The sequence below is a fragment of the Papaver somniferum genome, chromosome 9, assembly GCF_003573695.1.
Source record: "Papaver somniferum cultivar HN1 chromosome 9, ASM357369v1, whole genome shotgun sequence".
Classification (NCBI taxonomy): Eukaryota; Viridiplantae; Streptophyta; class Magnoliopsida; order Ranunculales; family Papaveraceae; genus Papaver; species Papaver somniferum.
Genome location: NC_039366.1, coordinates 121,232,566 through 121,304,654, shown reverse-complemented (window position 1 = coordinate 121,304,654; position 72,089 = coordinate 121,232,566). Strand labels below are relative to the sequence as shown.

At 38.3% G+C, this 72,089-nt stretch overlaps 5 protein-coding genes across 5 annotated transcripts; 3 read left to right on the top strand and 2 right to left on the bottom strand.

Moving 5' to 3' along the window:
• Positions 1–21,129: 21,129 nt before the first annotated feature.
• On the top strand, positions 21,130–24,379 carry LOC113313935 (inositol 3-kinase-like). The gene is made up of 2 exons (XM_026562711.1): positions 21,130–22,517; positions 23,874–24,379. The coding sequence occupies exons 1-2, from the start codon at positions 21,642–21,644 to the stop codon at positions 24,183–24,185; spliced, it is 1,188 nt and encodes a 395-aa protein (XP_026418496.1). The 5' UTR covers positions 21,130–21,641; the 3' UTR covers positions 24,186–24,379.
• A 920-nt stretch (positions 24,380–25,299) lies between these two features.
• LOC113313934 (LIMR family protein At5g01460) lies at positions 25,300–30,960 on the bottom strand. Its single transcript, XM_026562710.1, has 14 exons — positions 30,396–30,960; positions 30,195–30,280; positions 28,652–28,770; positions 28,290–28,400; positions 27,963–28,061; positions 27,751–27,873; positions 27,451–27,513; positions 27,292–27,356; positions 26,662–26,771; positions 26,461–26,575; positions 26,301–26,366; positions 25,974–26,084; positions 25,826–25,892; positions 25,300–25,740 (listed from the first exon to the last, which is right to left on the bottom strand). Exons 1-14 carry the CDS (start codon positions 30,743–30,745, stop codon positions 25,693–25,695), a joined length of 1,533 nt encoding a protein of 510 aa, XP_026418495.1. The 5' UTR covers positions 30,746–30,960; the 3' UTR covers positions 25,300–25,692.
• A 13,740-nt stretch (positions 30,961–44,700) lies between these two features.
• LOC113312508 (protein MAINTENANCE OF MERISTEMS-like) lies at positions 44,701–47,737 on the top strand. Its single transcript, XM_026561258.1, has 5 exons — positions 44,701–44,976; positions 45,593–46,549; positions 46,629–46,886; positions 46,989–47,318; positions 47,391–47,737. The coding sequence occupies exons 2-5, from the start codon at positions 45,593–45,595 to the stop codon at positions 47,730–47,732; spliced, it is 1,887 nt and encodes a 628-aa protein (XP_026417043.1). The 5' UTR covers positions 44,701–44,976; the 3' UTR covers positions 47,733–47,737.
• Positions 47,738–48,314: 577 nt separating this feature from the next.
• On the top strand, positions 48,315–49,482 carry LOC113312507. The gene is made up of 2 exons (XM_026561257.1): positions 48,315–48,671; positions 49,096–49,482. Exons 1-2 carry the CDS (start codon positions 48,315–48,317, stop codon positions 49,480–49,482), a joined length of 744 nt encoding a protein of 247 aa, XP_026417042.1.
• Positions 49,483–49,921: 439 nt separating this feature from the next.
• Positions 49,922–51,413, bottom strand: LOC113312506. Its single transcript, XM_026561256.1, has 3 exons — positions 51,389–51,413; positions 50,331–50,627; positions 49,922–50,251 (listed from the first exon to the last, which is right to left on the bottom strand). The coding sequence occupies exons 2-3, from the start codon at positions 50,613–50,615 to the stop codon at positions 49,922–49,924; spliced, it is 615 nt and encodes a 204-aa protein (XP_026417041.1). The 5' UTR covers positions 50,616–50,627; positions 51,389–51,413.
• Positions 51,414–72,089: the final 20,676 nt, after the last annotated feature.

Below are 72,089 nucleotides of genomic sequence, written 5' to 3'. Positions count from 1 at the left end.
ACGCCTGGATAAAACTTGGCGGTATGACAGTCGGTCAGCTAGATAGTAAATTCAGTGATGAGTTCCCTACATAGAGGCGGCCTTACACCCTTTAACGGTCAAGGGTAAGTTTGGAACGGTGTGGAATCTAAGTTAGCGACATCATGCTCCACGAGCATGCCTGCGAGGGAAAATGAGCGTGCATTTTCCCAGATTTAAGGCCCGGATCATAACTTCATCATTGCCGCACCGGGGGAGTTACGACCTTGCGGGGCAACGCGCCAAAGGCGTAATTTTCCGGTCCATCACAGTTGGTATCAGAGCAAGTTCCGAGAAAACTCTAGGGACTTGTGCGGGGTGGACTCATTGGCGAGTATTTTCCATCATGGAAACTTAAAGTTGGAGAGTAGGCCAACTTCTGCGCAGAAAGAATTTGTGACTGGAATTGCCAGTTACTTTGCAATTCGAGTTGAGATTGGATGAGTGATGTGAGTTTGCCTGGCCTAAGTGGCACCCCACTTACGAGTGGATATCCGGAAGACCGTCTAGGACGGTGGGTAGACAATGGACTGATCATCCCCACACGTTGGAAACTGGCCGATGGTGTGCGTTGTCAGGATCGGCTAGCATCCCACTTACGAGTGGCAACCTGGATGACCGTCAGGTACGGTGGGCAACTGGATACTGATCCACACAGTATTATGCTAAAATATTGTCATTTCAATGACATCAACCTTGTGAACTTTAGGGACTCCTGAGCGTGTATTATGGGATGCATACTTAGGATACCTGGTCGAGATATCCTCTTGGAACTGGCCATTTGAGATTCTTGGTATTGTTGTGGGCACTTTTGGATTCCTGGGCAGGTGGTATGGGACATGTGCTCAGAAGGTCTAAATTGTTTTTCATGACAACTTGAAGAAACCTGTGATTTCTGAGCATCTGGTATGGGACTTTTGCTCAGCAAATCCAAACCGAAGAGATTGTCCACAATAGTTTTGTTTTGAATTTCGGGGACGAAATTCTTTGAAGGGGTGAAGAGTGTAACACCCCGTGTTTTTAGCATGGCGCATGCTAAAAGATGCGTCATTTCTCGAGATGAAGCTTCATTCAAATCTTTCATTGCTTGACAAGAGATAGATTGGCTTAAGGCCAATGTCGCGCCAAAATGGCGCATTATGAGTGACATTTGGCCAAGAGCCAAATCTCGCATCATCATGATGCATTAGGCCAGTTGGGTAGGTGGCCTTGAATTTGCAGCGTAATCATTGTGCATTACGAAAGTTATTGGCCTAGATCCAATACCGCACAATCATTGTGCATCAGGACATATAAGGCTGGCAGAACGAGTAGTGCACAATCATTGTGCATCAGACATAGAAGGCTGGCAGATCGAGTAGTGCACAATCATTGCATGCAATCATTGCGATGAATAGTGAAGCAGGCATGTCAATCTCCTCCCCTTTCCATACTTGTAGAAATTCCATTAAGACATATATAGGGAGGGGTGGTGAGTTGAAGGTGCATATGCGTACTATGTACCAAGTAAGCTGCATAGCTTAGCCAAAGGAGTATAAATGATGCCCAAAGCTCATTTATAGTTGCGTAGCCTTACGAGGAGGTCATTTGATGCTTAGGCATCACTATGCCATATCGTGGACCCGATGATGCATGATCATTGTGCATTTTTGACGGAATGGCCTACGGACCAGGCCCTTACCATTTTTGCTAGTCTATGGCCTTGCAAACGAGTTGGTTAAGATTCTGTCCCTTCGATGATGATCTACGGGCCGTACTTGATCCCTTTAGAGTAGGGAAGGGTACGTAGGCATCCTCAATGAGTTGCAGCATTTCCGGTCTAGCACGTTGGCCCCTCATATCATCTAAGCTCGGTAGTTCGAGGCAAGAGATGATTGTGGCCATGCTTGATGAGGCTGAGTTGCATGCCGGCAAGTGGATGCTCGAACTTCCTATCAAGCTAAGTAAAGTTGGTAGTCGAGATAAGGTAGGAAACGACAAGGGCTTGGTGCGGCCTATGCCAAAGTCCAAGGCTTACACATGGATAAGACTTGGCGGTATGACATTCGGTCAGCTAGATAGGAAATTCAATGATGAATTCCCTACATAGAGGCGGCCTTACACCCTTTAGCGGGCAAGGGTAAGTTTGGAACGGTGTGGAATCTAAGTTAGCGACATCATGCTCCACGAGCATGCCTGCAAGGGAAAATGAGCGTGCATTTTCCCAGATTTAAGGCCTGGATCGTATCTTCATCATTGGCGCACCGGGGGAGTTACGGCCTTGTGAGGAAAGGCGCCAAAGGCATAATTTTCCGGTCCGTCACAGTTGGTATCAGAGCAAGTTCCGAGAAAACTCTAGGGACTTGTGTGGGGTGGACTCATTGGCGAGTTTTTCCATCATGGAAACTTAAAGTTGGAGAGTAGTCCAACTTCTGCGCGGAAAGAATTTGTGACTGGAATTGCCAGTTACTTTGCAATTCGAGTTGAGCTTGAATGAGTGCTGTGAGTTTGCCTGGCCTAAGTGGCACCCCACTTACTAGTGGATATCCGGAAGACCGTCTGTGACGGTGGGTACACAATGGGATTGATCGACCTCACACGTTAGCAACTGGCCAATGGTGTGTGTTGTCAGGCCTGGCTAGCATCCCACTTACGAGTGGCTACCTGGATGACCGTCAGGGACGGTGGGAAACTGGATACTGATCCACACAGTATTGTGCTAAAATCTTGTCATTTCAATTACATCAACCTTGTGAACTTTAGGGACTCCTGAGTGTGTAGTATGGGATGCATACTTGTGATACCTGGTCGAGATATCCTCTTAGCACTGGCCAATTGAGATTCTTGGTATTGTTGTGGGCACTTTTGGATTCCTGGGCAGGTGGTATGGGACATGTGATCAGAAGCTCTAAATTTTTGTTCATGAAAACTTGAAGAAACCCGTGATTTCTGAGCATCTAGTATGAGACTTTTGCTCAGCAAATCCAAACCGAAGATATTGTCCACAATAGTTTTGTTTTGAATTTCGGGGACGAAATTCTTTGAAGGAGTGAAGAGTGTAACACCCCGTGTTTTTAGCATGGCGCATGCTAAAAGATGCGACATTGCTCGAGATGAAGCTTCATTCAAAGCTTCCGTTGCTTGACAAGAGGTAGATTGGCTTAAGGACAATGTCGCGCCAAAATGACGCATTATGAGTGACATTTAGACAATAGCCAAATCTCGCATCATCATGATGCATTAGGACAGTTGGGTAGGTGGTATTGAGTTTGCAGCGTAATCATTGTGCATTACGAAAGTTATTGGCCTAGAGCCAATACCGCACAATCATTGTGCATCAGGACGTAGAAGGCTGGAAGAACGAGTAATGCACAATCATTGTGCATCAGACATAGAAGGATGGCAGATCGAGTAGTGCACAATCATTGCGATGAATAGTAAAGCAGGCATGTCAATCTCCTCCCCTTTCCATACTTGTAGAAATTCCATTAAGACATATATAGGGAGGGGTTGTGAGTTGAAGGTGCATATGCGGACTATGTACCAAGTAAGCTTCATAGCTTAGCCAAAGGAGTATAAATGATGCCTAAGGCTCATTTATAGTTGCGTAGCCTTACGAGGAGGGCATTTGATGCTTAGGAATCACTATGCCATATCGCGGACCCGATGATGCATGATCATTTTGCATCTTTGACGGAATGGCCTACGGACCAGCCCCTTACCATTTTTGCTAGGATATGGCCTTGCAAACGAGTTGGTTAAGCTTATGTCCCTTCGGTGATGAACTACGGTCTGTTCTTGATCCCTTTAGAGTAGGTAAGGGTACGTAGGAAGCCTCAATGAGTTGCAACATTTCCGGTCCAGCACGTTGGCCCTTCATATCATCTAAGCTCGGTAGTTCGAGGCAAGAGATAATTGCGGCCATGCTTGATGAGGCTGAGTTGCATGCCAGCAAGTGGATGCTCGAACTTCCTATCAAGCTACGTAGAGTTGGTAATCGAGATAAGGTAGGGAACGACAAGGGCTTGGTGCGGCCTATACCAAAGTCCAAGGCTTACGTCTGGATAAGACTTGGCCGTATGACAGTCGGTCAGCTAGATAGGAAATTCAGTGATGAATTCCCTACATAGAAGCGGACTTACACCCTTTAGCGGACAAGGGTAAGTTTGGAACGGTGTGGAAGCTAAGTTAGCGACATCATTCTCCACGAGCATGCCTGCGAGGGGAAATAAGCGTGCATTTGCCCAGATTTAAGGCCCGGATCGTTGCTTCATCATTGGCGCACCGGGGGAGTTACGACCTTGCGGGGCAACGCGCCAAAGGCGTAATTTTCCGGTCCGTCACAAATAATTTTAGAAATTATTTTATAAAAAGTATTGCAAAGGATAATGGGCCTAAAAAAATTTGGTTTATGAGGAGTGTAACTTACTTTTAAGGGGAAATTAGGCTAAGGCCAAAAAAAAAAATATTCTAATTGTGAGGCCCAAGATTAATTTTGGTGTCTATGACACCCATAATTATATGAAATTTTGAAAAATATATGCATAACGGGTTATGCATCCTAATTTTTCAGGGGTATAATTGGCAAAACAACTTGGATATAACATATCTAAAAAACCGCGCCTTGGAATTTTACAAATTTTATATCGTTGGAAATATTTTAAAGAGAGCTACACAAAGAGTACAAACACCAACATCGAATTTTTGTTTTTCACGAAAAAATCGGAGGTGATCTTCATTTTAGGAAAAAATTTCGAATACTTGATACATAACTGTTTATGGGTGAAAATTGTTTCTACTGGTTTTGGTAGATTTGAGTGTGTGAATGAGAAACGAATCTAAACCCTAAACAAATGCACTGCACGGGAGTGCTTTTGATTCGAGAGATCAATCTATACAATTCTGGCTTAAACCAAGAAATGGTCGTTCCAGACTTGCTTCGGTCACAAAGTGAAGGAGATGGGGTTGATCTTAGGGAGGGAAGCGAAGAAGGTATTGAGATTGTGAAGGTGTTGGTTGTTTATGACTTGTATCAGAATGATGAACTGGCTTGCACAATGTAAGTTATCAGTTCTGGGTGTTTTCTGAATACTATGACAACACTTGATTTCTCTCCGTCTGTGTTGTTTAGAAATAGGTGAAGGACCTTGTAGATGGGGAAAAACGATTTGCTGGTTTTTATGGAATTGAGGAGACGACCGTACGGAGGAGACTCCTCGAACCGAGCAAAATGTTAAACCTCACACAGATGCACCGCTGCAAAGGGGGTGCTTTAGATTCGAGAGATCAATCTTTAGTACTCCGGCCTAAATAAAGACAATGATCGTTCCAGAGTAAATTCGGTCACAAGAGAGGATGGGTTGATCTGTAGGAGGGAAGCTGGGAAATGTGTGGAATCAATGGTAATCAAAGATTGTGGGTGTATGAATTCTGAATATGATAAGCTCTGAATGATTGAAATTGCTCAATTGATGAGTTGATGATCTCGTGTTGTCGATGAGACGTGAGATTGATGATACTGTTGATGCTGATGATTCAATCATGATTCAGAGACTTATTTATATTGCTGGAATTTTAGACACCATGACCCCATGAAGTGTGACAGTTGATGGAATCAAGGAGTGGGGAAGTGGAGATCGTGTTTGAAACCAGTTGCTCAACGTGTGGAGACTTGGTCGATTTTCCACACACTACCTCGTGAATTCCTTCAACTGATTGCACGACTTTCTCACATTCCATCGTGTGTTTGAACACACGTGCCGTAGACCGCCAGACCAAAACCCTAAGTGATATCCCCCCAAAGTGACACGATTGACGTCTCGTGGTATGTTAGTCAATTGATGACTTCGTGGTTTGATGGGACGATGAGTCCATGTAGTTGCTGAGTTGAACATGATGTTCTGAAACTCATGAGTTGAACATGTCATGAGACAGAGGTATAGTTCTTATGATGAAGTGAGCAAGTATTGCTCATTCGATGGATCGTTGAATATTGATTGTTGAACCAATATCCCTTGGTTTGAGCAAATATTTATCATCTGAGAAAGTATTGCTCATGTGATGAATTGTTGAATATTTGATCGTCTGAGCATGTGTTGCTCATCTGATGGATTATTGGCAGCGTACCAAAAATATTAATTAGAATACTGGTCGTTGAACCGAGCATAATTAATAAAATTAATGACCATGAGGTCGTCGTAAAATTATTAAGGTTGGAATCTGGATGATGATCCTTGGATTCAGAAACCCTAATTTGTTCAATTGATGATCAATTCATGGTTCGTCAAAATTTTAACCATGGGACGAAGGAGGGAGCGACTACATGGGACCGTGGATCAACCGTGTAGTGTCCATATGCTCACGTGAGCAAATCCAAAGAACTCCTGAAAAGTTGACGATTTTTTGGGTGAAAGAATGATCAAATGTTGGTTTAATCATTTATTCGAAAATGCTCGTCTGAGCGAAAAAAACCTAATTAATTGTGAAGAGGTGAGGAACCGACCAAGGGCTCATGAAACCGGCCCTGGGTGGTCACGGGATCAAATGACGATCACTTCATGAAAATCCAAAGTGTTTGGAAGAGTTTTGGACCTAATACGTGCAATTGTGCAAATTAGGTCAAAAATGTGAAAATTGATGGGACCGGATTCTGTAAGCCAAAGAGCCAATCTTGGTCGGTCAAGATAACGCGCTCGTGTCTCCAAGGCATCCACGTCTCAGTCCTGAGAATTTTGATATTTTCTGGCGTGCAATTGGGCATCCATTCAAGAAAATATGCCAAAATTAGGGTTTCGACGAAACTGAGGAAAACACCATGAGATGATAGAAAATAATTAAAAAATAAGGAATAAGGAGGCGTGGGACCGCCGAGGCCAAGGCATGGTCGGCCGGTCGTGTCCATGGCCGGTTGGCCAATGGTCACGCCCCACACAATTTTTTCTTAATTTTATATTATTTTCATGGGTTTATGAAAACACCATGAAGTCGAGGAGTTTCCTCGAGACGAAAGAGATTTGTTCAAATGAAAGGATTTTCATCAGATGAAGGAAAATAATAAAAATATGATAAAATATAAAACTGGCGTGGGATTGGTCATGGCATGGTCGGCCAGTCAATGAATCCAATCCCTTGGCGCCTTGGTCAATATTTTGATTATTTATTATTTTCTTCCTATTTTGCAATAGGTTAATCGTTTCGTCGTATTTTGAAATACTCATTTGTGCGGTGACTGTTAGTGCATTGTCGTTGAATACACTTTCACCATATAAGTCGGGGCTTACTTAGAGGTAGCTCAGACGCCCGGTTGTTGATTATTTAGTACTAATTGTGGAATTTAGTGGAGAATAATTCACAAAACTGAGTAATAAGATGTTTATTATTAATTCATAGGATCAGCTGAGGATTCGACTACGATTTAGAATAATAAAGTGAGCATTACCATTCCATGAGATCGTAGATTCGACCATAGAATCAGAGTAATTAAGATTTATCTATTACCATTTATGAGACCAGTTGTGGATTCGATCATGCAATCAGAGTAATGAGATAATATAGTTATTGTTATTCTATGAGATCAAGCCGTGGATTCGATCATAGAATCAGAACAATTGTTTATTTCCATTCCATGGGACCAGTCCTGGATTCGACCATGGAATAGGAGCAATAATAGATTATTCTGGGAATTCAGTAGTGAATGTCACGGCAGAATTAATCTTAATTAGGAATAATTAACTTTGTGGCTCTATACTAGCAGAGCAAGCTGTCTAGGAGCATTAATTATCCCGATATGAGCTTGTCGGTTAGTCATATCCTTTATATAGTCAGGGTAAACTCGTTGTTTGTTCCTGAAGACGTTATCGCTCTATACTAGCAGAGCAAGCTGTCTAGGAGCCGTCCATCTCGTGATACTATATAGAAATAATCACTGAAAGTGTTCAGTATTCATGAGATATGCCGTTGTCCAGTCGTGAGACTACATATCTACATGTACTCCGAGAGAAAGTACTCTCTGTTGAGAATTCGATGAGAGACCCGTGCCTCGATACTCACGTCTGATTGCTGGATCAGAGGCTCGTATAATCACGAGTTTACGATTTTAGCCCTTGTTGAAAATCCACCATCTACAGACCAATTTATACAAGTCATTGAGTAAAACCCTCGTCTCGTAGGAAGTGAAGGAGGTGCAGTGATGGAGTAGTGAGGTCATGTAGGAGTGGTGATTGTCACACGATCACACCTTTGCCCACTTCCCTCATCACTGTTAACCGTCCACCTTTTCATGACACGTTCTTGTAATGGCGCGTTGCACGCTGCACGCTGTAAACCGCCAAACCAATACCCCAGTAAGTATTCCCCAGTTTGTAAAATGCTTGATGTCTCGAACGAGCGGATCATGGGACCCACCGCAGGAAATAGCATACGGTGGTGAGTTTTTTAAGGAGTGGGTATTCGTGGAATACCGTGTATGCTCGATGCATGTAGTGCATCAAAAACAATCAATATGTACGAAGCATCGATGTTTTAAAGCTTAATCGAATAAGTCGCGGATTAAGTGTCTTAAAATAGCATCACGTCCAACCATCTTTAAGTGATCGTTTGGAGGCCGCACGGGCGAGCCACCCCCTGGTCGATCACTCCCTGTGGAAGAGTGGCGGATGGTGATCGCCGAGGTTCTACATTGGTTGTATAGCTTTTAACCTGGGCTGTCCGTCCAAGCTGGCAGAGTTGGACGGACGAGATGGTTTACGGCATATATCTACGAGGTAGATGGAATTTTAGGGTTTTTAAGAGGTGCGCAAGCATCCCTCTTTGGCTTGATCGAATTCAAGCATAGGCATTACTTTTGGTGGGACCGATCGGTCAGGCATGGAGGCGGTCCGTTGTTGTGCACGTCTATACCTCTCAGTCCCACGAAGGCTTGATCTAGGCAACTCAAATTGACTGGCAAAGGTGAGTGGTCGTGATCGATTTGCGATAGAAATCCATTGTCGCAAAGGATTTGGAAGTCGCGTGACATGCCACCTTCGGGCATGCGTTTCGAGACGCTCGGCCATGGCTCGCCTAGGCCGGACGGTCACACGCACAGATGGGCCCACGGTGATCATGTCGACATCCTTGGGACCTCTTGAGTCTATATTAACACCCTCCGTTTAGGCTGGCGAAGATGGATGGACGCGTTCGAACTACGACAGATGTGCATCACCGCAAACCCTAATTAGTTATTTTTAAACGGTCACGTACCGTGACTTTGGTCAAAAGGTTTGGCAAACCACTCTTCTCCTTTGGTAGGACCGACCATGTGGGGCCCACGTTGGGCTGACAGTGAATATATGTACACCTTCCTGATGGTCTTAGGCACGATCTAAGCCATCCAAATATGCTGGCTAAGTGATCGTTTTAAGACATTAGTGGAATTTCCGCGACCCTTTAAATCATCACGCCATCCATGCTTCGAGCAAACATTTCATTGCTCCATGGCTTTGCCGTGAGAAAGCCGATCGGGTAGGGGAGAAGTGGGCCCGCCAACGTGTGCGTTGACGCTTCTCTGATCATTCATGGGATAATCTAATCCGTCCAACCACGCTTGCGAAGTTGGACGGTTGCGATGGTTTTAAGACTTCCCTGGACCGTCGACGTTCGATCGAACCTCTATAAAGCAGCACGACCACCCTAATTAGAGTTGGCGTTTGATGGTGCTGGGAGGTGTTCGTGTGATGTTCGACCGGCTAGGGCACAAGTGGGTCCACCGGTGGTCATCACGTCAATCTCCCATTCTTTGCCAAGGTTTGGATAGGCTTGTTAAATTGCCCGGCCAACTTGTGTGGCCACGATCGTTTCTGAGACTGATATGGACAGTCCATATTTTCCTTAAGGAAATCAAATACGTTCGATTGAGCTGAAAGCGCATCGATTCGAAATTCTCTTTTGCCAGAGAATGATGTAGCATGTACGGGTATTTCGTACATGTCTCAAAATTGGCACTTGGAGATTCATGTTACTCTGCTGAGAGTGAACACTCAGTCGTCATGTCATGCTAATAATGAGAGTTTGGCGAGGAACACCACAGGAAATACTAGGCAAATCATGCATTAATTAATAATGCTAAAATTCACAGAATAATTGGGATTGTTGCTGCATGCACCATTCTGAGTGAATTTCGTGTATTTATTGAATTGCTTCGAATAAGTAAAGCGAAGAGGTACTCATCACTTATCGAACGACTTTACCCTTTGCAGGATGTCAGCGCATTAAATTTGGTTTTACAATTTTAGCCCTGAACTAAAATCCACCACCAACATTAAGTTCCCTGCCTAGTACGTAATAGTTGCACTATTGCGGGGTAGGTATTAGATGGTGACGTATACAACGTAAGAAGACGAGGTGAAGGAAGATTACCCGGAGGAGCTTTGACCGACCCCTTTATTTCTTCACACTTTCCTCTTCTTTTTTTTTCCGCTCGCCTAGCCTCCCTGTCGCGACTTTGCTGTTGCTATTGTCGGACCTCGTTGCCGCCGGACTTCGCCGTTGACGTCACCGGACTTTGATGTTGTTGCCGTCACCGTTCATCAACAATAAGTTAGGTACTTCGTCCATTCTCTTCATATTTGTTTTTGTTATATATTTTTGTGGACGCAAACCCTAGTTCTTAGGTAAACCTCCTTTATCCAGATAAAATCATCCCGTTGTAGACGAAACTTTTTTACAAGACATATCATGATTGACTCCACCAGTAAAATTAATGGCAAAGTGGTTGATATTGCTAGGATTGCGTAGTAAAACAAGCCATGAATCCTACATGAATATACTGCTTTTTGCTCCTTTTTCATCGTTGCATGTAAAACCTAGCCCTAGGTTGTAAAAAAACCTGGCTGTAGACACGACCCTCATGAACAACTTTGTTTACCCATCCATCCATAGAAAACTGGGTCGCGGTTATTTTCCCCTTGCACAGCTTGCATGCGTGCCGTGAACAAATGTAGACCCCACTGTGTGCATGCTTGTCTCGAACGTGGGTCTGCTGTGTACATACTCTTCCACGACCAAGGGAGTATGTTTCACTGGCCGCGGGCACATACTCCACAAAAAGATTTTTTTTTTATATCAGCTCTAACTATTAACACCCATATTGCGTGATTTCTCCCTACGAAGTAGTGACTCTTTTTCCATTTCACTTCATTGTAGTTGTTGAAAATGAACAAAGAGGCTCTTGTTAAGATGTCACCTGGGGATAATGTTGTTGTCAAGTCGGGAGGTGTCAACAACTCCAAAGACATGCCGAATATAGATGATGAGTTGTTTACTGCGCCTTTTCCAAATGTTAGAACTCATCCAGGCCATAAGTGGACCCTACTCACTGGCTCGGAAAATGAAGAGGCTACTCCGTCCGCTTTTCCACAAAACGTGATGAGATTCTGTCTTCGGAAGAATGAATATCCACCTTCTCCCATTGATTTCAAGCTTTGTCATACTCCACTGAGCTCTTATGAAGGATGGATGAGGCGTCTGTTGGGAAATGAGTGTATCAAAGATAACTTGACCAAAGCGCGGATCATCGAGGCTGTTATGACGTCTGCAATTCTTCACATTAAGAAAGACGCTGCTGGTTTGATTACTTTCATTTCTCGATGGCGCCCTTCCACGCACACGGCCGGATGCAGATGGGAAGAAATGACCATTACCTTGGAAAGTGTGGTTGTGTTGATGAATCTTCGTATTGCTGGAAGTTTCCATTATAATCTATCTGCTGCAGAAAGCGTCATCCTCGATGCTATACTTCAGAAGGCAGGAGAGTATGAACAACAGAAAAAGGACGCGAAATGATTTTACACTTGGTGGGTGTCTGAGTGGTCTCCCGCAAAACCAAAGCCGGGTCAAGCACTGGATGATGAACTCAACGTAGTTGCGTTTCTGTCTTTGTGGCTGTCTAGGGACATCTTTGATGACGTTTCTGGGAAGAAGACTATATGAGAGGATCTCGTCATGTTTGCTATAAAGCTGGCGAAAGGTGTGGTCCTCCCTTTGGGCGCCTTATTCCTTGGATCACTGTATTCTCATCTGGATGCTTTGGCGGTAGACATGCATGCTTCCAACGGGTATAAGAAAGTGGAATCGCATATCCATGTTGCTTTTCTTCAGGCGTGCCTGTGGGAGTATTTCAAAGGTTACGGCCATGTCCCTACAACTTCGTTTTCTGGTTTGTATGGAGGCTTAAGGATACTCCGTTGGCAGAACAGACTTCCAAAACCCGGGTTGAGACTTGTGGATTTTATCGATAACGTGTACGTCATAGATTTCCGTCCGTGGGGACCAGATCATTCTTCCATGGTTCAACCGGAAACTTTCACTACTGCCCCTGACATTGTGTTGCACACTGTGGGAAAAACCATGAATCATGGAGAAATCATTTTCCTGTGAAGCTGCATTCCAGGATATATTTCATCTTTCTTTGATGAACTCCTTACTGTGGTTCCTTATAATATTGACAGGGCCGCTCGCCAGATGGGATTTGACCAGGGCAATCCATTCCGTCGTCCGACAATTCCTTCAAAGGATCTCGTTCCATCTGTTCTCAATGTAGACATCTTCACACCAGAGCAGAGCCTTCCATTCTTGCCTCTTGGAAGAAGGCCAGCTGCGACTGGTGAGTATAAGCGTTTTTGGAAAGGAGAGTTGTTAGCTTTTCAAAAGTTCTCGGAAGAAGTTGCGACAGTTCCCCGCGGCGAGCCATCCTCCGAAATTTTAAAGCAGCACAAACAATTGAAGCCGCTACCGGGTAAACGAACCAGGGCTAGCATTACAGATGACTGCAGTTCCCAGGATGCAGGAGTGAGGTCTAAGAAGCAGGCGTGTGGTCCCATGGTCTTCAATTCCTCTCATATGCAGGTACTTTGAACTTCTTCCTTTTGATCATCCCATTTTATTTATCTCAGGAAATCCTCGTTGAATGTGCTACTTATTCAGGGTCTCAGGAAGGAAAATGCTTTTACAATGCTGGCGCGTAGTCATAACGCAACTTTAGAGAAATCCGGGGATGTCGAACCTGCTTTAGGGAAGTCTGGCGATGCTGGACCTGCTTTAGAGAAGTCTGGCAATACTGATCCTCTTGAAGGTGATGAAAAGGATGATGCAAACTCGGTTGGCGACGAAGGAAGTGTCTTCCAGAGCGGCAAGGAGTCTGATTGTTTCAGTGAACTTGTGGATGGAACCGTGGCAGAAATCAACCTTCAAGGTGAAGCGAACGACACGGGGAATTCCGGAGAGGCTACATCCATGATTACAGAGGTGCTTCCCTCTGGAAAATCTTCCGCAGTTAATAAAGCGTTGGTGATGCATCCTCTCCCTGGAGCTGTCTTTGATCCTCCTTTTGATACTCCTTACTCAAATCATGTGCTGGTTGGAGGATTTAGCGTGCCGGATAAGTATGAGGAGTTATACACCAAAATATGGAGAAAAAATGGTCATATTGCCACTTCGAGAAAACTTATGAGTCGCTTCGCATTGGCCAAACGTGTTGAAGAAGCTTTATCCACCATCTACGACATGAGCGTCGTGACTGGGCGCATAGTTTCTAAAGAGATAATTTCAAACTGGGAGTCCCACCGGGACGTGTTCATGCAGTATGAGTTCAACGCTTCTTGGTTCTACGAAGGATTCTCTGAAATCGAAAAGCTTCAGAAGCTGCAAGGTGAGATGCGTGAAGTTCCTTCCGCAGACTGCATTGCTCGTCAGGAAGAAGAGATCGAAAGGTTGTCTAAGGAGCTGAAGCTGAAACAGGCCGCTCTCCAGAGTATGAAAGTTGCTTTCTCTCAGAAGAACGAGTTGCTGCTGAAGGATTTCCCTTAAATGCTTTACATCTTTTTTAGTCATGTTTTTCCTTTCTTAGGTGGTTTGAGTGATGTGAGGAAATCCTTTCGCACCTTGATTTTGGGTCTTGAATTAATAGGTGGTTCAATTTTGAATTGGTTTATTTTGAGATAGTTTTGAACGGAATTTGCATTCTGGTTATGAATAATGTGGTTATTCTAACGATATCGTACATGTCTTATGGAATTGCAAATATCGTGTGAAAAGGGAAAACATAAAAGGGGAAAGATATGCACGATGTCTAAGGTGATTTGCATCATTGAACCTCTTTCTCAGTATGGGACGCCAAGTTCCCAGTAGATTCTAAAACTATCTTTCTCGTAAAATTGTTTAACATAACTTACTTGCTCTTCGAAATTCCATTTGTATGAAACTAGATCTTCCCAAGTACCCACTTCAAGAAAGCCGTACGCACTAATCTTCGGATAGAGAAAACAACTCTTCTGAATTAAGCTTCTTCTGGACAATGCGTTTCAGGGCGTTGCATTTACTGGTAGGGTGATGAAGAAACCGGTGATAATGACAATATCTCGTATCTATTATTTCTTGATCAGTCGGTTGACGCCACACAGGAGGCAGCTACACCTCTCTGTCTCGTACCCATACCTCCAACAACTCCAAGATTTTCTTCATCGAGAACGGGAAATGAGGGTATCTTGAGCCTGGATTTTCTTGCGCTAACGGATGTCGTGACGTCTCCCGTTGACTTTGATGTGAAGCACGCTTCGGAGATGGAGTTAGGAAACCAGCGTGTGTTAGCATACCTGCGACCTGCTTAGCTGGGCGGCTTTGCGGGAACGCAAAAGACATCGGCTTGGCGATAACATCACTGCTGGGTGAATGAGTTGAATGCTCCCAGCCCATGTATTCACATGCTCCTTGATTGATTTCTCCTTCCTCAAGCATTTCTTCACTTGGCTGAAAAGTTGTTGTGGATTGGGAAGCCTTCTGAACTTCGGCAAGGGTTTTGAGATATAAATCTTCCAGCAAGGCTTCGTAAGCCGCAGGCTCCTTTTTTTTTTATCTATCAAATGTTGTGGCATCTCCGATAAGTCTTTTCCTCTATGGAATTGTCTTGAGTCTCTGTTACCAGCTGGATCATGTTGTTCGTCTCTCCTTAGTCCCCTGTGGCTTCTTTCTGCATCTCTGCTGGTAAATTCATCGCTTCCAGATAAGGATCCAACGTTTTTTTACATCAGCGTTTGCGGTACTCCCTGAGTAAACGCTTTCCGAGCTTTCTTGTAATTGAACTGTTATATTGTTTAAAAGACGGAATGTCTCTCTCTGCGTTCTAGCAATACCGGCCTGATTTGCCAGGATATCCTCCAGCATCCTAGCCATATTTCCCATGATGTCTGAATTATCTATGGCTTCCGAAGAATCTAGCGGGCGAGGATACATCGTGAAATGAAAGATGGGATTGGTGAAAAATGAATAGGTTAATGATTGAATTGGACCTAAGATCCATCCCTTTAAAATTGAGAAGGCTAGAATGAATATTGAGAATCTAATTTTGCAACCGAGAGATTAATCTCCCACTGTGGTCGCCAATTGTTTATGGGTGAAAGTTATTTCTACTGGTTTTGGTAAATTTGGGTGTGTGGATGAGAAACGAATCTAAAACCTAAAAAAATGCACTGCACGGGAGTGCTTTTGATTCGAGAGATCAATCTATACAATTCTGGCCTAAACCAAGAAACGACCGTTCCAGACTTGATTCGATCACAAAGTGAAGGAGATGGGGTTGATCTTAGGGAGGGAAGCGAAGAAGGTGTTGAGATTGTGAAGGTGTTGGATGTTTATGACTTGTATCAGAATGATGAACTGGCTTGCACAATGTAAGCTATCAGTTCTGGGTGTTTTCTGAATACTATGACAACACTTGGTTTCTCTCCGTCTGTGTTGTTTAGAAATAGGTGAATGACCTATTTATACAAGTCATTGAGCGCAACCCTCATCTCGTATGAAGTGGAGGAGGTGAAGTGATGGAGTAGTGGGGTCGTGTAGGAGTGGTGATTGTCACACGATCACACCTTTGCCCACTTCCCTAATCACTGTTAACCGTCCACCTTTTCCTGACACGTTCTTGTAGTGGCGCGTTGCACGCTGCATGTTGTAAACCGCCAGACCAATACCCCAGTAAGTATTCCCCAGTTTTTGACATGCTTGATGTCTCGAACGAGCGGATCATGGGACCCATCGCAGGAAATAGCATACGGTGGTGAGTTATTTAAGGAGTGGGTATTCGTGAAATATCGTGTATGCTCGATGCATGTAATGCATCGAAAATAATCAATATGTATGAAGGATCGCTGTTTTAAAGCTTAACTGAATAAGTCGCGAATTAAGCGTCTTAAAATATCATCACGTCCAACCATCTTCAAGTGATCGTTTGGAGGCCGCACGGGCGAGACACCCCATGGTCGATCACTCCATGTGTAAGAGTGGCGGATGGTGATCACCGAGGTGCTTCATTGGTCGTCTAGCTTTTAACCTGGGCTGTCCATCCAAGCTGGCAGAGTTGGACGGACGAGATGGTTTACGACATATATCTACGACCGTTGATGGAATTTTAGGATTTTTAAGAGGTGCGCGAGCATCCCTCTTTGGCTTGATCGAATTCAAGCATGGGAATTACTTTTGGTGGGACCGATCGGTCACGCACGGAGGCGGTCCGTTGTTGCGCACGTCTATACCTCTCAGTCCCACGAAGGCTTGATCTAGGCCACTCAAATTGACTGGCAAAGGTGAGTGGTCGTGATCGATTTGCGACAGAAATCCATTGCAGCAAAGAATTTGGAAGCCGCGTGACAAGCCACCTTCGGGCGTGCGTTTCGAGACGCTCGGCCATGGTTCGCCAAGTCGGTCGGTCACACGCACAAATGGGCCTACGGTGATCACGTCGACATCCTTGGGACCTCTTGAGTCTATATCTACACCTTCTGTTTAGGCTGGCGAAGATGGGTGGACGCGATCGAACTACGACAGATATGCATCGCCGCAAACCCTAATTAGGGTTTTTTAAATGGTCACGCACGCGTGACTTTGACAAAACGGTTTGGCAAACCACTCTTCTCCTTTGGGAGGACCGACCGTGTGGGGCCCATGTTGGGCTGACAGTGAACATATGTGCACCTTCTTGATGGTCTTAGACGCGATCTAAGCCATCCAAGTATGCTGGATAAGTTGGATGGCCGTGTTTTTTTAAGACATTAGTGGAATTTCCGCGACCCTTTAAAGCATCACGCCATCCATGCTTCGAGCAAACGTTTCATTGCTCCATGGCTTTGCCGTGAGAAAGCCGATCGGGTAGGGGAGAAGTGGGCCCGCCAACATGTGCGTTGACGCTTCTCTGATCATTCATGTGATGATCTAATCCGTCCAACCACGCTTGCGAAGTTGGACGGTTGCAATGGTTTTAAAACTGCCCTGGACAGTCTACGTTCGATCGAACCTCTATAAAGCAGCACGGCCACCCTACTTAGAGTTGGCGTTTGATGGTGCTGGGAGGTGTTCGTGTGATGTTCGACCGGCTAGGGCACAAGTTGGCCCGCCGGTGGTCATCACATCAATCGCCCATTCTTTGCCAAGGTTTGGCTAGGCTTGTTAAATTGCACGGCCTGAGACTGATATGGATAGTCCAGATTTTCCTTAAGGAAATTAAATACGTTTGATTGAGCTGAAAGCGCATCGATTCGAAATTCTCTTTTGTCAGAGAATGATGTAGCATGTACGGGTATTTCGTACATGTCTCAAAATTGGCACTTGGAGATTCATGTTACTCTACTGAGTAGGGTTGTTCATGGTCGGTTTTGGTTCAGTTTCTAGCCAAACCAAAACCGAAACCAATACTATTGGTTTCTAAAAATCTAAACCAAACCAATCCATTAACCATTGGTTCGGTTTCCAAATGGTTCCAGTTGGTTTCAGTTTGTCCTAGTGGTTTTTGGTTAACCAATAATTATGTCAAACCAAAAAAAAATACACAAATTTACAGATAAAAAAATCGTAGTTGTCGATAGTATTGGTTTACACAAATTTACAGACAAAAAAATAAATAAAAAAAATATCAAGAATAGTTAAAGCTTACTCTAATTCTAGAGATCAAAAAAAGATATATAATATATCTTAATTTAGTTATTGACAAACGGGAAAAAAAAGTCGAGTAGCAGCAGTTGTAGTTGGGGGTGGAGAAGGGAGGCGACTGAGAGAAGGAGAAAGAGAAAGAGGGAGAGTATCATAATGAAATATTAGATTTAGGGTTTCTATTTATCCTCTAAATCAATGAGTAGAATATAATACTTGTAAATCGACGGTAGAAACTAAGCTTAAAAATTAATCGGTTTTCCAATGGTTTTTGGTTTGGTTTTAGAGGTCAAACCAAACCAAAACCAACACTATCGGTTTCCCACTTTCTACACTGTAACCAATCCATTAGTAAATGGTTCGGTTTGGTTTCTTCCTAATTGGTCTGGTTTGGTCCGGTTCCAGCGGAAAACCGAAACCATGTTCAGCCCTGCTACTGAGAGTGAACACTCAGTCGTCATGTCATGCTAATAATGAGAGTTCGGCGAGGAACATCACATGAAATACTAGGCAAATCATGCATTAATTAATAATGCTAAAATTCACAGAATAATTGGGATTGTTGCTGCATGCACCATTCTGGGTGAATTTCGTGTATTTATTGAATTGCTTCGAATAAATAAAGCGAAGAGGTACTCATCATTTATCGAACGGCTTTACCCTTTGCAGGATGTCAGCGCATTAAATCTGGTTTTACAATTTTAGCCCTGAACTAAAATCCACCATCAACAATAACCATTATGCAACCACCAAGAATAATGCATAACACATTATGCAGAAAAAGTTGATGCATAATGCGTTATGCAAATTTTTGGATGCATATCAAGTAATGCATCAACCTTTTTATTTCAGTGCTTACAAAAAAGTGGTTGCATAATGCTTTATGCATCCGTTTTCACGACTGCATAACATGTTATGCAAATATATTGTAGGTGCATGACAAGTTATGCAGTCTTTGTTTTTGCTGGTTTCAATAGTAACAAAAAAGTTGTTGCATGACGTGTTATGCAACCGTTTTCTAGACTGCATAACAAGTTATGCAAAAACTTTTGCAGATAAATAACATGTTATGCATCCATTTTCACGATTGCATAACATGTTATGCAGAAATTATTATAGGTGCATGACAAGTTATGCAGTCTTTTTTTTGTTGGTTTCAATGCTAACAAAAAATTTGTTGCATAACGTGTTATGCAACCATTTTCTGGATTGCATAACAAGTTATGCAACAACTTTTTTAGATGTGCATACTAGGACATTCGAGTTCAATATCAACATCGCAATCCACCATCTTATGTAGATAAGAGAAGAAAACAATGTACCCCCACTGATAAAATGATCAAAAAAGGACTCGAAGTGCCCTAAAATGAAGATAAAAAATCATTCGCATGCATCTTAACCGACATGTAATGTTTACTCCTTACATAGATCTAGCTTTTACGGTACCCAAAAACTATCCTCATAAGATGATCAGTGCCACTAGAATCCAGGAGCTATTTCTTGACTAAAGAGAGAGCACGTCGAAAATCCGTAGTTGAATCCAGGTTAAACGTAGCCAACTCCACTGATTCAACCACTGACAAAATGAACAAAAAAAGGACTCAAATGCTTAACTGAAAAGTTCATTTCAAAAATGCACCATAATCGCAACATTGAGGTTACAACATATTCTTATCTAGCCAATACTCTAAACTAACAAAGTATGGAAAGATAGAGAGTAAAATCACGTCAACAGTCACATACCGGCACTATGAAGAACCGAATGAAACTCAGCTGCTGACAAACGTCTCCCAGCATTTGATATTGCTGGTGACTCCAAAAAGGTTGTGAGCTAAATGTAACTAGTTCCTATAAACATTATAATGATCAATAATCAGATTATAACTTTGAATAGATTGAAGCAACCACCACCAGTAAGACTATCCATAATGAGATCATAGCCCAGCTAATTTGAATTCGAGTGACCACAACCGATGAGAGTTTAAAAATGACCTTTACCACAGGAACAGAGAGAGACGTAAACCCACATTCTTTTGCAATCTTCTCATTAGAAGGAGAGTAACAAGATGCTAACTTGAAATCAGTCCCTTCGAATAAATTATTCAGCTTAACATCCTCAATGTGTTTCTCCAAAGCTGTTAATTTCCCACCAACCTAAGCACCAGTAATCCAAACTTTTTTACGAACCCATCATTATTTTTGTTGCGACAAACAAAGGCCCTAAACTTAGCTTGAGAAATATACTTACAGTGACATTAACACCATCCGGAGCAATACGAACTCGACAAAGAAGATTAAGTGATTTACAATTGGTATTGTAAAACTCTACGAGATCGTTTACATCCTCTGATTGTGGTGATGCGTGGTTTTCGTTCTTCTCCGCCATGGATTGAGTACTATTGTGCGGGACACACATTAACCCTAGATTTTTACAGATTCAAGTACTGATGACCAGAATCAAGTACTGATGATCGGAATCAAACTTGACCTCGCCTTCGTTCGCGTCTCAGGAATTGCAATTTGACCTCATCTCGGTAATTCCTAGAAATCCCCTTTTTTATTGATTATTGTTGTTTCCATTGTCGCCTGAATTCGAAAAACTTCAACTAATTCAACACCAATCTATATTCTTCTCCGCTTCACCATATCTCAAACCAATCCAATCTCCAAACTGTTTCACAAACCCAAATCTAACAAGATACGAGCAGAACAAATTCATACTAACCCTAACAATGTTTCAAAAGATTTGAAGACTGAATTGTATATCTAGGGTTTACAAATACGAAGGTGTTGAAATTTACCAGTAAATTGAAGCTCCAATGAAGAACTGAGACGAAAGCAGTAGGGAGATGCGAATTGGAGAAGAAGAAAAAAAAAACTGAAACATAATTTCAGAAATCTATGAGTTTGGGAGATATTTTGTCGTAGAAAATAGGTGCGCGCCGGTATTTTTTGAACGTAGATTTCTTGGTGTAAAAAAATCTGAAAAATGGGTGTGGTAGTAGTTTTCACTAATTTTAAACATACGAAAACTCTATAATTTGAATGGAAATTGAGTTTCCGTCTAATTAGGCCAAGCTAAGCCCTTTTTCCATAGTTAGGTATATCTTAATTTTAATTTCGTTTGGCTACAATTAAGCTACAGCCAAACAATATGCCAAACCATAGTACTTGGCCTTGTAACATGCATCATAATAATGAAGCGGAAAAACACTGAGATTTGTGCATAGAACAACAAATAAGAAATTAGCATCAAATTACTTGGGTTCGCAACTCAAAGCAATTTAAACCATCTCTTCCAAAAGATCAGATTCCTCCCAATTTCCAACAAGAATCAGATACTTCCCATTTTCATTTTTCTACCCCACCAACCATCTCAATCCCTCTCAGGCATCGCTCTCATCATGCATCTATATGAGCGAGTGTCATTGTGTCAGCATATAGAAAGAAGAAAAACTCAATTTGTTGGCGCGCGTAAAGATAAAATCCACTAGAAAAAAAAACAAACCCAACACCAACCTTTTCCACATCTCCTGATTCCCAAACCCTAAATTCTGAAATCAAAAAAAGAAAAGAAAAAAAAAAGATCACAAATTTATCCAGAGAACAGAGCAGATCAAATCAGAATTGAAGCAATTGAAGATCACCAAGGTAAAGAAAAAACCCAAATTGATTTTCAATTTTCAATACCAGCCATGGTTCAAGAAGTAGGAAAAATTGAATCAGAGCTGGGGAATGGGAAAGTTGCTCAAGTATTAGTAGTAGGAAATTATTGTCATGATGTATTAATTCAAGATGATAAAATTATTGGTGAAAGTCTTGGGGGTGCATCTTCATTCATATCAAATGTATTTGATAATCTCTCAATCGATTCTGATTACATTTCAAAAGTGGGTTTTGAGTTTGCTTATTATAACTCAGTTACTCATAAACCTATTTCATCTTCATCATCAATGACAACACTTTTTCATGCATATTTTTCATCAGATGGGAATCAAGAAAGAACCCTTAGAAGAATTCATGCATGTGATCCAATCTCAGTATCTGATCTTCCAAATTCATCATCAAGATTTGATTTTGGTTTAGCAGTAGGTGTTGGTGGTGAGATATTGCCTGAAACATTACAACATATGATTGATATTTGTGATGTTGTGTTTGTTGATGTTCAAGCTTTGATTAGGGTTTTTGATTCAATTGATGGGACTGTAAAACTTGTTAGTTTGAAAGAAAGTGGGTTTTTTCATTTACTACCTAGAATTGGGTTTTTGAAAGCTTCAGCTGAAGAAGCACTTTTTGTTGATATTGAAGAAGCAAGGAAACATTGTTGTGTAGTTGTAACAGATGGGAAAGATGGGTGTAGGGTTTATACAAAGGATGATAAACTGCAAATTTCACCTTTCCCTGCTGTTCAGATCGATCCGACTGGTGCCGGGGATAGTTTCTTAGGGGGATTGGTTGCTGCACTTATACAAGGTCGGCCTGTTTCAGATGCTGCGTTACTTGGGAACTTTTTCGGTTCGTTAACTGTTGCACAAATCGGAATACCAAAGTTTGATTTGAGGTTGATGCAGGTTAGCTTACATTATTTCTATTTATCTGTTTTTGTGAGTAAATTTGGTTCATTAGACTTGGTTAATTGTGTTCTATCCAACATTATTGTCTACGTCGGTTAGGTTGTATGTGCTAGTAAGGAAAGAGATGAGTTGGACAGTGCAAATTGAATGAAATGTAATTTAAGGGCGAAAGTCAGCGTTGACAATTGATAGCTAACTAAATTGTAGAATGGGTACACATACATGAATCCAGGAAAAGCTTCTAGAATGATTAGAGTTGTGAAATTAGCTAACATGGTTTGGCAACATTACTTATAAAAAGATAGTGATAACACTAGTTAGAAGAAGGTGGTTTAGGGTGTCTTTGAATGTTGAAAAGGCACTGAGGACGGCCAAATGGTTTAATAGATTAGTAATAGAAGATTCCTTGTCAAATAGATACCTACCTAAGTGGAAATGGTCTTCCTTATAGACATAGGAGCATTGTTTGTTTAGATCCTTGGATATTCATAATGACATAAACTTTAGTTTTATATTGCTGTAAACCTTTCTTTATCTATAGAACATTACTTTCATGACGTCTGTACTTTTCCTTTTATTTATGCCCAAGATCTAGCATCTCATCTGGTAAATTTAGATTGCTTGGATGTGGATTTTCTCTAACTAGCTGAGATTTTGAAACATATTCATGTGCCTGGTCTGGAAATACATGCAGTGAAGAAGTTGTTTTGGGGGATAATGACATAAAGGTAGTGGTCTTTTGGGGTCCGTGATGATAACAAAGTAATCACAAACTCTGGTGGTGCATGTCCATTCTGGTCTTCAGCTTATACTGCATTTTGTTAGAGTGGTAATGTGAGTCTAAAATAAACTGAACCATGAAGTACACATGTAGGATATCTCTTACACTTCGAGGTTAAAATATGAAATTTGGTTATATTGTCATTTATAGGACCTGTACTTGTTATGTGAGTGAAGGAATGCGAGGTTTTTTAGTTGGTTTGCTTTGCGTAAAAAATATTCCCACAATTTCTGTATCCTAGGATTTCGTCTCCTGACATAAATACTTCAACAATGGCTTAAATTGGCTGCAGTTTCGTAAGGAACTAAAGATTCGACTTAGTCATGAATTTTCTTTGTTAGTGACAGTGAACGGCTGCAAGTGAATATTGGTAACTAATAATTAGGCTCACCAAATCCAGTAACATCTTTATTGAACTTAAGTGGGAAAAATAGAGGAAATGTATGCTATTCGTGCACCTGTTTGATGATAATGGCATTGCCAGTAATCTGATTTTTTTATAATCTCTTTTGTGGCGGTATGAGAGTTATATATTTTTCTGAATAATTTATGATTCCTTTTCTTTTTCTCAGATAGTCAAGGATGAGCTGCATCAGAGGAGAATTATATGCATCGACCATTGTGAAAGACGAGATATGGAGCCAGAGGTAAACACATCCATAGAAGAAAACCTCGGTTTCCAAGAATTCCTTAATTCAATTACGGAACACCTTCCCACCCACAACAGTGAGGAAGAAAATCCTCTGGGCGCTCGGCATTCACCTGCTAAAGCAAGCGAGAAGAACAACCAATACCAGATAAACAGTCACCATAAGTTAACACTTGTTCCTGTTTATAAAGAGGCAGCTTCAGTCGTTGATAGCCAATTACATGATACAACATAATTTAACACTTAATCCTGTCCATGGTGCATCTCCAGTCATTGAAAGCCAACTACCATGACACGGGGAGGGGTGAAGAGCTTCACCCTCAAAATTCTCTTTTTGAATAATGGTCGCCATGTAGAGATGTTAATTTTACATGTTAACCCCGTTACAACAGAAATTGTAAGAGTTTATACATAAAGTTCCTTCCAACCTCTGCAATGCTTTTACGAATGTTATTGGTAGTTGGCTGAATGGCATGCTTAACATCCTTTGATCCATATACCTTTTCATCAATTTTTTAAGCTCCTTGGCACTGAGCTCGGAGACAAATATGTAAGTTGGTAGCTGACAGAGTTTTCCTTTGTATGGAATGTTGATGTAGTACGTCGCCTCAACAACAGCATAAGGTAACAACTAAAGACACATTTAAGTCAGAATTGATGGTCATTTTGGTTGCAAAGCTCATGTATACCAATCTTCTGCTGTCTATGGTGAATTGACTGCAGCATGTCTAGCCTTCAACATTTTTTTTCCTTTTTCTTTTCTTCTAGTTAACTAGAGGAAGCGTCACAATTTTTAAATAGCAATTAATCGAGAGTTTCTTTCCTGGTGAGGGGGAAACTTCACAATAGCTAGCTAATGGCACATGAAGCTTCCTTGATGATTATTTAAGGAGAAGTTGTAGCTAACTTTGATATAGATATGCGTACACATTCTTCTATATCAAAGTAAGTGTTGTGCAAATCTTGTTCTAAGGTGAAGAAAGGAAAGAGGTCAACCAGAACAATGTCAGAAAGGTCAATTACTTTAACAGGTATTGGTATGGGAGGAATCACATACTCAAAAGCAGATCTTAAGGTAACTGAAGATATTCTGAAATCTGAGGATGAACTCCTTGCTCTGTATTGGAAATGGATCTCTATTTTTAGAAACAATAAATTCAAAGATTTGGAATTTGAGAAGATGTTCACTGATTATACCGAGGAAGAGAAGGTAAGATTTTGTGGATTTAAGAGTTAGTGTACCATTCCATATTCAACAATTGTTTCTATGAAAACTGAAATTTATTTGTGACATGTAATTGTAATCTGGATTTTGAATAATTTTAACTGGTAAGAAAAAGGCAGTTGGCTTGAGTACAACATGGACTTGGCATTAATGCATCGCACAATCTGAATGAAATATTCCTCTGCTTTGATCATCATATATTAGGGTACAAGATTTTTTTCTGGATTGCAAATACATCATCAGGAGAAAGAAAAAAACACTCACTGCACATATAACCTGGTATGGTAATACAATTAGTACAAATAAAATGATCAACTAAGACAAATACTCAAAAAGCTACCAGCAACAGCAGCACTAACACTCCCAAAGTATTCCACTGTAGCAATCAAATTTACACTCCGATAAACTGCCCGCTTCTCCATATATGACAATATGTAAACAAAAGCTGGCCTTACAAATATCAAATCTGAAACCAGAACAAGTTTTAGGATGCACTTGCAGATCACTTAAGGACCATTTATGTGGCAAGTTGGAACCTCCCACTAGGTTTTCTCTTTCTCCAGCCCTAAGTAAAACAGTTGCAATTTGTAAGAGTTCATAATTAGTATTTCCAGACATATATAAGATTTAAATGTCAAAACCAGACTTACAAAGATCGCATAGTAGATAAAAGTCAATCCTGCTAGAACAACGAACGCAATTTGAAATACGTTATACCTGAAAAGTAAAACCCAAAGAAATCAGTAAAGCACAAAAAAATAATTAGTATATACGGTACCAAGCCTAGTTGTAACTGACTTGTAGAGATATTTGATTCCACGGAGAGATTGCAAAGTGTGGCCAAATATTTCCTGTGCGGCAGTTGCTTGAGCATAATAACCAAAGGCTGTTGCACAGAACTGAATTACACTGCAGAAACATAAGAGCAAATGACAACAAGTTAATCACCTTTTACCAAGATAATCAAAATCATATTAAATGAACTCTAGACAAATAAAAGACCTAGACATTTCTTAATTATATAGTTTCCAATGTGACTACACCAAATAAGTGTTTCAGAAATAACGCAAGTATAAAAGTTTCCAACTCCAAATGTCCATACTTAAAAGGATCAAATCTACAGACCTGATGGAGCAAAGGAGGATGAGTCCAACGTTGAAAAGAAACGAGTTCATAAGAGTTGCTCCCCATCTAGATTGACATTTGGTTAAAATGAAAGGAAAAATTGTCAGCTCAAGAAAAGATGTGACAAATTGTCTTAAGATTGAAAGGGAAGGTTTATTACTTCATGGGATGGATTGTTATGAAAACTAATCGTAGACCAAGCATCATGGCCCCTGCAATCACTGCCAACAGAAGGTAAAAGCAGAAGAATGCAAACGCAGCTGTACCTAGAAGACCTGTAGATAGAGAAGAAGTGCACATCAGATTAAAACCCTTGAAAACAATGAGAAATGTCTATGCACAAGAGTTCCTGCTGACATACCCCAGACATCATCGAGCTTGATAAAAACTTCATTTAGAAAAGAGGTAAGTGGAGGATCAATTAGCAGGTATATAATAATATGTGCAATCCATGCTACCGATACAATCAACCTGGAGAAGAAAAAAAGAATATACAAGGAAAACGTGACGCAACATCAGAATTCTCTTAATTCTATAAAATGGTTGGGAGGAAACAAAAGAAAAACTGAACATGCAAGAAAAAGAAATGGAGGTCGAAAGGTACATATCAGCTCAGCTGGTTATCTATTTATATCATCTTACAAAGCCTCGCTAAAGGGGAAGAGTTGCCTTAGATACATTTTAGACTTAACCTATGAGGCTCGGTTCTTAACAGGACACAGAAAAAAGTGTATACCAAGGGTTAATTGGGTAACACATCCCTCACTCAACAACTTGATTCAATTTATATTCCTAGAGGAAAAATAAAAGATGATTCCAAGTTCCAACAATAAATAAATGTTCTAATGCTTCATTACAGATTCAACTGGTAGCTTGTTAACTTATTATACACCTATGTATAAAGCATGTTACACAAATTAGTAGCAAAACATATTTGTGATACCAAACTAAAAGTGCTTCGACAATGATAATATGATATGAAGGAACTTACCCTAGAACCCCCAACACAAGTTTTGCCAAGTAACCAATAACAGTTAAAGCCCAAGAAGTCTCCGCCTAGATAAATCAGTAAACAAATGAGATGAAATAACGTTAGAAACAGTTATATGGCAACTGTTGATCTTCAGGCTAATTATGACAAAGTCATCACCTTTTCCCCTTGAGGATACATCTCCTCCAAAGCTTTCACATCCTCTTCTAAGAGAAGCAACTCCTAAAAATAGAAACAACAATTCCAACAAGCATTTTAGTATTTAAGAGATCAAATTGCCAAAAGATGCGGAAACAATGTCATGGATAGTCTGAATATTAGCAGAGTGAGCAAGATGACAAGTCATCAGAAAAACAGTCGCTTAGATTAGAATATTTAACTACCTCATAAAAATCCATTAACGACCAATGCATAGAATATTTAAACCTCACATATCATAAGTGGTGGTACATGTACTACCTTTTCAACAGCCTTGACATTTTTGCGCCATTTTCTCCCCTTAGCACCGTTTTTCTCCTCTTGGCGGAGTGCATCAGCTGCTTTCTTCAATTCTTTTGCTTTTTTTCCCAGCTCAGTTGCTTCCTGAAATTAATACTGACGCTCTGTAAGTAACTCTAGTATATAAAATGTGATCTCCTGCACCGAAAACATCAACTGACGCACAAACACACCTTGATATACTGTGAGCGAGTAATGACAGCCTTTGGACGCCGAATAAATGAAAATATAAGTCCTAAAGGCAAGGAAACAATGCCAACGCCACCAAATATCTGTTGGATATTGAGAAGATATTTTAAGTAACTGAGTTTTATAAACACATCAAAGAAAGTAAGTTGAAGTAACGTGAAATGAATTTTAAGAAAGAAACCTATATTTTAAAACAAGTTTCAAAAAGTGTCTTTCACGAGGTCCAACAATTGATGAGCAGATTACGCGTTACTAAAATAGATTAGATAGATTGCAGAGCACAAGATAAAGCTATTGCAAGGAAAACTTACAGAGAAAAGTACTGATCCCACAATGGTAGCAAGAGCGACAACATATTCAGGAAATGTAGTGCGCATTGTCCAAGTTGACTCTGATGCAGCATTTGCTGTGTATGCGGAGCACTGACCATAGTAGACAACCATTAAGAAAGAAATGAGATTTACTTTCTCATCATATGCGGAATTCACAGTGATGATACATTATTATCGATATCTACATTATGCTACATTATATTCCAGAGAAACTTTATCACAAAGGCTCTTACGTAAAATGTTCACACACCATGGGGAAAAACAGGGAACACCATATATCTAAAGCAAATGGATCGATATTCTGAAATTGTGAAAGAAGTTACAAATAGAGAAGATTGTACCTGGTGATTTGTTGAGTCTCCACAAGGTTGACCACTAGAGAAGGTTTTCCAGTCATTTGGAAAGTTATTTGCCGATGAAGAAAGGTGCCTGACTGTGAAGTCTACCTTCCCAATTACCCCTGCAACAAGGCAAAGAGAGAAGATAAAGATACAAATGGTGAATTAGATGTAATATGAATATGGGGTAGTTAAGAGAGAATCCAAGCACATTAAAATGATTTAAGTTCTATTAAGAGTTTTGATTATACGTACTGTACATAATCCTACAGAGCATACTACAAAAGAGTATCCCTCGTGGTCACATGACATACTTGGAAACATCATAAGAAAATCATGCAAAAACCATTAGTCCTCTCAGTTTAAGAAAATTAAGAGGTTAACCACGATAACTACAGTGTTACTGATGAAATGAAGAGGGCACTGCAACATTGAATCTTTATTTGTGGAACTCTTTTTGCAATTTCATCTCCTACATTCATGTCCTGGTAACCACTATAATATTAGCCCAAGAACCACCATGAAGTACAGAATTCCCTTGACGAAGTTTTGCACTAACACCATGGGTGCCTAAAGGCCCCTCCTACAGAGATAATTTTCCCACCAATCCTGCCAATAGATATTTTATTGTGTTGTTTCATCTGACCACTCATTTGTCTATGGTACATGATGTTCCTCTAAAATGATGTGACATCCGTATCTTCTTTACATGGGTTTCTTACCAAGTGTGCTGAAAAGCTTAATTATATGATGTTGATGTAACCTGAGCATATTATTTACATAGTCTGCTGAACAACTTAATTATATGATGTCCATCTAAAGATAATGTGACCACGGCACTTTAGCTACATGGTTTTTAAAGCAAGTGCCTTAACCAACTTAAACATATAAATGCTCATCTAATAATAATGTGACAAAGAGCGCTTTAGCTACATAGTCCTCAAAGCAAGTGTGCTGAACCAACTTAATCATATGGTGCTCATCTAAGAATAATGTCACCTCAGCATTGTAGCTACACGGTTTTCAAAGCAAGTTAACCACATGATGCTCATCTAAAAATAATGTGAGCTCACCATTTGCTACATGGTTTTCATAGCAAGTGCTGAACCAGCTTAATTATAGGATGTTCATCTAAAAATAATGTGACCTCAGCATTTTAGCTACATAGTTTTCAAAGCAAGTGCTGAACCAACTTCTCTTTCACGCAGATAAACTTTGGCACGAGAACAAATGTCTAATATTTGGAATATCCGTATCCACATCCGAACATAATGGACACGTTAATCTTAAGCTCAAAACCACTCCCACTATCCAAATCCAGTAGGACTATTAACACCATAAGAAGCAACCACATTTTTAAACGACCCTAAAAAATCCAAGTCAGGATGTGACAGTGCACATAGTTTGTAACCAAGCATAGTATTTCATCTAGCTAATGTAATGTTAGGCAAATTAGAAAAATTTCTATGAAGTTCATCTCAGTAAAAGCACCAGCAGAACATTTATCAAAACTAACGAAATGAAACAAAATTCACAAACAACTAACCATATAAAATCCCAAGCACAAGACCACAAACAATCACGGACGTCCCACACCATAATAACGCGCTCTTTATCCTTTTCCCTACACTCCTGAAAACATAGACAGAATTGACCAATTCATAAATCACCGTATAAAATCAAAAAATGAAATACAGTAAAACAACGAAAAGGTAAAGAGTGGTGAAGAAGGAGAAGAAATACATACTTTTCTTGGTCTCCTTCATAGAAGAACATAGCGAAAGGAATAACCAAGAAAACAAGAACAGCATCAACTATGTAAACAACCAACCAAAGAGTCTTCATAGGCAAAGTAAGATTACAAGCTCCATTATATATAGCATTACTACAAGCTTGTCGATTAGCAACATCAGCTGGTAACATCAATATAGAGATAGCAGCAACAGATAGACCAAAAACAACAACAAATTTAGGGAAATAAGCCTGGTTTGCATCATCCGGATGTTGATAATTGATCAACAAGTATACATTGAAGATGAATACTAATACTGTCACAACTATTGCAACAATTACCAAAGCTAGGTTAAAATCCCCCATTGTTCGGTTCGATTCCAAACCGAACAATTAAAAAACCAAAATCTTCACAGAATCAGATCTCTTGTAAACTGATGGATTTTGATTTGTGAAAAAGTGTTGGTTTAATCTGATCTGAAATTTAGGAGGAGAGAATGTAAAGAAAAAAAAGACAGAACAGAGAAATGGGAAAGAGATTTTCTTTTTCTTTTTTTTCTTCGATGCGGTTTGAATTGGGGAAGGAATCGTATGCTGTGTTTAAAGATTTAATTACTATATGGTCCTTGATAGTGGTATGTTTTGTGTTGGTTGAAGTGGTTAGGTTGATTAGGGTAAATTAGGTAGTTTGCGCTTGATGTTGTCCGCGGAGGATAATAGAAGATGGACAACCTGTCAGAGTAAATCCAGCTAGGGGCAGGCCATAGTTTTTTTATTTATTTTTTTCTTGCTTTTTTGTTTCTTGCCGTAGAGCCGAGACTAGGCCTGCACACGGTTCGGTCGTTTCGGTGTCATAGTCCTTTAATCTTATGGAGTATTAGGGTCTGCCCTTATTAATTGAGTGGGTGCTCTTATAAACTATTAGTCATTGGTCAGTCTTGTATTGAGTATTGACCGATCAGATAGTGACATGTGTCGACTATCTGATCGTTGTTGTTAGGTCTTCACTTCCTTAAATGTGTAAGAACCTCTTCTCTATTTTCAATTAATGAGAAAATATCTGCAGATTAGTTTAGTAGTTGTGTTCATTAGGAACTTAGATCCAATTTCATTAACTCTTGATTCCCAAATTGTACTGAGTACAGTACATTTGGCATCAGAGACACTCAAAACTTTTTCTCGATGGGCGCTTCCGATCCAAAAACTGTTAAGGATGTTATCGAACTGATTCAGCGACAACAGCTGAGCTTCGAAGATCGTTTTGCTGCCATTGAAGACAAGCTTCTTTTACAGCAACAAAAAGCTTATTCGAATCAAGCATCGATTAACCAACCATTTGATGAGATGCTAGCCCGCTTCCAATCTACATCGAAAACAACTCAACCAAATGATTCAGGAGGATCAATTCATGGTACTCAGCTCGATAATCTTCCAATCTTTGGTTCAATCTCTCCAGGGGGAACTCAAAATCAATTTAATCGAGTATCAAAGCTTGATTTCCCGAGATTTGATGGTGATAATCCTCGTGGATGGATCCAAAAATGTGAACGATACTTCTGGCTACACAACATCGATGAGAGTCGCGAAGTAGATATTGTAGCTATTTATCTTGATGGCAAAGACGATAAATGGTTTCTCAATTTTCAGGTTGGTCGAACTCGTATAACTTGGTTTGAATTTGCTCATGGTATTTGTGTCAGATTTGAAAATCCCGTGGAAGAAAATTTTATTGGGAGTTTTAATAAACTGGTTCAGATTAACTCTGTCGAAGAGCATTTTGAAGAATTTGAATCTCTCAAAGCTCTAATGCTTGCTAACAATCCGTCCTTAAGTGAGCACTATTTTATCATGAGTTTCATTAGTGGGTTGAAGGAAGAATTCCGTAATTCTGTAGCTATGTTTTATCCAAAATCACTTGCCACAGCTTTCTCCTTAGCAAGAATGGAGGAACAGAAGCATCACACTGCTGCTGCCAAAAGTGTTAGAACCAACTCTAGCTCTTTCACTAACTCTAGAGCTTTCTTTACCACATCCTTCCCTCCTAAACCAATTTCCACCCCTTACACTACTTCCAAGTCTACTCCTACAACTCCAAAATCTTATTCCCCAACACCACTCAAGACCTCATCAACAACTCCCATTATTAAACGTTTAACTCAAGAGCAAATGCGCATTCGCATGGATAAAGGTCTTTGTTATAATTGTGATGAGGTTTATTCATTGGATCATAAGTGCAAGGGTAGGAAGCAATTGTTTATGGTGCAAACTGAAAATTCTAATACACAAGACACAGAGGTTGAGGATGAGGTTTTTGAAGAAGCTGTGGAATCACCAGTTGAATCTGACATGGAAATTTCTCTTCATGCTCTGACTGGTACTGTCACAGGTGATACTATACGCATTCCTGGTCTTCTTAAGAGACAATTGATAGACGCATTTATGTGTCTAATTCGTCCTCAATGTTTCGTATTGTTAGTACTCATTTTCGTCCTTATTATGGTGTTTTGTGTGTTTGTTGGTATATTTTGGAAATAAATATTGTTGGAAAATTCGGCTCGAAAAGTTGCTTGGAGCACCCCGAAGGACATTTGCTATACGGACCCCAAATTTGGCTAAGGGGCACCCAAGGTTATGTGTAGCCCAAATTCATCCTTAGCACCCATCTTCTTCTTTTGAATTTCATTTTGGCGGGAAAATGAAGAACAGAACTGTGTGATTTTCGATCGAAGTTTGAAGGAGTTCTAGGTAGACTAAAGGGCTGAAATTTGTTGGGTAGTTGTGATATGTCCCAACAAAACTATCATGAGTGATTTGATCGATTAAAATTGGCTGGATTCTCGCGTAGAAGTAAACAGAGCAACACTTTCTCGGGAAGAATATTTCACGGGTTTTGAAGAGTTTGAACATGTTCTGATGACTCGATCAATATTCTGGAACGTGTATTGACCTGTTCAGAGTATGCTGGCAGAGAATCAACGCGTGAGGAGGTAAAATAGGGAAGAAAATATTCTCGAGAATATTTTTTTTCACTGGCGAGTTATGAAGAGATTTCCGGAGTTAATGCAGAGATTGGACGACCCCGTTGAGTATAAAATAGGTTCTCGGACACCAGATGGGGGATGGAGAGTTAGGGGAGAAAACAGAGGCTTAGAATCGAGTTGCAGACAATCACCATTGCTGCAACGAAGAAGAAGAGAAAGAACACAAAACAACACATATAGACAGTCGCAGAAACCGTTGCCTTTACTTTCAAATTTGATTATATTTGTAACAATTTCTGTAACACTTAATCCAGTTCGCAACAGTCTATTAGTGTTTCTTTGTAACAGTGGGTTCTGTAACAATTATAACTGTTACAAACACACTGCTTTATACCTTTTCTCCTTACAAACACCTTTTTGAGCAATGTAAAATTCATTTGAGTTTGTTTTCACCATGTGGATCTAGAACCCATCACTGGGACGACGGAGGAAGCTGTATTTCATCCTTGGGGTAATTTAATAAATTCCTTATTTACTTTTTGCACAAATTTTAAATGATTTATGATTTCTATTAATCAATTGTTATCTTGTTAGATAGTGTATGCTTAGTCTTAGATGCTTTAGATACACTATGCTTGCAATTTACAATTGATGTTTTACGAAATCTACTTTGGCAAAGAATAGAGTTATTGTTTCTTTTGTTTTGAGCTATAAATGTCTAGGATTAATTTATGAACCCCATGAATATGAAAAACAGTGGAATCCCGAGTCTCGGTCTCTCTTCATCCTGTGACAAAATTTGTATATATATTTTCTTATTTGTAGTATTTTTATTTTATTAAAACTTAAAATCAATCCAACAAAGTCCGAGTGAACGACAACCTTTCTTACCACTATATAAAATTCGACCAATTTTTGGCACCGCCGAAGTGGACTTGTGTATAGATTTGTTTTTAAGTTTTATTTTTATTTTTATTATTTTTGTTCTTTTTGACGCCTTTTGGTATTTCTTATTTGTTTTCAGATTTGGAGCTGAGCTAAAGAAAAAGGGAGAAAGTGTTGAAAACAAAAGCGAAGCCAAAGAAGGAAAGAAAAGAGGAATCCAAAAGGAGTGAAGAAGAAGATTTTGTATATTATTTTTTATTTTTTTTTAGAAACTGTAATTAAGGTTTTTATTTTTGTAATATTTTATTTTTGAACATTTATTTTTTCTTTTCTTCGGACATTGAACTTTGGGACTTTATTTTTTTTAAGACCCTACGGAAGGGTAGTTTTAAATATAAACTGTGTGCAGAGAAGGCTGGCGATTACGATATCGCCTCGGCCCCTCGGGTTCGTACATGACATAGGAGTCGTGGCCCGAGTCGACTTCAACGGTTCATCCCCCGTCTGGAATGGGAGGTAAGAATTCTAAACACCCGCGAATCCCCTGTCAGCGAGTTTACTGGATGATTTTGTATGCATATATGTTGAGGACATGAAATCGAATTTAATTTTCTAGTAAAGGGCAAGGCCTGGCCAAATCAAGATAAGGACTCGGATTTCATCACCGTTTCCTTCTTGCCCGCCTTAGGAACACGTAACCTACGCGAACCTAAGCCTTAAAATACTGACTAGAACGAGACCGATAGGGTAACGAGCTTAATAGGAAAGTCATTCGAAAAATATTGGTTACTCTTTTAAGCATAATTCGAAGTTCATGATGGTTTCTGTGAGTTGAATGCGTGACTACGCCGCCTTGTAATACCGGTGAGGCCTTGGGTATCAAAGATCCACCGAGCTTCCCTCGCCTCTATTCAACTTACTTTGACTCGGATTGATTCCAGAGGGGTTTGCTTAAATTGTAACGAATTCTCTTTCGAAAGAATATAAGCTGGTCTAAAAACAATCTAAGTGGATCCATCATGCTTTTTGTTTGCTAGATAAAATAGGCTTGTTGTGGTCGAGTCAACCTTCTTTGTGTTTGTTTAGAATTCCCTTGCAGTTAGGATGTCGAACTGGTATTATAATAGCCAATACAATGAGTATCCCACTGAGCAGCTTGGACATTATCCTTTTTATGACCATAGTGTGAATAGTTATTGGGAACGCAAAACTTTGAAGGTTATGGTCCATACCATTGTGAGCCCAATTACTATGCACATACCCACAGGTCATACGAGCAAAACAATCCTTCTATTTCTCTAGAAGAGTCTCTCAAGAGTTTCAATGAGTCAACATGGAAGTTATTTATGAAAGAGACTTATAATATTCTTCTCCCAGAAGAGTCCGTAGAGCGGTTAACTAAGATATCTCTAGAAGAGTCCCTCAAGCAATTTACTGAGAGTACAAATAGGATTGTGGAAAAACTTGCTCAAGATAGTCTTAATTTCCAGTATAGTGTTCCCAATACCACCGTTGAAAATAAGGATAGATTTTATTCACATAATCAAGATGACGAGGTTAGAATTGGTAACACTACTTGTTTTGATGAGGTTCGATCTTTTTCATGTTATTATAAAGATGATTATGATGAGGATAATATTGATGAAGAACATGAAATATGTAGGTATAGTGATCAGGAATTTGTTACTCCGATTGGGATTTATAATGATAGTGTTGTTTCTAGTACAAATCCAAATAATTTTAATAAGTATTCACCTATTCAAAAGGATGAGGATTTGACTAGAGATACCACCGTTTTAGACGATGTAGTTCATGATCCTTTAGCCTGCAGTATGTTGGATAATCCATTATTTGATGTGCCTATCAGTGAATCGGAGGAAGTAACTATGATTAACACCTTAGTTAATGAGCCTTTACTAGAAACTTTCGCTGGTAATCCTTTATATTATTGTGATGATGGTTTAGAGGAAAGAATTTACCCTGAGAATAATGTTTTAGAGTCTAGCGATTTAGAAACACTAATCTTAGAAGACCATAAACTCGTAGAGATGAGTGAGGATGAACCAGACTTAGAAGAATCAATTGACCATTTTCAGGAATCTGATGACCTAGAAATTAGGGAAGTTGTGACTAGTATTTCTAGAGACACGGAAAACTCTAAGTTTGGGGGTAATTATCATTCTCCATATGCTTTAACTATTAGAAAGTTCCCTCGTGTAGGACTTGACATTTGTGCCTCAACCATCTTACAAGATTATCTTCATATACATTTTAGCGAACCTAATGATGTCCATAGAGAAGCTCAGTTGTTAGAAACCCATCCTCTGGTTGATGTGGTTAACCCAGGTTATGATACCAAGATTGACTTTGTTTTCCCACCAAAAACTTTTCAACCAATTGTGGGAACACATGATTTTCGGATGTGTCGGTTATTAAGTTTTGAGACTAAACCTAATTACTTTAGGATACTAGGGTCGACACATTTTCTTAAGAATGACCATTATTGTGGTCAACTATGTGAGTCAAATCTAATTGACTTAGAGGATACCCAATTATTCAGGTTGTTGTTATGTGCTTCTAAGTTCTTAGTTGAGTTTTTCCAGACTCTAATACCTGAACCGGATCTTGGCTTTGAGGAAATCCAACCGATGAAAACCTTTTATTTAGACCCTTTTATAGAGCCTGAACCTGAACCACAACTAGATGTAGTTGTCTTAAGCAAGGGTATGTTCGGTATCTTCTCGGTCTGTTGCAGTTTCCTCTTCTTGTGGGTAACACTTTTTCATCCAGATGACCCACAATTATTTCGGCTACTGCTATACGATTCTACGAGGTGACTAATTCTTCCAATGTCTGGCTGAAGACTTTAAACTTAGCATTTCTTGGGAGGTAACCCATTTTCATGCGACACGGTAATATTCTTCCTTATTTCTTTTCCCTCAAGTGGTAATAGTTTCTCCTTGTTCATGTTTTTAATTTTATCTTTAGAACATTGAGGACAATGTTAGATTTAAGTTTGGGGGTAAGGGAGAAACTTCTAGCGTCACATGGTATCCGGTTTGCTAAGTTTACATATTATTTCTCATCGAAAAGATGGAAATTGTAATTACTAGGGATAACATTCTATTGAGACATTAGAGAAAAAGGCATTGAGATATTTGAAATTCAGGAGATACTTGTTCCTTTTAGAGGGTAACCGTGATGGACCTAACCATCCATGATGGAAAGGCAAGTAGGTCAGAAGGAAATGCCAGAAAGACAAAGCAACCTCACAATGTAGTCTTAGTTACTGGATCACGACTCTCTCTCGGTAGAAACTTATCATCATCAACAAGCGGGGCGACATCAAAATCTATGAAGAAAGTTGAAGACGTTTAAGGTTTAAAAGCAACAGTAGAAAAGAATATTTCAAAAATCAAAGTTGAAGACTTAGTTACAAAAAGTTATAAGAGCAAATGATATAAGTTGAAGTTCATGATACCAAGACAGCACAAGTTGCGAAGATCCAAGTTCTAAAGTCCTTATCTCATGGCCATTTAATTTTTTGTCTTGTTATTTTTGTGTTGGAAAAAAAATTAATGAAAAATTGAAAATGAAAAAAATCATCGTTACGTTTTGTTCAATAAGACCATAGGGAAGTAGAAATCTATAAGGAAGTTTCAAGCAAGAAATTAAGGAGAAAAGTTAAATTGTCAAGGTTCTACGAGGCTCGAGAGTTTATCATCAACATTTGAAGCCGAAGAAGACGTTTTTTCTACTGAGCACTATGAGAGAGTCGAAGAGGGATGCATATTGGTTGCTTTGTTAGTCCGCTTTCCATCTGGCACAAGATCTTTCTAGCACTGGTTTAACTCATCACACGTAATTAGTCCAGCTATGTAGCAGATGTCCCTCTCATCTTTATCTCTCTCCTAATCTTATCTTGTTGTAAAGCAGCAGACGCAGCTTACAATGTTTATCTAGCTGTGTAGCGGATATCTCTTTATCTAGAAGTGTTGAGGATGTGTCTCCCCTTTTATTCCAGTCAGCTTTAGAGCCGACACTTTTAATTTCTCTGGCATTCTAGTTACTTGGAGATAGGTTGATAATTTGTATGTCCTCATAGCTCTTTGGATACTTGTGACCAATTAGAAGTCACGTTTTTGTGGGTACACCTCTGGTAAACCCTCCCGAGATTAACTCGGTTTTATTTATTAGTTTTGCTCGAGGAGTAGCAAATAATAAGTTTGGGGGTATTTGATAGACGCATTTATGTGTCTAATTTGTCCTCAATGTTTCGTATTGTTAGTACTCGTTATCGTCCTTATTATGGTGTTTTGTGTGTTTGTAGGTATTTTTTTGGAAATAAATATTGTTGGAAAATTTGGCTCGAAAAGTTGCTCGGAGCACCCCGGAGGACATTTGCTATGCGGACCCCAAATTTGGCTAAGGGGAACCCAAGGTTATGCATAGCCCAAATTCATCCTTAGCACCCATCTTCTTCTTTTGAATTTTATTTTGGCGGGAAAATGAAGAACATAACTGTGTGATTTTCGATCGAAGTTTGAAGGAGTTCTAGGTAGACTAAATGGCTGAAATCTGTTGGGTAGTTGTGATATGTCCCAACAAAACTATCATGAGTGATTTGATCGATTAAAATTGGCTGGATTCTCGCGTAGAAGTAAACAGAGCAACACTTTCTCGGGAAGAATATTTCACTGGTTTTGAAGAGTTTGAACATGTTCTGATGACTCGATCAATATTCTGGAACGTGTATTGACCTGTTCAGAGTGTGCTGGCAGGGAATCAACGCGTGAGGAGGTAAAATAGGGAAGAAAATATTCCCGAGAATATTTTTTTCACTGGCGAGTTATGAAGAGATTTCCGGAGTTAATGCAGAGATTGGATGACCCTGTTGAGTATAAAATAGGTTCTCGGGCACCATATGGGGGATGGAGAGTTAGGGGAGAAAACAGAGGCTTAGAATCGAGTTGCAGATAAAAGATGAGAAAGAACACAAAGCATCACATATAGACAGTCGCAGAAACCGTTACCTTTACTTTCAAATTTGGTTATCTTTGTAACAATTTCTGTAACACTTAATCCAGTTCGCAACAGTCTGTTAGTGTTTCTTTGTAACAGTGGGTTCTGTAACAATTATAACTGTTACAAACACACTGCTTTATACATTTTCTCCTTGCAAACACCTTTTGAGCAATGAAAAATTCATTTTAGTTTGTTTTCACCATGTGGAGCTAGAATCCATCACTGGGACGACGGAGGAAGCTGTATTTCATCCTTGGGGTAATTTAATAAATTCCTTGTTTACTTTTTGCACAAATTTTAAATGATTTATGATTTCTATTAATCAATTGTTATCTTGTTAGATAGTGTATGCTTAGTCTTAGATGCTTTAGATACACTATGCTTGTAATTTACAGTTGATGTTTTACGAAATCTACTTTGGCAAATAATAGAGTTATTTTTTCTTTTGTTTTAAGCTATAAATGTCTAGGATTAATTTATGAACCCCATGAACATGAAAAACAGTGGAATCCCGAGTCCCAGTCTCTCTTCATCCTGTGACAAAATTTGTATATATATTTTCTTATTTGTAGTATTTTTATTTTATTAAAACTTAAAATCAATCCAACAAAGTCCGAGTGAACGACAACCTTTCTTACCACTATATAAAATTCGACCAACAATCTATCTTTATTCTTATTGATACTGGTAGCACAACTAGTTTCATAGATTGTTCTCTAGCTGCTAAACTCAAATGCAAGGTAGAACATACAACTCATATGTTAGTTACAGTTGTTAATGGGGAGAAAATAGTGAGTACTGGCAGTTGTTCTAAACTTCCTTGGAGTATGCAGGGTTATCAATTCACTGAGGATTTCAGGTTACTTCCACTTGGAGGTTGTGACATGGTGTTAGGTGCTGATTGGCTTAAGAAGCTATGTGATGTTAAGTTTAATTTCTCTAAACTCAGTGTTTCTTTTGTTCATAATGGTCAACATATTACATTCCAAGGGATAACTAATTCACCTTCACTACTTATGATGAGTGGTTCAGCAGTTAAGAGATTTATATAAAAAACTACTCATGGCCTCATTGGTCATCTCCTTTCAGTCTCAACTACTCATGTACCCCCTCCCACACCTACACCTTTATTACCTTTGTTATCTGAATATAAGGATATTTTTGCTGAGCTTACTTCATTACCACCTCACAGAACCTTAGACCACTCAATTCCCTTGAAACCATACTCTCAACCTCCAAAACCAAAGGCCTTATAGATGCCCTTACATTCAAAAAGGAGTTGTGGAACAACTGGTGAAAGAAATGCTTTCTTCCGGAATCATACAACACATCCACAACTCATTTGCTTCACCAATTCTTCTTGTCAAAAAGAAAGATAATACTTGGAGATTTTGTGTTGATTACAGAAGACTCAACAACATCACTATTAAGGACAAGTTTCCTATTCCAATTGTTGATGAGTTGTTGGATGAGCTACAAGGATTTCTGTTTTTGTCTAAATTGGATTTAAGGGCAGGTTATCACCAAATACTTTTGAACCCAATGGATATATACAAAACTGCATTTAGAACTCATCAGGGCACTACGAGTTCAAAGTCATGCCATTTGGTTTGACCAATGCACCTGCAATATTTCAGGAACTTATGAATGAAGTCTTTGCTCCCTACTTAAGGAAGTTTGTTTTGGTCCTTTTTGATGATATTTTGGTGTACAGCTCTTCCATGTCTGAACATATTGAGCATTTGAGAATAGTATTTTCCTTACTCAGACAACACCAGTTATATGCTAAGCTTTCAAAATGTTGTTTTGGTCAATCACAGTTAGAATATTTGGGCCACATTATCACTTCTGCTGGGGTTTGTGCTAATCCAAACAAGATTGCAGCAATACAGAGCTGGCCAATTCCAACTTCTATCAAAGAATTGAGAGGCTCTCTGGGTTTAACAGGGTATTACAGGAAATTTATGAAGAACTATGGTGCAATCTGCAATCCACTAACTGATCTTTTGAGGAAAAATTCTTTCAATTGGACTGCAACTGCCACTTCTGCATCTGAACAACTCAAGCTATCCATGTCCACAACTCCAGTCCTTGCATTTCCTGACTTTTCTAAGCAATTCACTGTTGAAAGTGATGCAAGTGAGACTTTTCTTGGTGTTGTCTTAACTCAAGAAGGTAAACCAATTTCTTTTTTCATCTCACCTTTAGGACCAAGATCTAGAGCCTTATCTACATATGAAAAGGAATTTTTAGCCATAGTTAAGTTTGTACAAAAATGGAGGCAGTATTTACTAGGCAGCAAATCCATTATCCAAACTGATCATCACAGCATTCAATACTTCTTAGAACAAAAAATCACCACAGTTTTACAGCAAAAGTGGTTAATGAAATTGTTGGGGTATGAATATGAGACTCAGTAAAAAAATGGTAATGGGAATATAGTTGTTGATGGTTTATCTAGAAGACCAGCTCCTTCTGCAACTTGCTCTGCCTTATCTATGTCTCAACCATTTTGTCCAAGACTTACTTCAAAACTATATTGGTGATGACAAGGTACAACAACTTATTGCTTAACTGCTTGTATCTGCAGACTCTGTTCCACATTATACTTACACATCTGAAATATTGAGATACAAAAATAGGATATATGTGGGTGCTAGCAATGGGGTAAGAGCCACAATTTTAAATATTGTTCACACATCTGCTGTTGGTGGTCACTCTGGCATCCAAGCCACTTATGTGAGGGCCAAGTCCCATTTCTTTTGGCCTAAAATGAAGCAGGAGGTCATCTTATTTGTCACTGAATGTGACATTTTCCAAAGGAATAAAGGTGAATGCTCTTTTCCATCTGGTCTGCTGCAACCTCTTCCAGTCCCTGAGCAGGCATGGCAGCACATTACCATGGATTTCATTGAAGGTTTACCCATGAGTGACAGGAAAAGTGTTATACAAGTGGTTGTTGACAGACTAACAAAGTACAGTCATTTCATTGCATTACAACACCCTTATACAGCTGCTTCTGCGGCTAAAGCCTTTTTGGATCAGGTAAATTGCATGGTCTCCCTTCTTCCATTGTGTCTGATAGAGATAAGGTTTTTACTAGTCACTTCTGGCAAGACTTGTTTAAAGCTATGGGTACTAACTTGAATATCAGCACTGCTTATCATCCTCAAACTGATGGACAGTCAGAGAGAGTTAATTCTTGTTTGGAAACTTACTTAAGGTGCATCACTGGACACAAGCCAAGTAAGTGGTGACAATGGTTATCTCTTGTTGAATGGTGGTATAACACTAGTTTGAAAATGACACCTTTCCAGGCCCTATATGGTTATCTTCCTCCACACATGGCTTTCCCATCAACAACCACTACTTATGTAGCTGTTGTGGAGTCATATCTCAAGGACAGGGAGGCAATGATTGATCTTCTGAAGGAATCCCTACACACTGCTCAAGTAAGAATGAAATTCTTTGCTGATAAATCAAGACAAGACAAGACCTTTGTTGTGAGTGACTTGGTGTATCTAAAACTGCAACCTTACAGACAAGCTTCTGTGTCACTAAGGAAGAATTTCAAGCTGTCTGTCAAATTCTATGGCCCTTTCCCTATCTTACAAAAAATTGGACCAGTAGCCTACAAGCTACAGCTTCCAGATCAGGCCAGGATTCACCATGTGTTTCAATTGAAACAACACATTGGTAAGAAACACATTCCATCTCCTACATTTCCTATTGTTGATCATGCAGGTGAAGTGATAATGGTTCCAGCAAAAGTATTACAACACATAACCATCATTATTGGCAGAAGGAAAGTACCACAAGTGCTCATTCAGTGGACTAATTCAACTCAAGAGGAGTCTACTTGGGAGGATGTTGCTACCATTAAGTCACACTATCACAACTTTATCCTTGAGGACAAGGATACTTTCCAGCAGTAGGCAATGTCATAGTCCTTTAGCCTAATGGAGTACTAGAGTCTGCCCTTATTAATTGAGTGGGTGCTCTTATAAACTGTTAGTCATTGGTCAGTCTTGTATTGAGTGTTGACCGATTAGATAGTGATATGTGTCGACTATCTGATCGTTGTTGTTAGGTCTTCACTTCCTTAAATGTGTGAGAACCTCTTCTCTATTTTCAATTAATGAGAAAATACCTGCAGATTAGTTTAGTAGTTGTGTTCATTAGGAACTTAGATCCAATTTTATTAACTCTTGATTCCCAAATTGTACTGAGTATAATACATTCGGTTTTTAGCTAAAACCATTGACGAAACTGTACATACAACGGTTATGAGAATCAAAACTGTAACCGAACCGTTCACTCTTCGGTGCGGTTTTAAACTGACACGAGTCTACTCGGTTACGGTGCGGTTATCATCGGTTTATACCGATGGGAAAATTATGAACAAAAAAAGAAGTACAATCAGTAGAACATTAAAATGAAGTAGTTTTCTTACATTACATTCAAGTGGTTTCCAAACACATTCAACAATTGAACCATTAAAATGGAGCAACAAAGTTTTATCCAACAAACTTTGGAAAGAAAAACACTGAGTAAGTCAAATTAAGTGCCCTAATTTCACTGCGATCTTTGATAAGCACGCAAGTGCGGCACTTTTATACCCGTATTTATACTAGCTAGGTCTCGTTAGCTAGCTAATAATATTGTTTTAAGTCATTTTCAGGAATTACGAGTGAAATCTGATCACCGGAAGAATTTATGGCTTAGAAGCTAAATTGGAGCTTGCAACTTGCAATGCCAAATGAGTCAGAGCTTCATTGATGAAACTGTGGGTTATGAAGTTAATTTAGTCACATCCACCACACAAGTTAACGGCCCGGAGATAGTCTGGTGGAGTTCTTCGTGCACTCGAGTGGCTTAGAGCAACCACAGCCATGAGACGGACCAAATACCAAAAGTAAGACTAAAAACCAAAAAAATTTGGTATTCTGGGTGTTCAAGCGCAGTGGTAGAACACCAAATTTGGTGAAGCGTAACTTATACACACGCCCGATGTCAGACGGAAATTATATTCACGTTTGTTGATTAGGCGGCTTTATATTATGCGTTTGAGTGAAACGTAGGTATAATGCGCATTTGATTGAGGCGTAGGTATAATTAACGCCGGATATGGGACGGGGATGGAAAGTGCGTCTACAGGGACGGGGATTAAAAGTGCGTCCCATTCATACGGAGATATAAAGTGCATATGTTTCGGGCGTTAATGGCTTATGCGTCTGGGTGAGACGTTTATACAAGATGCGTTTGATTGGGGCGTTTATAGAAGGAGCGTCTGAATGGGGCGTGCATTGAAGAAGCGTCTGTGTGGGGCGTGCATTAAAGAGGCGTCTGGTTGGGACGTTTTTAATAAGTGCGTCTGGTTAGGACGTTGTTAATAAGTGCGTCTAGTTGGGACGTTGTTAATAAGTGCGTTTCGATGGGGCGTGCACAGAAATAGCGTTTGTGTGGGGCGCTTTTAGAAAGAGCGTCTGAATATATACTTCTTTTATCCTCTTCTCCTCCTCTTTTTACATAACCTACGTTTTTACAGAAGAAAAAAAAACGACGAAACCTAAGTAAAAATCTAGGGCAATACCTAAATCTCATGTGACGGCCATTTGATTGGGTGCGGAGAAACGAGTTCTTGTGAAAGAAACGACTAATCTTATTCGTTAATCGGGTGCGGGCAAATTTGATTGAAGATTAAAGGTATGGTTTGTTTTGGGGTAATCTGTTTTTGGTTGGATAATTTGATTAAAGATTAAAGTTACGATTAATTAGGCTGTGTTTGGGTGGAATCGGTGGATTGCATGTTGATTTCATTAAGCATACCGTGAGGTTACTGTTTGTTTGATTATGTACTGTTTATTTGATTACTGTTTGTTTGATTACTGTTTGTTTGATTAGTTTGTTTGTTTGATTAGTTATATACTTCCGCATCATCATCTAATAGCGAAATAACACACTGTAACATGATTGATAGAATACAATAATTCTAATTTATCACCTGTAGTAGTTCACTCAAATCCATTAAACATGTATTGTTGTTGCTCACACAAGGGGAGATACAAAATTTTAAACAGTTCTGTGATATAGACGGTGTATGTAGTGAGATTCAAACTCGTTTAATGTAATTTTCGTATTTATTTACTTTAAAAAATTTTGATCTTCTATACTGTAAGTAAATAAAAAATAATCTTTACTGTAAATTTTTTTGATCTTCTATACTGTAAATTTTGATCTTCTATAATATAGAATAGAACTTCTTATGGATGCTGTAAACTAAGAAAAAACAATTACTAACTTGTATTTATATCGTGCTCAGATGTTGAGCAGAATAACGTCGAGATTTGCACAAGGAAAAAAGATGAATAATAAGAAACGCAAAGGTAAAGGTCCAATGGAGCCTGAAATAGACCCTAATGTTGGAGATTTGGAAGTTCCAGATACCGGGTTCGATGAAGATAGCGAAGATGAAACAACACCGTCCGTGGTATCCCTAGATAACTACAATTGCCTGGAAGATAGTGACAAACACGCTTCTACAGATATTACATATTCAAGCGATCCAAAATTCAGGTACCAACATCGTGGTTCACTCTTTTCGGTCATTGTTTATTATAAGGAGATAACAAAACATAGTCCAAAAATTAAATACATTATCGACAAGGCAGGATGGGGACGTTTATTAGCCATGGAAATAGGAGAAGCATCACACCCAGTGATTGATTATCTTGTTGAACGTTGGTGGGATACAACGCATACTTTTCACTTCCCTTTTGGTGAAATGGGATTCACGCCGCTTGATTGGGTAGTGTTGACAGGATTGAGTATTGGAATTGGGGATGATGTTCCGTATAACCCAGTCAAGTACAAATTTGATTATGTCCGTGAGCATGTTTTTCCAGAAATAGAAGAACCCTTAGATTATGAAGATCCCCCAATCTCTGGAAAAAAACGCCCCCCGGCACAGTGGATTTCAGATGCAATCACAATTAAATTTTTGACTACGTATTTCAAAGAAGATATCTTGGTTGCAGCTAATTTGGATGACAAACTTGCAGAAAAAGTGGCGAGGGCCTTTTTTATGTATGTTTTGGGAAATTTTTTCTTTTCCAATGCAAAGAACTACATTGATGCGGCTTGGTTAGCTGCTTTTGAGGATCTAAATGCAGTTGATATGTATGACTGGGGTGGTCCTGCTTTTGCAAAATTGTATGTGGCACTCAACGCATCTGGTAGGGGACAGAAGTCATTAACTGGGCCGTTCCAAATATTAGAGGTAAATTATTATTTATTTTATTTCATTTAAATGTATATTTTTTGGCAGTTGATTTATTTGGTTGGTTATGATGGAGTAGTTTTGGGGATATGAATATCTGGGCATATGTAGACCGTGCGACCCAACTAGTGAAGAAAAATGGCCAAGAACTTCCCGGTGGAAAGCGAAGAAAAAGACTATCGATATTGTTCACTGTAGGAATGCGCTTAATCAGTTGACTGCAGACATCGTGACATGGAGACCGTGGGAATCCGCCATTGGTGTTCTTGACTCTGATGTTGGTCGCAGGGCTGTGGAGCTTTCAAACAAAAGGGTTATATTTACTTGGATTGGCAAGGTCAGTTAGTACTTTGTTTTTATATGAACATTATTACTTCAAAGTTATCATTTTATCCTAAGTTGAAGAACTTATTTTCTCTGATTACTGGTAATTTGACAGAATATGTGGTACCTAGGAGAACGATCTTGGAGGCAAAATCATCCTACTTTTGGAATTCCTAGAAATCCACCATTTAAAATTGGCGAGGTCAGTCATGAGAAAGCAAAACTTGTGAAAGAAGCTGGATGGGTAGATGCAAATATGTTTGTGAAAGCTGTTTCATATAATATGTATCTGCGATATTGGCGACATGTAACTAACTTCCATCAATTCGTGACCAAAGTCGATTGGGTAGTTGAATTACACGGGGTTGATGGTGACCGTGTTAAACACCTTATTCAACGACCTGCTCAGCATGTACCTATTCCACCACCACAACAATTATCATACGTAAGTACATCCCGTCATTATATTAAAATATATGGTAATCTCATTTCTTAATTATTTTTTTTTAAACGACAGCCTGAAGCTTATAATCTAGTTCAAGAACATGCCGATTTTAATCGTGCGTTTCGCGAGTTTGTATTATATGAAACGGAAGACAGGATGATACGTTTAAAGGCAAAAGATGAAGTAATACGAGGCCTTGCAGCTCGTAACAATTACCTGGAGGATCAGATGCAATTCCGTATGCAACAAACGCCGCGTCCCCCTATTGGATTCGGCAGTTTTTCTGAAACTATCCCACCAGCGGTGTGGGCTCCAGTGAGTCAAGCATCAACAATGTCGTCTGTTAACCCCCATCCGAGAATGACGTTTATCCCACCACGGCAAACACCATCGCATACTCCTACTGATGAATAAGTAACTTTTTAGCCTCCACTTTGGATACGTACTTTATAACCTCCGTTTTCAGTAAGTCTACACAATATCCTATCTTATCTCTATATAGGGTTACTTTTTAGCCTCCATTTTCAGACTCCATTTTCATTCTGACATGTTGATTTCTTTTCAGCCTCCGTTTCGGTACTTGTAGTTTAATTAGTGTTATTTCTTTTTAAGCCTTCATTTTCAATCGGTCAGTGTCGCTTCTTTTTAGCTATAGTCTTAGTCTTTGCAGTGTCAATTCTTTTCACTCGCATTTTCAATCTGCAATGCCATAAGTGTCTATCATGTGTCTATAAAACCAATACTACATATCTCGGTGAATACAAACCAACACTGCAAATATTCTTCTTCTTCGAACTCTCCCAATCACTTCTCAAACTATACATTCCAATGGAATACTGTGACAATAACGCTGAATCTTCTTCTTCTTCGGACTCCGAATTTTCTTCTACTTCTTCTTCTGCGATCTCTGATAACAGCTTTTACTCATCAGATGAAGATGCGGTTGCATTGAGCCGAAATAATCTAGCAGTTAGTTTGGGAACTGCCATTACAAGTATGACATGGTCTCATACTCGTATAAAAATACCAAGAAATCGTGAAGCCGGAGATATACTTCTCTGGAATGACTACTTTTCTGACAACCCCACCTACCCAGCTAACATATTTCGTAGGAGATTCAGAATGCGGCGAGAATTGTTCAACCGAATATTGGCAGATGTGGTGTCTAGAAATCCTTATTTTGCTCAAAAAAGAGATGCTTGTGGCATTCTTGGATTATCCCCTCATCAGAAAGTAACTGCAGCAATCCGAATGTTAGCTTATGGATGTGCAGCAGATGCAATAGATGAGTATTTACGCATTGGAGAAACCACCGTTTTAGAAGCAACCCGTCGGTTTTGCAAGACGATTGTGGTATTATATGGGAAAGAATATTTACGCTCACCAACTGCGGGTGATGTTGAACTGTTGCTGAAAGAAAACAAAGACAGGGGATTTCCTGGGATGCTGGGGAGCGTGGATTGTATGCATTGGAAATGGGATAGATGTCCGTCAGCAGAATCAGGAGTATACACCGCGTATAAAGGGAGTGAAAGTATTGTGCTAGAGGCAGTGGTGTCACATGATCTCTGGTTTTGGCATGCGTTTTTTGGTATGCCCGGCTCCTGCAATGATATTAATGTAATGAATCGTTCTTATATTTTTCGAAAACTTATCAACGGGAAAACACCACCGGTGAACTTTGAAGTAAACGGGCATGCATATGATATGGGATATTATCTCGGTGATGGCATTTATCCACAGATTGCTACTATTGTGATGGCCATTAAACAACCAGATACACCGAAAAAATAAATTTTCATCGATGCAAGAGGGAGCACGGAAAGATGTAGAGCGTGGATTTGGTGTACTGCAACAACAATTTGCCATTGTCAAACAACCTGCACGAATGTGGAACCCGGATGTGCTTGCCTATATAATGAAAACGGTTATTATTTTACATAATATGATAGTGGAGGATGAGCGTCTTCCCGGTGATTGGCCACATGAATATGACTCACGTAGCAGGTCGGCACCGGTGAATATATCGAGGGTAGGTACTGAGGAACTTTCCAGAATGAGAGCTGCACATCGGCGTCATGCTATACACAATAAAGAAACACATTTTCGCTTGCGTCAAGATTTAATCGAACACATATGGTCAAATTTTGGAGATAATTATTAAGTTGGGATGGAAATATGTTGTATCGTATTTCTTCATCGGAAAATATGTTGTAACGTTGCTTACTAATGTACTATTTATCATATAAAAATTAAAATTCACTAAAATTGACTAAAACTCACTAATTTTTTTATTAATGATAAATATTAAGGTTCAACTAATTCGGTCATGCTTTAAGATTGGTTTCTTTTGCGTTGTAGTATTTCCATCTTTCGAAGTTCGAAGTACTCTCTTGTTACAGGTGTCCAATGTAGAGACATCCTTCAACATTATGGCCAAGTCATCGTCCGCTTCTTTCTTTAAATCGAGTTTTTCTTGCCTAGCTTGTTTCGCCGCAAACTTTGCCGCAGACTTAGCTTGTATTGCTTCAAACTCAGCTTGTCTCTGTCCCATCTTCATTAGTGATTGTGCTTTGTAATGTTCATTGAAACTTTGCTGCTCCTTAATTATATCCTCTAGCATTTCCTCCTGGGCATTGGATTTTGCTCTCCCTGTTCTTTTGTTGTTTCGATGCTTTCTTCCCCAACTGACGCTTACGTGTGTTCTCTATATCTCCAATATCTAGATCATCACTGGACTCGCCTGGAATTGTTTCCTCAATATCAGCGTTTTCCTCACCACTCTGAGAATCTTCCATTTCTTGGCCTGAATCAAACACAAACGTCGACCGTCCTGAATATTTGATACTATCTTTTAGAATTTCGTAGCACTCTTCGTGCTTAAATTTTTTGTTACCATTACTTTCTTTGAATCGCTTTCTTATCTCTTCAACCTGTTATTATTTTCAATACTCATCAGTTCCAATTACATGTATATAATTATTAAGGGTGCAAAAATTGACGATTACTTACCCTCAAGACTTCATTCCATCCGCTATGATATTCACCATCAACTTCCAACACTTTTGCAGAATAAAGTGAAACCTGTCTACTTATTCCCTGAAATCGACTCTGGATAGAAGTCCAAGTACGTTTTGGTTTACAAGGCAGGGCTTCTTCCAACTTATCTTTGATCCGACTCCATAATACTCTTTCTGGTTGATCGGTTCCGGTAGCAGAATCTTGAGATATGGCTAAATGGATTCTACATATCATTGTATCTTCTTCTGTTGTAAAATTGGGACCTCGTGGTGCCATATTTCTATATTTCTTGAAATAGAAATTATAAATGATAAGATTATGCAGAAATAAGTTTGTCAAATGCTATATATAGATATACGAAAGAGCCGTTGCAATCTATCAAACGGTCGGAAAATCAGAAAACCAAAATCAGAATTCCAAAATATAACCGTTGGCGCACGTAATACATGCGCCTGGTAACAGACGCTCGTAATACATGCGCTCCGAACAAACGCTCATAATACGAGCGTCCGTCCCAGACGCTCGTAAAACATGCGCCCACTCCAGACGGTCCTAATATATGCGCCCATCCCAGACGCTTCTAAAACATGCGCCCACTCCATACGGTCGTAATATATGCGCCTCACTCATACGCCCATAAAACATGCGTCTCACTCATACGCCCATAAAACATGCGTCTCACACAGACGTTAATAATACGTCCGTCTCCCGCATACGGTCATAATACATGCGCCCGGACCAGGCGCTTTTAGTAACTGCGTCCAAACCAGGCGTTTTTAATAACTGCGTCTGCTATGGGGCGTAGGTTTTATCTACGTATGGCCCGGCGGTGTTTATAATAACGCCTAACTCAAACGCTCTATATACATCCGCCCCATTATCATACGTTATTTATACGTACGCCCGATGTGGAGCGTCCACTATACTTCCGTCTGAAATCATACGCCCACTATACTTCCGTCCCACTATTAATCATTTTAGTCTGGGTTGGCGACCACATTTGGTCGCAAACCCTAATTAACTGGACTAAATATGGTTTTAGTCAGTACCACTGCGGCTGAATTTGGGACCAAATTTGGGTATAGTCCCCAAATTTGGTCATGACTGTGGTTGCTCTTACGCACGTGAAAGTCACTAATGGGTTAAAGAACCAAGTGGGGTGACGTGTTAATCTTTTCTACCACACCTTGTCTGTAGTATTTTCTCATCTTTTAGTAAAACAAAATGATAACTCATTTCAACGAAGCTGGTGGCATTCCAGTGAAGAGAAAAAGGGGATCTGAAATCAGTTTAACTCCAAGCAATTGCAATCAAACAGAGATAGTGTCTTGTGTCTTCTTCGTTGTCTCTCAGCAGATGGAGTCCAAGTTTTTCTCCCATATTCATAAGCACCAGTTCTTGAAGCAACATCAGTGGATCTGGTGAGTGCTTTCTATCATTTTCAAGACATGATTCAGAAGACAAAAGTCCATTAAGAACTTAGGGTAGGAACCAGAATGAGACTGGTGGTGTTCGGTGGTCAAATTGGTGCTGCAGTCTTTCGATAGTTGGTCGTGTATGGATCTAATATGGGGGTTTATTCCATGAGTTCGATTGACGGATTCTGGGGGTTTGTTTGCTGTTGTTTCGGTGTAATTGAGAAATGGAATTGGGGTTTATTGAGCGGTCTGAAATTCGACATAAGTGACGTGTTTTCATGAACAAGGATGAAGTCCTGAGATGAATTCCGTGGTAAAATTGAAGACAGCAACATCAATTGATTTTAAGGATTTTTGGGTTGAACTGAAATTGGCCGAGGTAATGAATGGCAACGAGTTCTCAAGCTGGTGTTGGTCGTGGTGGTTGTTTGCGATTCTGCATACTTGAATGTTCTCGACTGAGAACAAACGCAGCAGCAACAACAGGTGAAGACGGTGGTACTGCCTGTGATGATGGCGCTGGGTCAAGCTTAACAAGGAATTGAAGGTGTTGTGGCTGGAATTTATGCAAACTGAAGTTGGTTGCTGTCAATGGCTGAACAGCTGCTGGCGAGATGGAGTGCAGTAACTGGAGACGTTGCAGGCAGTCGGCTGAAATGGTGCTGGAATTCTAATTGGTTGAGCTATGCAATCAGCTGTGACCGAGATTTAGAAGCACAGAAGATGAGCTGCTGTGGTTGGATGGAGCTACGTAAATGGTCAGGGAATGGAGCTGGTGGTGATTAAGTAAGTTAAGCATTCGGTGATGGGGGTAGCAGGTAGCGAAGTGGTTATACGGCTGTGCCTGGCACTTGTGAAGCATTTTGGTCCTGATCGAGAAGCAGTTGGCAGTAAACAAATGTTGGCCCTGAGTTGGTTAATTGTATACAGATTTCAGAGGTTAATGTGGATTATGTCAGGTGGCTAGCCGGGATCTGGTCGTGGCCTGAATTTGGAAGCTGGATATTGGTGGTGTTTGAACTGGGTCGGGTAATTCTACTAGGTTTTAATCAGACTCTTCACAGCATCTATATATATACTCCAGTTGACGCAGTTTCGAGGATAGGCCGTAATCAGGGAAGAAAACTAGGTAGCTATTTTGCTTTCTGTTATTCATATACTTAGTTTAATATTCTCTTTATCATTTTCTATGGCATTGAACAGAACCATGTCTAGCTAAACTCCTCATTAGGGTGAAGGATGAACTTGTAGGTCATATAGCTTGTGTTCTTAAACAATGGTTTCAAAAATAAAAGCTTAACTTCATGTTTGTGTTTCTCTAATTTGAGATGATTGTTTTATGAGTTTTTCATGTTTTATGCCTTGTATACTACATAGTTGGATTCCAGAACATTAGTCCATATATAACCTTGATAACAATTGCTTTATGATCATTTCCAAGACTATGTATGCCATGTATGCTTAGTACTAGGGATGTCTACCTTCTAGGTTGAGAACAAACAATCTTTTATGACAACTCTTGTCTATAAACCCTAAACGAAATATCTTCTGTGTGTTAGTAGCTAGGTTTGCAACTTCGCACGAGTAAATTCGAGACCTTGTGATAGAACATAAGTAAATATAGCTTACAACGGATTCCGTAGCCCTAATACTTCTACATCTTTGATTACATTTTATTATAAACTTGCTTGAATCAATTTGTTTTTACTTTCTTAGTACAACAATCTCTGAAAATATTGAATTTGATTGGATAGGTCTTGATATTAATTAGTAGTTTTCGCACTCCTTGAGGGAACAAAACTGTGCTTGCTTTTGTGTGCTCTTTTTGACACTGTGCGCTTGCGGTAAAACAAAGTCGGTCTACCTACCCATCAACCTTCAAGCTTCCATCCTCAAAAAATCAGAACTAGTTAATTGATCACGATTCGCCTTAACAGATCCACCGTCTGAAAACTCTTTATCTTTTACTCCCATCAGCACAACCATACCTTCTTTCTCTCTTCATATAATAACAAATCCAATTTCCTGTAAAAGAATACAAACATAACATGATACTTCAAAAAAAAAAAAACAGAAAGAAATTTAGATCCAATTATTTATCAAAAATTAAGCAAAAACAGTAACCAAAATCCAAACTCAAAACAGAAGATATATCATGCCTATTTAGAGAATAACTTCCGTGATTTAATCTAAATCCTTCAAACATAAGTGATTAATCATAAATCATTCATACATATTATCTGTTGTTTTTGTGATGGTGGGGTTGTTTTTCATGAATCGGTGATAGAGGCGGTGAATGGTGGTTGTCGCTGTTGGAGTGGAGAAGAGAGGAAAAGAAAAGTTTGATTGTTTCTGAATTAGGGTTTAGGTTTTATTGTATTTGGGGAATAAATGGATGGTCGTGATATAATTAGATCAACGGTTGCCATATATCGGTTTTTCGGTTCGGTTAGGGTGCGGTTAATGGTGGAACCGTTGGCCGAACCGAAAATCTAACGGTTATTAAAATTAAAATCGTGACCGACCGTTGGATTATCGGTTCGGTGCAGTTACGGTTCGATTAATGCGGTTACCGTTCAGTTTACGGTTACGGTTCGGTTTCTGTGCAGGCCTAGCCGAGACTGGACTGGGACTAAAACACCAAGACTGACTAAAACAACTTGGTTGAGTTGAGGTCCAGTATTGTATCAGTATTGTATCACGTAAGACAAATAATAATCATCTTGAAGTAAAATTAAACTCAGTATCCAACTGATTTTATAATGATTAATTGGTTATAAAAGTAATTATTATGTTAGCTATAGTTAGAATGTTAGAGAATTAGGGTTAATGGAGAGATTGAGTATGTGGTGGGTTTGAAGAAGATCAAGAAATTCTTGGAAATTCGAGAAACATGGGACATATAAGTCAAATTAGAAACCATACGAGAAAACTTAAATTTGTAGCTTACATACGTCAAAACGGGAAAAAGGTTGAATATTTGGGTTTCATTTTACCTAGAATCGACATGATGATGTCTTACATCTGCCGATTCTGAATCAAGGTTCTTCATTTTCGAAACCAACACCAATATCCGCATATATGTCACATCATATCTTTCAATTCTGAATAGAGGTTCTTCAATTTTAAAAAGCATATTTTTGACAGATGTTAATACTGTCTTTATTTTGATCATTTGTAATCTTAAGAAGAATTTTGATTCACCAACAACATTATTTATCTCAAATTCTTTACTCAAGGAGGTTTAAAATTCTTCGATAAGTTTCTTTGGAGTAGATCCCATAGAAGATATCATCTACGTAGATTTTAGAAATCAATACATACTTCACATTCCATTTAGTGAACATAGTGAAAACACTGGGGATACCAAAATACACCACCAACTTTTTTTTAGGCAACCTGTATAGACAAAACATAAATACAATTCTGAGAGTTCAACTTAAAGAATCTCAATTGAGGAATAATATTCATAGTTATATCTCTTTATCTCCCAATCAGAAAGTTGACAGAACCAATTCCATGAACCTGATATACATGTGAGAGTTCTTGGACTATCTCAAAAATCAATTCCAAGAATCAATCAAGTCGTATCCAACAAACAAGGATGGATGTATCTACTTTGATTGATTTACGTACAACCAAAGTAGTTAATATCGGTATCGTATCGGCCGAGTCTGATACACCTATACAAAAAATTATATCGGTTTTTATCGGTGATACATCATTAAGAATAAAATTCTAAATATTTATAAATGTCTCAACCTAAAAAAATTGGTGTCATATAATGCATTAATTCTCAAGATCAAAAGCTTCATAGTACAAATTAAAGGGTACATAAGAAAAATATGAGTAGTAAGAAGGGTTATGTTTACAAATTCTCAGATCTAAATTATTTATTGTACCAAATTACCCTTATCGATATTATCAGTGTATCAGTAAACCCGATATACCGGTTTTTACCGGCCGATATGAGTGTTTTTATCGTTAAATCCTCGAATCGCCGATATTTTAGATATCGTAAAGGTTTTTCCCGATATACGATAAAAACTGATTGCACCCAAAATTAATTTTAGGCACTAAACACGATGATTTGATGATGATTATTGAGAATTACGGTTAGAAAGCGATTTAGAAGACAAAGATTTAACGTGGTTCAACAAGTGTTGCCTACATCCACGGAGGAATCCCATAGGGAGAGTATTGTATTGATATGAGATTACAATAGTTATCGTATGGTTAGCTAACCTAGGATTCCATATCCTCTTAGGGTTTAGGATACATGTATTTACATAGTTATGTATACCCTTATTATGATACAAACTTGATATGCAAGCAACTTGGGCAACAAGACTTCTGGATTCTTCTGTCACGGGCTTGATTAGCGGGACTTCTGTGTATTTTATACACGGTACAAACAAAAACCTATAATATCGGCCAATACGACCGATATTAACTACCTTACGTACAACCTGTGATATTTCAATTATAAAGATAAATAATATAATACGAAAAAAGAAATAACACAAACACCAGAAATTTTGTTAACGAGGAAACTGCAAGTGCAGAAAAACCCCGGGACCTAGTCCAGATTTGAACACCAAACTGTATTAAGCCGCTACAGACACTAGCCTACTACCAATTAATTTCGGACTGGATTGTAGTTGAGACCGAATTAAACCCTCACAACAATTCAATTACAGTCATGTTCATTACTCCTCTTGAATCCCAGCAGGACTCCGTGCAAATGAATCCCTTACCTGACGTCCTTTACATTCTAAGAGTTGCTTCAACTCAATTGAAGACTTTAAACTAATCTTCCTCCCACAGATAAGCCTCTATGGTGATTTCTGTTTTTACCAATGGATCAAGGTGTAACTGGATATCGATATCAATAGACAAAGTCTAGCTAACCTCATAGGTTATAATGTAATCAATCATGTTTATACAGTATTCTTAAAGATTTATTCAAATGCCAATTATCTTAGAAAAATAATTTTATGTGCATCTGAAAATAATCGACAAGGCAAGTACATGTACCAGGTACGTGTACTCAACCTTGTTCGTGACTATATTTGTCATGGTACATGTACCGAGTATGTGTACCCTTAAGACAAATATAAGTTATGGAATAGAACTTTTTCGGTTTGCGTTCTGGGCATGTATACCACACTGGTTTCAGAACCAATAGTTTTTTTCGGTATGCATATTAGGTATGCGTACGATTCCAGGTTCACGAGTTCACTGACTTTTTGTGGTATGGGTACCGGGTATGCTTACCAATAAATCACTATCGATATATAACTACTTTGGTACGTGTACTGAGTACATGTACTACGGTTCCGGACCTATAACAGTTTTCACCGGTATGTAAGCTGGTATGCATATTGTCATGTATCCAGATTTACAATAGTTCTTTAAATCAATTCAAAACATTCCCAAATAACATCAATGACACATATCACTGTTCCAGACGATTTTCGAATGATAATTCTTGAATCACGATTTAGATTATGAACCATAAATTGTTCTTAACCAAAATTCATCAAGTATGAACAAATGTTCATTAAGCTTGGTTATATATTTCGAGATCCAATTACCAAGATAAAATTGACTCAAAATTCTTAATATGCTTGCAATAGTTAGTTATTCGACAACGTCTCATAGATAAAAGGATGAATATAACTTTAGAAATAGGTGATTCAGTTTTCACTTATCTTTCGTTGAAGAAGTTCTCCCAAATATTTTTGTTAGAGTATTGCTCGGTTGAACCCACCAAGCGTTGGTATGTCAAGTTTGGTTAACATATCTTAGTGAATCAAAACTCATTTTAAGAGTCGCTTGATTATGTACTAGAGTCAACTTCATATAGGTTAGCTTGAAAGTATTAGGATATGAGACATTACAAGTATTCTGAAGACTTGAAGAAGTAAATAAGTAAGAAGCTACGATGATAACATCATCCTTCCACTTGAGGTTAGTGATATTTGACTTGAACTGTTTCATTCCCTAACGTATCTTTCAAGTCGTGCATATTGAAAACAAAACTGCGAAGCATGAACACTCTAGATAGACATAATATTAAGGAATACAATATGAAGTTTATTCCTTACCATTAAACTTTGTAGATAAGACATCGGCATAATCGTTTAAATGCTATTGTGATTATGTATGGGTATGAGGTGAGGATTTCATCTTGGGAAACAATGTTTTACATGTGTTTTAAGGAAGTAAGTTCATAAACTTGTTTATGAATCGAAAAGGAAATCGCCAAGTGTTATTGGGATTGTTATTCATTGCATATATTGTGAACATCCAATATGTATGATTTAATATAACCGCTCACGACTTGTTTGTGTTCTTGGTAAAACTATTCACAAAGGTCTGACTTATGTATTGGTATGACTTTTATTAGTGAAACCGATCTTAAGTAATCACCTGATATGGTATGATCGAGTTTATGATTTGTTGAACCGAATCTGGGTAAAGGGGAACCGATCATATGAAGAGCTAAAACACATCACAAAGGGGAATTGATCCTTGTATGAGGTGCAACAAGTTTGTAGAAGAAAGGGGCACCGATCCTATGGACATGTGCAACACGTTTTTAGGCAAAGGGGAACCGATCCTACGGACATGTACAACACATATAAGTTAGATACCATATATATGTGGGGAACCGATCCTAGTACCTAGTCAACCGAATTTTGGAAAGCTAGTGCGACTATGCACAATACTCACATGGAGGTAGAACTGAAACTTGTTTTGGTAGAACCGTTAAACCCATGATTTGTGATTGAGTGTTTCTTAATCAATCACATAGTTCTTGAAAGTCAGATAAACCAATTCTAAACTTGTTTGGAAGTGTGGCAAATCGGTTTCAAGGTTATAAGTATGAAAGAGGACTTACAAAGTAAGGATGTCGGCATACTTTGAACACGTACAATACTATTTATCTTTTATTGTTCAAAGTTATTCCTTAATAGCTACAAGAAGAAAATACCAGGATCGAAATATAAATAAGTTAAGAATCTTTTAATTAAGGTTGTTAATTTTATTTAGGAAAATGAGAATTAGTAATGTACATTTACTATTTGAGATTTTCCAAAGAGATTTCGGTCATTATTTTGGACAGAGTATTTCCAGGAATTATGGAAACCGAATTTGGAATATATTAAATATCTTTGAGAATATTTTCGGTTCTGGAAATTCCTTGGTGTCCAAACTTCCTTGTCTATAAATACTTGAAGTTTTGCATTTCTAGCAAACTAATCCTTCGTGACAGCAAACTTCCTCGGTTGTGTTGTTACTGGTGTAACCGCCTATTCGGAGAGGAGAGTAACCTAATTAGGAGAAATCTCTTACGGCCGCTCAGTTTAAAGTCTTCTTTGGGATTGAAAAGCTCTACGAGTACCTTTGGTGGGAAACTAGATAATTGCGGTTTATCTTGTGTTTTCGATTGATTTGATTGACTAACGGTGGTTGAACTTTGATTGCACCTAGTTTGTTTATGCTTGAGAATATTCTCTTCTGATATAAGATTCACTCAAACTAGATCGAAGTTTCGACCGAGATCTTTAGACTGTTCTCAGTGCTAAAGACGATCTTGTGATAATCCATTGTTAACAGACTCCGTTCTGTGCGTCATTGATCACAAGAGATTCAAGTTGTTGTGTGCAGGTGTTTATTGAAGATCTAAGAAGATTTGAAGACAAAGAAGATATTGAAGATTTCTGATTTGGGGTTCATAATCTTTGGTGTGCACAATACTTGTTTCGGTATAAGAGGATCCAACTATAATCGGTTTATCCTTGTGGTAGATTGGATTGATTAGTTGTGTAGATCGGCATCAATACAATTCTTTGTGATTAAATTATTGATTGCAAAATCTGAACAATTACCTTTGGTGATTGAACATAAGATAGATCTAAGAACCCGACGAAGGAGTTTATGTTAAGATAAACAGAAGAGCCTTTGTTCGACTCACATCACTTGGTTGAATAGAGTTGATACCAAACAGATTTGTTGTTCCTTTACTGTTTGGATACGAACCAAAGGAATTTTTCCAAGTACGTGACTTATTCATAAGTTGGAGGCGTGGGAATACAGACGGAACTAGGTGAACTATAAGTTTAGTTGCTTGGTCTCAACTATATGAAGTTGGTGTAACTTTGTGTTGCGGATTAATCCTGAGAGTATTCAATTATGGACAAGGTTCCGGGGTTTTTCTGCATTTGCGGTTTCCTCGTTAACAAAATCTTGATGTGTCATTTACTTTATATTTCCGCATTATAATTATTTTATTATAATTAAAGTAAGTTACACAAACATTAATTCCTATTTACTTGATAAGCAATCCTATTGTGTTTGGTTAAGTCCGAACCTTTTTATCAAGTAAACATACTTCGTTGTTGTATTGTCTCGATCTCGTATCCATAGACGATCACACGAAGTGTGAACCGATTAGTTGTATTATCTCGACTCAGTCTATAGACAATCACTTTCGGAGAAAGAACTTATAGGTAGGAAAAGTTTTAGATTGAGGTATATTTGGTTACCCTCACCTTTTCAATTGGTATCAGAACAGGCAAACACGAAAAGATCTAACAATCTGTGTTTGGTGCGATCCAACCTATAAGAAATTGAATCTATGTTTGATTCAGTTAACGTTATGCAAGAGTTTGAATACTCAAAAGTTGAAGATGTTACTACTTCGTTGACTCATGATCCAGGAGTTGCGAAAACATCTGTGTCCATCTCTGATGGAAAGGAATATGCTGATAAAGAGTTGGTAAAACTCCTAAAGCCTATAAAATCTATGTCTTCTAAAGTGATGTTATTAAAGACAGAGACAAATCTTCTTAAATAGGAGATCAGAGATAAATACATTCAACTGAATTGTCTGGCCAAAGAGAATATGGATCTCACTGTCAAGCTAGAAGCTCTTGGTGAATCTCTTACTATTAAAGGGACACATCTTATGACTCTGACAAATGATTCTGTTGTGATTTCTTCTGATACTGAGGAAACTAAAAGTCCTTTCTCGACTTTTACAGACTGTGATAAAACCAGTTTAGTCACATCTGAAACAAATCAAGATGATGATAGTCTTCCTAACTACATCAAGTCATAAGAGGATGAAAAACTAGCTTCTAAATCTACTGATGATCAATTGAAACCTTGTACAAAGGAAACTTTGAACCGATTCCGCGAAATTGATCTTAAGGAATACAATTTTCAGTCACTTGACAGGAAACTTATACTTCTTCAACATACGGTGGTAAAAATATTGAAGGCAGTTTCTTGTCTTAAAAAACTGAAAGACCATTCCTCAGTAGAAAGACAAGTTATACCACTACCCAATAAGATCAACTCAAAAGAATTAGAGGAAAGAGTTGATAATCGCTTCTGGAAAAAGATTCCTCCTCATCCTTATCGAAACAATCCTTGTTTTGATGAAGAACGACTCCAGAATAAAGGGAAAGAGAGAATCTCTGCCAAAAGAAACAATCAGGAGTTTCCGATTATTGTTTCAGATAATCACACCGACGTGAATCATAAGGAAGTCCTTAGAATGAGAAAATCTTATGAAAATGTCATTGAAAGAATTAAGAGAGATTTATCTATCTCTGAGAATTCTCACGTCAGTACAATTTCTCCACATGATCATATCTCTAGAGTTAGAAAAGATCATCATCTTGGGAGAAAATATTTTAGGTAGAAATTTCCTAAGAGAAACATGAACTATGTTTCTGATATTCACTGTAAGCTAGAAAAAGCTTACTCTGATGCAACCTAGTTGTATCAAAATTGTGCATTCTCATCCTTTTCGTGCTCTTATTCATGGATGGGAAAGGTACAATAAATCTGGAGCACATTTGTTTGTGTAGTTGTTTATCAGAAAAGTTGTGAAACTTTATGGATAGCTGCGAATCCATAGTTGTCTAAAAATGTTCATGTTTTTCATGATATTCCAAAAATTAGGTTATATTTGGAATTTTCGAATTTTAATAAACCTTCCAACTTGGGAAGTTCGGACAAAGGAAACGAAATATATTGTTTACTATTTTCGATTTCCCCTGATATCTTTCGGTCCGGAAGTTGTCTCTTTTTAAATGGAAACTATCCCTTGTATGTATTCTGATACCCTGATCAATCCTATATATATACTTATATATGAGCAAGCATGCCTCCAATAACTCGCAGTATCTCAAAGGCTAATAAGGAGGAAGCTCAAAAGGTTAAAGATTGTCAAGGAATCAATACAGAAAGGAAGAAGAAAATCATATCAAATATCATGTGTGATTATGATTCTGATAGTTCAGTTGGTTCACAAGATGAGTCATGTTTGTTGGCTTACAACCTGCAAGATCCAACCAAAACCAAGTGGACTCGTTCTGACAGTATGATTGACTATATCCAAGGTTATGAGGAACTAAGAACCAATCTCATTATAACGGTTCGAAATCAAGATTGGCTCAAAGATAAGATTGAGGAAACAAAAGCTGATATTGCTGATGTGAAGATTCAAGTTGAAAAGCTTGAGAAAAAAGAAGTGGTTTCTCACAAGTCTCTTGAGACATGCTTTAAAAGTTTGAACACTGAAGAAACCTCAGTGAACAACGAGAGCACCACTAGAGATTAAGTTATATGTTGTAATACTTAATCTAAGAAAATAGACATCAATTTTTGATTTCTTTCAATGATTGTATTAGGTCTATTATGAATAAAACTATTATGAATAAAATTATTTGATTTATAATTTTTCTTGTGATGGTTTTTGATTTACATAGCCTGTGCTTGAATGCATTATTATTGCTATGGATGTTTATGGGATGATTGATTTCGGTTTTATTACCTTGATATTTGATCTCATAATGTTGTGAACCCTTATGGTTTGGGTGACTTTTTGATTTAGCAGGATTAAGTTCTAGCCCATGTTGGTAGGATTTATCATAGGATCATGAGGGGTTCTGGTAGAAACAATATGTGAAAAAGTCACAATATGTTGAATCGGTTTTGGTTTAGCATAAAAGCATATGTGTTTCGACGGTTTTCAACTTTTGCTTGCAATAGTTAAAAACCGGTATTCAACCTTTCTCTGGTAAAGGTTGATTGTTGTAATTCTTTTGTTTTGCATAAGGATGACAACATAATGATATTTCGATATCAATTATCCCTGGAAGAAGATGCAAACATATTGGAGAAGTGGATGCGAAATTTGAGGTAACAATGTTGCTAGTTAATTGTTTTCCTGTTTAAGAAAAGCTTGATTTTTATTTCATATATATTTTGCTTTTGCTTAACAAAATTTCGGTACAATTGGTGTTTTATTCCATGATGTGTGTATGGATATGTGTGTGATTCAATTGGTTCCGGTTAAGAAAAACTATAGTTATCTTGCTTTATTGTGTGGTATCAATTGTTTAGGCTTACAAAATTTCAGTGCAATTGCGGTGTTTTAATGCTTATGTGATTCAATTGCTTCCGGTTGAGGTGAATAATTTTGTAAGTTGATTTATTTGGTTTGTATGAATTATTTATGGCTTAACGAAAAGGTTTACGGGATGGATTGTTTAGTCCAATTCGATTCCGGATAAGAGAAGCTAAGTTTATCTTAGTTAAACTTATCAAAGTGGAGGTTTCGGTTATTCAAGTCTAATCGAATGCCTTAACAAGAAATGCTAGTTAACTAACCTAGTACTTGTCTTGTTTTAAAATTGAAAGGTCTAAGTTACATGTATAATTAGAACCTGATGAGAAAAATAGAGTTATCTTTATTTTGGTTTTATCGAATGAAGCGGTTGTATTTGTACAATCGGTTTAGCAAAGAGACTAAGTTGCTTAGTTTATTTTTGGTTTGCTAAACTAAATTGGGAAAATTGCTTCGGGCAATTGTTTCCTTAATAACATGTCAAAACAAATTACTTTGTAGTTTCGGTTTTGATATTGGTTATCAAAAATGGTGTGTGAAACCCTCGTGCTTAACTCTATAGGTTTGCAAGTCTATTTTGAAATTTGTAAGATTCTTTTCGTGTTGTCCTTTATTTTTTCGTTTCTTTGTCATTTTGTGACAAAAAGGGGGAGAAATATATGGAGTAAACAAGTGATAATGGTATTAACTTTATATTGATTGGTATCACAAAGGAAAAGAACAATTGTGCTTAAACGCTTATCTAATGAAAGAGTGAAAGCATAGACTATAATGGGGAGTAGCATATCATTTAAATCAGTATAACAAAGACGTGCGGATTGATGAAATTTACCTATCACACCTTTAGGGGGAGTATTATCTTTGTTATTATAATGTCAACAACGACATTTAAGGATTGAATGAATGTAGGTTATTGTGTTGTTGAATTCGGGAATCAAGCGTATGTGTAATGAATTCTTGTAATTTGTTTATCCATATGATTGTAAGAGTTTTGTCACTAAAATTGACAAAGGAGGAGATTGTTAGAGCATTGCTCGGTTGAATCCACCAAGCGTTGGTACGTCAAGTTTGGTTGTCATATTTTAGTGAATCAAAACTTATTTTAAGAGTCGCTTGATTATGTACTAGAGTCAACTTCGTATAGGTTAGCTTGAAATTATTAGGATATGAGACATTACAAGTATTGCGAAGACTTGAAGAAGTGAAGAAGTAAGAAGCTACAACGACAATATCATCCTTCCACTTGAGGTTAGTGATATTTGACGTGAACTGTTTCATCCCCTAACGTATCTTTCAAGTCATGCATATTGAAAACAAAACTGTGAAGCATGAACACTCTAGATAGACATAGTATTAAGGAATACAATATGAAGTTTATTGCTTAACCATTAAACTTTGTAGATAAGACATTGACATAATCGTTTAAATGCTATTGTGATTATGTATGGGTATGAGGTGAGGATTTCATCCTAGGAAACAGTGTTTTACATGTGTTTTAAGGAAGAAAGTTCATAAAGTTGTTTATGAATCGAAAAGGAAATCGCCAGGCGTTATTGGGATTGTTATTCATTGCATATCTTGTGAACATCCAATATGTGTGATTTAGTATAACCGATCACGACTTGTTTGTGTTCTTGGTAAAACTATTCACAAAGGCCCGACTTATGTATTGGTATGACTTTTATTAGTGAAACCGATCAAGTAATCACCTGAGATGGAATGATCGAGTTTGTGATTTGTTGAACCGAATCTGGATAAAGGGGAACCGATCCTATGAAGAGGTGCAACACATCAAAAGGGAATCGATCCTTGTATGAGGGGCAGCAAGTTTGTAGAAGAAAGGGGAACCGATCTTATGGACATGTGCAACACATTTTTAGGCAAAGGGGAACCAATCCTATGGACATGTGCAACACATATAAGTTAGATACCATATATATGTGGGGAACCGATCCTAGTACCTAGTCAACCGAATTTTGGAAAGCTAGTGTGACTATGCACAATACTCAACATGAAACTTGTTTTGGTTGAACCGATAAACCCATGATTTGTGATTGAGTGTTTCTTAATCAATCGCATGGTTATTGAAAGTCATATGAACCAATTCTAAACTTGTTTGGAAGTGTGGCAAATCGGTTTCAAGGTTGTAAGTATGTGTTAGAGCACTGCTCGGTCGAACTCGCATGTGTTGCTATCTCAAGCATGTTTGTCAATGTCAGTGATCAAAACTATAAGTCTTGATTTCTAGTCTACTATAGCTAAGTCTCGGAATATGACAGAAAGTGTAGTTGAGATCAAGAACTCCATGGCGATCATCATACAAGACGAAGAACTATTCAAGGAACTGGTGGAACTTCATCGACTAAAAGGTATGTGGAGACTTGAACTTATTTATCACTCAAAAGTCTATCTACCCTATCTCTTATCTTGAGACAAAAGTCGTTTTACTATATAGACTTTGATTATACGCATTTGCTATTTCGATCCGAGTTTATCTCGCTTATCTATTTCTCGAAATATGTGTTGGTAAGCTTTCGCTTTGGCCAAGTTCATCTTTACCTAGTGACGAAAGTCATATTATGTTTCAATCACTTGAAAATGGCTTTGACGAAAAATGGTTTGTGAATAACAACTATATAACGTCCTCTAAGAATGTTTCAATGATTGAAATGAGAGTTTAGATTATATAACCATTGTTGGATATAAGCATTATGTGGAAACACATACATGTATAAGTCCTTATTCCTTGAACCAAAGTATGCGTACGTTGCTGCTCAGGAAACCGGAACAGAGTCCGCGAACCCAGTCCGCGTACTGTCGGCGGTTCTCTTCCCGAGAAAATATGCTGGAGTTTGTGAACTATTTACAAACTTATTCCGGGTACTTAAGTCCGCGTACCTAGTCCGCGTACTTAGGTTGGTTATTTTCTTAAAACGATTATTCGTGTACTTATACTTATATTAACTAAGGAATCCAAGTTTGCAAACCGAGGCTATAAAGTTCATGAATCGATTCGAGTGAATCAAAACGTTTTTGCTTCGATTGTGTCTTGTATACTTCTATAAGATCTAAGCAATTGAACAACTCTCTAACTAGTTCATTTGAGTCATTTGAACTAGTTATGGTAAAGAAGAATATGGTTGATATGAAAGTGCTCATATGGCTAATCATTTGGTTAACTACTGTTGAACCAACGAATGTACATGTTTGGGTACGGTTACACAAACCTAAAACGTGCATTTCATTTGTGTGTAACAAGCTAAGTTTTCGATCTAACGGTTGAAAGATATTAGCTTGAATCTAATCAGGTTTTCATCTAACGGTGAATATTGAATGCTTTGTCACTAAGCTAACATTAATCGCAAACCCTGATTTGAAAGACTATATAAAGGAGAACTCTAGCAACTGGGAAACCTAATCCCCACACCTCATGTGTGATACTAGTTGTATAAACTAGAGTCGATTCTCCTTTAACCTTAGGTTTCTACCGAGACCCTGTAGGTTAATGACTTGAAGACTTCATTGGGATTGTGAAGCCAGATCGATACTACTTTCTTGTAGTTGTGTGATCTGATCTTGCTGTTTCTATCGTATTGAGTACAATCTTAATGATTGACTTGAGATTGATATCCCTGATAGGCAAGATATAAAAGTAATCACAAACATCTTCGTCTCATCGTTTGTGATTCCACAATATCTTCTTTCGCCGCGTCGATTAAGATTATTGTGAGGTGATTGATAATAATAGGCTGTTCTTCGGGAATATAAGTCCAGGTTATCAATTGGTTCCTGTTCACCTTGATTTATCAAAAGACGGAACAAAACTCGTAGGCATTTCTGTGGGAGACAGATTTATCTATTACCATGGACTTTTCTGTGTGATACAGATTTGTTTATTAAAGTCTTCGACTTTGGGTCGTAGCAACTCTTAGTTGTGGGTGAGATCAACTAAGGGAATCAAGTGCGTAGTATCCTGCTGGGATCAGAGACGTGGGAGCATAACTATACCTTGTATCAGTGTGAGATTTATTGAGGTTCAACTACAGTCCAAATCGAAGTTGGTTTGTAGTAGGCTAGTGTCTGTAGAGACTTAATACAATGTGTGTTCAATCTGGACTAGGTCTCGGGGTTTTTCTGCATTTGCGGTTTCCTCGTTAACAAAACTTCTGGTATCTATGTTATTTCTGTTCCGCATTATATTGTTTATCTTTATAATTCAAATATAACAGGTTGTGCGTTTGAATCAATCAATTGGGAAATCCGACCTTTGGTTGTTGATTGAAATTAATTGATACTTGAACATTGGTCTTTGGTACCGTTCAAGTGAATTCTCTTGTATTCAATTAGACTCGCAGATTTCTATTTGCTTGAGTAAGAATTGAATCGAGAAAGAGAGATATAACTCTTTGATATACTTTATTAAGATTGAATCTAGTTGATTCTCTTGAAAGTATATTGGAGTTAGTCCATACAGATTGCTAATCAAAATATTGGGTGTGGTTGTTCCCGCTTTTTCAGTATGAAAGAGGACTTACAAAGTAAGGATGTCGGCATACTTTGAACACGTACAGTAATGTTTATCTTTTATTGTTCAAAGTTATTCCTTAATACCTATAGGAAGAAAATCCCAGGATCGAAATATAAATAAGTTAAGAATCTTTTAATTAAGGTTGTTAATTTTATTTTAGGAAAATGAGAATTAGTAATGTGCATTTACTAGTTCAAAATTTTCCAAAGATATTTTCGGTCATTATTTTGGACAGAGCATTTCCAGGAATTATGGAAACCGAATTTGGAATATATTGAATATCTTTGAGAATATTTTCGGTTTTGGAAATTCCTTGGTGTCCAAACTTCCTTGTCTATAAATACTTGAAGTTTGCATTTCTAACAAACTAATCCTTCTTGACAGAAAACTTCCTCGGTTGTGTTATTACTGGTGTAGCCGCCTATTCGGAGAGGAGAGTAACCTAATTAGGCGAAATCTCTTACGGCCGCTCATTTTAAAGTCTTCTTTGGGATTGAGAAGCTCTACGAGTACCGTTGGTGGGAAACTAGATAATTACGGTTTATCTTGTGTTTTCGATTGATTTGATTGACTTATGGTGGCTGAACTTTGATTGCACCAAGTTTGTTTATGCTTGAGAATCTTCTCTTCTGATATAAGATTCGCTCAAACTAGATCGAAGTTTCGACATGGATCTTTAGACTGTTGTTAGTGCTAAAGACGATCTTGTGATAATCCATTGTTAACAGACTCCGTTCTTTGCGTGATTGATCACAAGAGATTCAAGTTGTTGTGTGCAGGTGTTTATTGAAGATCTAAGAAGATTTAAAGACAAAGAAGATATTGAAGATTTCTGATTTTGGGTTCATAATCTTTGGTGTGCACAATACTTGTTTCGGTATAAGAGGATCCAACTATAATCAGTTTATCTTTGTGGTAGATTGGATTGATTAGTTGTGTAGATCGACATCAATACAATTCTTTGTGATTAAAAGTATTGATTGCAAAATCTTAACAATTACCTTTGGTGATTGAACATAAGATAGATCTAAGAACCTGACGTAGGAGTTTATGTTAAGATAAACAGAAGAGCCTTTGTACGACTCACATCACTTGGTTGAATAGAGTTGATACCAAACAAATTTGTTGTTCCTTTACTGTTTGGAATACGAACCAAAGGAATTGTTCCAAGTACGTGACTTATTCATAAGTTGGAGGCGTGGGAATACAGACGGAACTAGGTGAACTATAAGTTTAGTTGTTTGGTCTCAACTATACGAAGTTGGTGTAATTTTGTGTAGCGGCTTAATCCTGAGAGTATTCAATTCTGGACAAGGTCCCGGGGTTTTTTTGCATTTGCGGTTTCCTCGTTAACAAAATCTTGTTGTATCATTTACTTTATATTTCTGCATTATAATTGTGTTATTATAATTAAAGTAAATTACACAAACGTTAATTCCTATTTACTTGAGAAGCAATCCTATTGTGTTTGGTTAAGTCCGAACCTTTTTATCAAGTAAACATACTTCGTTGTTGTGTTGTCTCGATCTCGTATCCATAGACAATCACACGAAGTGTGAACCGATTAGTTGTATTGTCTCGACTCAGTCCATAGACAATCACTTTCGGAGAAAGGACTTATAAGTAGGAAATTTTTTAGCTTGAGGTATATTTGGGTACCCTCGCCTTTCCACTTTTGTTGATCATCGACTTCAAGCGGTAGAAGGTAGTGATGTCTGATTCCCAACTACATATTTCTATCCTCATCCGAGTCTTAACTAACTGTAGACTAGAAATAAAGATATAGTTTTGACAAATTAAATTTGACAACAAGCTTGAGATAGCAACACTTGTGAGTTCGACCGATCAATGCTCTAACACATAGTTTTATCCGCCGCACCACTAAGAATCCCTTCATAAGAAGAGAAGTTGTTATTTTTTTCATGCCAAGCTCTTGGTGCTTGCTTCAATCCATACAATGATTTTTTAAGTATAAAAACATAGTCTGGATTATTTGGACTTTCAAATCCCTTAGGTTGAGCAACGTAAACATCTTCCTTAAGAATTTCATTCAAGAAGGAGGATTTGATGTCCATCTAAAATAACTTAATTTTGAGAAAACAAGAATGAGATAAAAGCAATTTAATTGAATAAATAAGGGTTAAAAGAGAAAATTTATTATCAAGTTTAATTCCTTCGATTTGAGAGTACCCTTGAGCAATAATTCTAGCTTTGTTTTCGACAAAATTGTCACATTCATCTGACTTGTTCTTAAATATATATTTTGTACCTACAATGTTGATTTTAGTAGGACAAGGCACAAATTCCCAAAAATCTTGTCTCTTAACTTGATTTAACTCATCATGCATATCATCGACTGAAAAATGAGAGGGTACCAAATACATCACAAACTTTTTGTTCAGAAACTTGTATGGACAAACTTGTTACAGTCAGTAGCACAGATCAATAGTAATGATCCGATACATGATATGTAGACAAGTTTTACTAGAACAATCTCAAAAATCAATACTCAAGTATGTAACCGAACTATTATAGAACCGAACTCTAACAAGAACAAGCATTGTAACCTTTCTTTGAAGATACAAATTCTCAAGAATTATAAATCTTGTAGGTTTTATACAGTCTTTTAGGCTCAAAAACTGTCTAGGTTATTTAACATACTACTTGTGATATTTTTATTATAAAGATACTGAAATGATGAGGGTACCCAAGTACACCAAAATCTTTTTGTTTCAACTTATAAGTCTCGATACCAAGTGTGATCCTCTATGAACAAAGTCGAGACAATACAACAACGAGGTATACACTTGATAATAGTTACGGTATGAAATCGATATACTATAAGATCACAATCAAGTGTGTTGGATTAATGTACAACTGTTATTTACTTTACTATAACTTAAATAATTAAAATTCGGAAGTAAAGTAAATGAACAACAAGTTAACGAGGAAACCGCAAATGCAGAAAAACCCCAGGACCTAGTCCAGTTTTGAATACTCGCGGAATCAAGCCACTATACAAAGAACAAAGCCAACTTTGTATAGTTGAGACCAAAAAATCTACCCCTGGTTACTTAGTTCCCCCAGTATCCCTGCGCCTACAACCGTTTGGCCAACGCACACAAATCCCAAGATATAAATCATTACCTTGAGTTGCTTTACCGATGTAAAGTCTTAAGCATTCAACTCCTTTCGATCGTATTCGAAACTGGTAAAGAACAAAGATGTTTGGTAACCGCTCTATTAATATAAAGATATGTTGAGTTTTGACAAAGGCTCTTCCGTTTAAACAAGTAAACTCCTTTGTCGGATAAGATCAATTAAGATCTGAAATAATCAGATTTAGATTCACAAGTAAACTCCTTCCGTTTAAACAAGTAAAATCCTTAGTAGGATCCCAACCAATCAAGATATGTGCCTAAAGTAATACCGATCAGAAAAAAATTCTTGTCTTCAAATCTACAATTGTCACCAATTGTACCTGCACAAAAAAAAACTTGATTCCACTTATGATTCATCACGGACAGAACGGAGTTTGATAACAATGAATGATCACAAGTTGTTTTAAGATCAAAAAACAGTTTTGAACATCCCGTCGATATTTCAGAAGAGAAGGATCTCAAGAATAATAAAACTAGGTGCAATCGAAGTTTCAACAACCGTTAGTCAATCAAATCAATCGAAAACTAAATAACAATGCTCTTGTCTAGTTTCCCACCAACGACACTTGCTAGATATTCTTGATCCCAAAGATGTTTTAAAATGAGCGTACGTAAGATAATTCGCCTAATTAGGGTACTTACCTCTCCGGTAAGTAATACTAGTAGTCGACTCCGCCGGAAACAATGAAGTTCGCATGGCTAATTAAGGATCGTTTGTAAGAATGACAAACTTCTCTATTTATAGACCAAGGTTGTTTGGACTTCTCAAGATATGCAATAAAGTACCTAATTTCGGTTTTATATTTACAACTAATATCCAACATGTAATTCCGAAATCTCTCTTTCGAAAATATCTAATATTAGTTTAGCACTTAAATAATATAGTTTTTATAGAGATATGTTTTGATTGCTGGAAAATCAAAAACATAAAAATCGAAAATCTTAATTAAAATATTCTCAATATTTCGATTTGGGATCACCTTGAGTATCGAGGAATATCTTTGAACAATCAATGATAAGAATGATATACATGTACAAATTATGTCGACATCTGGAACTTTCGTATCTAGCAAACCCTAATTCCAAACTCACACCAAACCGTAAAGTGATATGTGTTGAAAATCAGTTTTTCTCTTGGGACCGGTTCTACCATGAATCCCAACATAGGTTAGGATCGGTTGTACCAAGTTTCCAAATATAAGTAGGGATCGG

Coding starts and splice junctions, on each gene's coding strand:
- LOC113312508 (XM_026561258.1), top strand. CDS start 45,593: ATGTTGAGCAGAATAACGTCGAGATTTGCACAAGGAAAAAAGATGAAT. Junction 46,887..46,988: donor TATTTACTTGGATTGGCAAG/GTCAGTTAGTAC, acceptor GTAATTTGACAG/AATATGTGGTACCTAGGAGA. Junction 47,319..47,390: donor CACCACAACAATTATCATAC/GTAAGTACATCC, acceptor TTTAAACGACAG/CCTGAAGCTTATAATCTAGT.
- LOC113312507 (XM_026561257.1), top strand. CDS start 48,315: ATGACATGGTCTCATACTCGTATAAAAATACCAAGAAATCGTGAAGCC. Junction 48,672..49,095: donor GGTTTTGCAAGACGATTGTG/GTATTATATGGG, acceptor TTAAACAACCAG/ATACACCGAAAAAATAAATT.
- LOC113313934 (XM_026562710.1), bottom strand. CDS start 30,745: ATGGGGGATTTTAACCTAGCTTTGGTAATTGTTGCAATAGTTGTGACA. Junction 27,514..27,750: donor ATGTCAAGGCTGTTGAAAAG/GTAGTACATGTA, acceptor TTCTATTTTTAG/GAGTTGCTTCTCTTAGAAGA. Junction 25,741..25,825: donor TTATCTACTATGCGATCTTT/GTAAGTCTGGTT, acceptor TGTTTTACTTAG/GGCTGGAGAAAGAGAAAACC.
- LOC113313935 (XM_026562711.1), top strand. CDS start 21,642: ATGGTTCAAGAAGTAGGAAAAATTGAATCAGAGCTGGGGAATGGGAAA. Junction 22,518..23,873: donor TTGATTTGAGGTTGATGCAG/GTTAGCTTACAT, acceptor TCTTTTTCTCAG/ATAGTCAAGGATGAGCTGCA.
- LOC113312506 (XM_026561256.1), bottom strand. CDS start 50,615: ATGGCACCACGAGGTCCCAATTTTACAACAGAAGAAGATACAATGATA. Junction 50,252..50,330: donor GATGGAATGAAGTCTTGAGG/GTAAGTAATCGT, acceptor AAATAATAACAG/GTTGAAGAGATAAGAAAGCG.